The sequence below is a fragment of the Chlamydotis macqueenii genome, chromosome 8 (genome assembly GCF_036417535.1).
Source record: "Chlamydotis macqueenii isolate bChlMac1 chromosome 8, bChlMac1.mat, whole genome shotgun sequence".
NCBI classification, from domain to species: domain Eukaryota; kingdom Metazoa; phylum Chordata; class Aves; order Otidiformes; family Otididae; genus Chlamydotis; species Chlamydotis macqueenii.
In genome coordinates, this window is record NC_141563.1 from 22372407 (window position 1) to 22437096 (window position 64690).

The following is a 64690-nucleotide window of genomic DNA, read 5'->3' on the forward strand; positions in this document are numbered from 1 at the left end:
CCGGGGTTAGGGCTAGGGGCCGGGGTTAGGGCTAGGGGCCGGGGTTAGTGTTAGGGGCCGGGGTTAGGGCTACTGGCCAGGGTTAGGGCTTGGGGCTGGGGTATTGGGCCAGAGTTAGGGTTAGGGGCCGGGGTTTTTGGCCAGGGTTAGGGCTAGGGCCCGGGGTTTTGGGCCAGGGTTAGGGCTAGGGCCCGGGTTTTGGGCCGGAGTTAGGGATAGGGGCTGGGGTTTTGGGCCAGGGTTAGGGCTAGGGGCCAGGGTTTTGGCCCAAGGTTAGGGCTAGGGGCCAGGGTTACGGCTAGGGGCCAGGTTTTTGGCCCAGGGTTAGGGCTAGGGGCCAGGGTTTTGGCCCAGGGTTAGGGCTAGGGGCCAGGGTTTTGGCCCAGGGTTAGGGTTTTGGCCCAGGGTTAGGGTTTTGTGCCAGGGTTAGGGTTTTTGTCCAGGGTTAGGGCTAGGGGCTGGGGTTAGGGCTAGGGGCCGGGGTTTTGGGCCAGGGTTTCGGCTAGGGGCTGGGATTTTGGGCCAGGGTCAGGGCTAGGGGCCGGGGTTTTGGGCCATGGTTATGGCTAGGGGCCATGGTTTTGGGCCAGGGTTAGGGCTAGGGGCCGGGGTTAGGGCTAGGGGCCAGGGTTAGGGCTAGGGGCCGGGGTTTTGGGCCAGGGTTAGGGCTAGGGGCCAGGGTTAGGGCTAGGGGCCGGGGTTTTGGGGTGGGGTTAGTGCTAGGGGCTAGGGTTTTGGGCCAGGGTTAGGGCTAGGGGCCGGGGTTAGGGCTAGGGGCTGGGGTATGGGGCCGGTGTTAAGGCTAGGGGACAGGGTTTTGTGCTAGGGGACAGGGTTTTGGGCTGGGGTTAAGGTTAGGGGCCGGGGTTTTGGGCCAGGATTAAGGCTAGAGGCCGGGGTTTTGGGCAAGGGTTAGCGCTAGGGGCCGTGGTTTTGGGCCAGGGTTAGGGCTAGGGGCCGGGGTTATGGCTAGGGGCCGGGGTTAGGGCTAGGGCCCGGGGTTTTGGGCCAGGGGTTTTGGGCCAGGGTTAGGCCTAGGGGCTGGGATTTTGGGCCAGGGTTAGGGCTAGGGGCCGGGGTTTTGGGCCAGGGTTAGGGCTAGGGGCCGGGGTTAGGGCTAGGGGCCGGGGTTAGGGCTAGGTGCCGGGGTTAGTGTTCGGGGCCGGGGTTAGGGCTACTGGTCAGGGTTAGGGCTAGGGGCCGGGGTTTTGGGCCAGAGTTAGGGTTAGGGGCCGGGGTTTTTGGCCAGGGTTAGGGCTAGGGCCCGGGGTTTTGGGCCAGGGTTAGGGCTAGGGCCCGGGTTTTGGGCCGGAGTTAGGGCTAGGGGCTGGGGTTTTGGGCCAGGGTTAGGGCTAGGGGCCGGGGTTAGGGCTGGGGGCCGGGATTAGGGCTAGGTGCCGGGTTTAGTGTTAGGGGCCGGGGTTAGGGCTAGGGGCCAGGGTTAGGGCTAGGGGCCGGGGTTTTGGGCTATGGGTAAGGGCTAGCGGCCGGGGTTTTTGGCCAGGGTTAGGGCTAGGGGCTGGGGTTTTGGGCCAGCGTTAGGGCTAGGCGCCGGGGTTAGGGCTAGGGGACCGGGTTAGGGATAGGGGCGAGGGTTAGGGCTAGGGGCCGGGGTTTTGGGCCATGGTTAGGGTTAGGGGCCGGGGTTTTGGCCAGGGTTAGGGCTAGGGGCCGGGGTTTTTGGCCAGGGTTAGGGCTAGGGGTCCGCGTTTTTGGCCAGGGTTAGGGCTAGGGGGCCGGGGTTTTGGGCCAGGGTTAGGGCTAGGGGGCCGGGGTTAGAGCGATGGGCCGGGCTTAGGGCTAGGGGCCGAGGTTTACAGCCAGGGTTAGGGCTAGGGGCCAGGGTTTTCGGCCAGGGTTAGGGCTAGGGGCCGGGGTTAGGGCTAGGTGCCGGGGTTAGTGTTAGGGGCCAGGGTTAGTGCTAGGGGCCAGGGTTTTGTGCTAGGGTTAGGGTTTTGGGCCAGGGTTAGGCCTAGGAGCAAAGGTTAGGGCTAGGGGCCAGGGTTTTTGGCCAGGGTTAGGGCTAGGGTCCGGGGTTTTGGGCCAGGGTTATGGCTAGGGGACTGGGTTAGGGCTAGTGGCCAGGGTTAGGGCTAGGGGCCAGGTTTTGGGCCATGGTTAGGGCTAGGGGCCAGGGTTTTGGCCCAGGGTTAGGGCTAGGGGCCAGGGTTATGGCTAGGGGCCAGGGTTTTGGCCCAGGGTTAGGGCTAGGGGCCAGGGTTTTGTCCCAGGGTTAGGGTTTTGGCCCAGGGTTAGGGTTTTGTGCCAGGGTTAGGGTTTTTGTCCAGGGTTAGGGCTAGGGGCTGGGGTTAGGGCTAGGGGCCGGGCTTTTAGGCCAGGGTTTCGGCTAGGGGCTGGGATTTTGGGCCAGGGTTAGGGCTAGGAGCCGGGGTTTTGGGCCATGGTTATGGCTAGGGGCCGGGGTTTTGGGCCAGGGTTAGGGCTAGGGGCCAGGGTTAGGGCTAGGGGCCACGGTTAGGGCTAGGGGCCGGGGTTTTGGGCCAGGGTTAGGGCTAGGGGCCAGGGTTAGGGCTAGGGGCCGGGGTTTTGGGGTGGGGTTAGTGCTAGGGGCTAGGGTTTTGGGCCAGGTTTAGGGCTAGGGGCCGGGGTTAGGGCTAGGGGCCGGGGTTTTGGGCCAGGGTTAGGGCTAGGGGCCGGGGTTAGGGCTAGGGGCCGGGGTTAGTGTTCGGGGCCGGGGTTAGGGCTACTGGTCAGGGTTAGGGCTAGGGGCCGGGGTTTTGGGCCAGAGTTAGGGTTAGGGGCCGGGGTTTTTGGCCAGGGTTAGGGCTAGGGCCCGGGGTTTTGGGCCAGGGCTAGGGCTAGGGCCCGGGTTTTGGGCCGGAGTTAGGGCTAGGGGCTGGGGTTTTGGGCCAGGTTTAGGGCTAGGGGCCGGGGTTAGGGCTAGGGGCCGGGATTAAGGCTAGGTGCCGGGTTTAGTGTTAGGGGCCGGGGTTAGGGCTAGGGGCCAGGGTATAGGGCTAGGGGCCGGGGTTTTGGGCTAGGGGTTATGGCTAGCGGCCGGGGTTAGGGCTAGGGGCTGGGGTTTTGGGCCAGGGTTAGGGATAGGGGCCAAGGTTTTGTGCCGGGGTTAGGGCTAGGGGCCGGGGTTTTGGACCAGGGTTAGGGTTAGGGGCCGGGGTTTTCGGCCAGAGTTAGGGCTAGTGCCCGGGGTTTTTGGCCAGGGTTAGGGCTAGGGCCCGGGGTTTTGGGCCAGGGTTAGGGCTAGGGCCCGGGGTTTTGGGCCAGGGTTAGGGCATGGGGCTGGGGTTTTGGGCCAGCGTTAGGGCTAGGCGCCGGGGTTAGGGCTAGGGGACCGGGTTAGGGATAGGGGCCAGGGTTAGGGCTAGGGGCCTGGGTTTTGGGCCATGGTTAGTGTTAGGGGCCGGGGTTTTGGCCAGGGTTAGGGCTAGGGGCCGGGGTTTTGGGCCAGGGTTAGGGCTAGGTGTCGGGGTTTTTGGCCAGGTTTAGGGCTAGGGGGCCGGGGTTAGAGCGATGGGCCGGGTTTAGGGCTAGGGACCGAGGTTTACAGCCAGGGTTAGGGCTAGGGGCCAGGGTTTTGGGCCAGGGTTAGGGCTAGGGGCCGGGGTTAGGGCTACTGGCCAGGGTTAGTGTTAGGGGCCGGGGTTAGGGCTACGGGCCAGGGTTAGGGGTAGGGGCCGGGGTTTTGGGCCAGGGTTAGGGCTAGGGGTCGGGGTTTTTGGCCAGGGTTAGGGCTAGTGGCCGGGGTTAGGGCTAGGGGCCGGGGTTAGGGCTAGGGGCCGGGGTTAGTGTTAGGCGCCGGGGTTAGGGCTACTGGCCAGGGTTAGGGCTTGGGGCCGGGGTTTTGGGCCAGAGTTAGGGTTAGGGGCCGTGGTTTTTGGCCAGGGTTAGGGCTAGGGCCAGGGGTTTTGGGCCAGGGTTAGGGCTAGGGCCCGGGTTTTGGGCCGGAGTTAGGGCTAGGGGCTGGGGTTTTGGGCCAGGGTTAGGGCTAGGGGCCGGTGTAAGGGCTAGGGGCCGGGGTTAGGGCTAGGGGCCGGGATTTTGTGCCAGGGTTATGGCTAGGGGCCCTGGTTTTGGGCCAGATTTAGGGCTAGGGGCCGGGGTTTTGGGACAGCGTTAGGGCTAGGGGCCGGGGTTTTGGGCCAGGGTTAGGGCTACGGGACGGGGTTAGTGCTAGGGGCCAGGGTTAGTGCTAGGGACCAGGGTTTTGTGCTAGGGTTAGGGTTTTGGGCCAGGGTTAGGGCTAGGAGCAAAGGTTAGGGCTAGGGGCCGGGGTTTTGGGCCAGGGTTAGGGCTAGGGGACGGGGTTAGGGCTAGTGGCCAGGGTTAGGTCTAGGGGCCAGGTTTTGGGCCATGGTTAGGGCTAGGGGCCAGGGTTTTGGCCCAGGGTTAGGGTTTTGGCCCAGGGTTAGGGTTTTGTGCCAGGGTTAGGGTTTTTGTCCAGGGTTAGGGCTAGGGGCTGGGGTTAGGGCTAGGGGCCGGGGTTTTGGGCCAGGGTTTCGGCTAGGGGCTGGGATTTTGGGCCAGGGTTAGGGCTAGGGGCCGGGGTTTTGGGCCATGGTAATGGCTAGGGGCCGGGGTTTTGGGCCAGGGTTAGGGCTAGGGGCCAGGTTTAGGGCTAGGCGCCACGGTTAGGGCTAGAGGCCGGGGTTTTGGGCCAGGGTTAGGGCTAGGGGCCAGGGTTAGGGCTAGGGGCCGGGGTTTTGGGGTGGGGTTAGTGCTAGGGGCTAGGGTTTTGGGCCAGGGTTAGGGCTAGGGGCCGGGGTTAGGTCTAGGGGCCGGGGTTTTGGGCCAGGGTTAGGACGAGGGGCCGGGGTTTTGGGCCAGGGTTAGGGCTAGGGGCCGGGGTTAGGGCTAGGGGCCAGGGTTAGGGCTAGGTGCCGGGGTTAGTGTTCGGGGTCGGGGTTAGGGCTACTGGTCAGGGTTAGGGCTAGGGGCCAGGGTTTTGGGCCAGAGTTAGGGTTAGGGGCCGGGGTTTTTGGCCAGGGTTAGGGCTAGGGCCCGGGGTTTTGGGCTAGGGTTAGGGCTAGGGCCCGGGTTTTGGGCCGGAGTTAGGGCTAGGGGCTGGGGTTTTGGGCCAGGGTTAGGGCTAGGGGCCGGGGTTAGGGCTAGGGGCCGGGATTAGGGATAGGTGCCGGGTTTAGTGTTAGGGGCCGGGGTTAGGGCTAGGGGCCAGGGTTAGGGCTAGGGGCCGGGGTTTTGGGCTAGGGGTTAGGGCTAGCGGCCGGGGTTAGGGCTAGGGGCTGGGGTTTTGGGCCAGGGTTAGGGATAGGGGCAAGGGTTTGGGCCGGGGTCAGGGCTAGGGGCCGGGGTTTTGGGCCAGGGTTAAGGCTAGGGGCCGGGGTTAGGGCTAGGGGCCGGGGTTAGGGCTAGGTGCCGGGGTTAGTGTTAGGGGCCGGGGTTAGGGCTACGGGCCAGGGTTAGGGCTAGGGGCCGGGGTTTTGGGCCAGGGTTAGGGTTAGGGGCCGGGGTTTTTGGCCACGGTTAGGGCTAGGGCCCGGGGTTTTGGGCCAGGTTTAGGGCTAGGGCCCGGGGTTTTGGGCCAGGATTAGGGCTAGGGGCTGGGGTTTTGGGCCAGCGTTAGGGCTAGGCACCGGGGTTAGGGCTAGGGGACCGGGTTAGGGATAGGGGCGAGGGTTAGGGCTAGGGGCCGGGGTTTTGGGCCATGGTTAGGGCTAGGGGCCGGGGTTTTGGGCCAGGGTTAGGGCTAGGGGTCGGGGTTTTTGGCCAGGGTTAGGGCTAGGGGGCCGGGATTTTGGGCCAGGGTTAGGGCTAGGGGGCCGGGGTTAGAGCGATGGGCCGGGTTTAGGGCTAGGGGCCGAGGTTTACAGCCAGGGTTAGGGCTAGGGGCCAGGGTTTTCGGCCAGGGTTAGGGCTAGGGGCCGGGGTTAGGGCTAGGTGCCGGGGTTAGTGTTAGGGGCCGGGGTTAGGGCTACGGGCCAGGGTTAGGGCTCGGGGCCGGGGTTTTGGGCCAGAGTTAGGGCTAGGGGTCGGGGTTTTTGGCCAGGGTTAGGGCTAGGGGGCTGGGGTTTTGGGCCAGGGTTAGGGCTAGGGGGCCGGGATTAGAGCGATGGGCCGGGTTTAGGGCTAGGGGCCGAGGTGTACAGCCAGGGTTAGGGCTAGAGGCCAGGGTTTTAGGCCAGGGTTAGGGCTAGGGGCCGGGGTTAGGGCTAGGGGCCAAGGTTTTGGCCCAGGGTTAGGGCTAGGGGCCAGGGTTTTGGGCCAGGGTTAGGGCTAGTGGCCGGGGTTAGGGCTAGGGGCCGGGGTTAGGGCTAGGGGCCGGGGTTAGTGTTACGGGCCGGGGTTAGGGCTACTGGCCAGGGTTAGGGCTTGGGGCCGGGGTTTTGGGCCAGAGTTAGGGTTAGGGGCCGGGTTTTTTGGCCAGGGTTAGGGCTAGGGCCCGGGGTTTTGGGCCAGGGTTAGGGCTAGGGCCCGGGTTTTGGGCCGGAGTTAGGGCTAGGGGCTGGGGTTTTGGGCCAGGGTTAGGGCTAGGGGCCAGGGTTTTCGGCCAGGGTTAGGGCTAGGGGCCGGGGTTAGGGCTAGGTGCCGGGGTTAGTGTTAGGGGCCAGGGTTAGTGCTAGGGGCCAGGGTTTTGTGCTAGGGTTAGGGTTTTGGGCCAGGGTTAGGCCTAGGAGCAAAGGTTAGGGCTAGGGGCCGGGGTTTTGGGCCAGGGTTAGGGCTAGGGTCCGGGGTTTTGGGCCAGGGTTATGGCTAGGGGACTGGGTTAGGGCTAGTGGCCAGGGTTAGGGCTAGGGGCCAGGTTTTGGGCCATGGTTAGGGCTAGGGGCCAGGGTTTTGGCCCAGGGTTAGGGCTAGGGGCCAGGGTTATGGCTAGGGGCCAGGGTTTTGGCCCAGGGTTAGGGCTAGGGGCCAGGGTTTTGTCCCAGGGTTAGGGTTTTGGCCCAGGGTTAGGGTTTTGTGCCAGGGTTAGGGTTTTTGTCCAGGGTTAGGGCTAGGGGCTGGGGTTAGGGCTAGGGGCCGGGCTTTTAGGCCAGGGTTTCGGCTAGGGGCTGGGATTTTGGGCCAGGGTTAGGGCTAGGAGCCGGGGTTTTGGGCCATGGTTATGGCTAGGGGCCGGGGTTTTGGGCCAGGGTTAGGGCTAGGGGCCAGGGTTAGGGCTAGGGGCCACGGTTAGGGCTAGGGGCCGGGGTTTTGGGCCAGGGTTAGGGCTAGGGGCCAGGGTTAGGGCTAGGGGCCGGGGTTTTGGGGTGGGGTTAGTGCTAGGGGCTAGGGTTTTGGGCCAGGTTTAGGGCTAGGGGCCGGGGTTAGGGCTAGGGGCCGGGGTTTTGGGCCAGGGTTAGGGCTAGGGGCCGGGGTTAGGGCTAGGGGCCGGGGTTAGTGTTCGGGGCCGGGGTTAGGGCTACTGGTCAGGGTTAGGGCTAGGGGCCGGGGTTTTGGGCCAGAGTTAGGGTTAGGGGCCGGGGTTTTTGGCCAGGGTTAGGGCTAGGGCCCGGGGTTTTGGGCCAGGGCTAGGGCTAGGGCCCGGGTTTTGGGCCGGAGTTAGGGCTAGGGGCTGGGGTTTTGGGCCAGGTTTAGGGCTAGGGGCCGGGGTTAGGGCTAGGGGCCGGGATTAAGGCTAGGTGCCGGGTTTAGTGTTAGGGGCCGGGGTTAGGGCTAGGGGCCAGGGTATAGGGCTAGGGGCCGGGGTTTTGGGCTAGGGGTTATGGCTAGCGGCCGGGGTTAGGGCTAGGGGCTGGGGTTTTGGGCCAGGGTTAGGGATAGGGGCCAAGGTTTTGTGCCGGGTTAGGGCTAGGGGCCGGGGTTTTGGACCAGGGTTAGGGTTAGGGGCCGGGGTTTTCGGCCAGAGTTAGGGCTAGTGCCCGGGGTTTTTGGCCAGGGTTAGGGCTAGGGCCCGGGGTTTTGGGCCAGGGTTAGGGCTAGGGCCCGGGGTTTTGGGCCAGGGTTAGGGCATGGGGCTGGGGTTTTGGGCCAGCGTTAGGGCTAGGCGCCGGGGTTAGGGCTAGGGGACCGGGTTAGGGATAGGGGCCAGGGTTAGGGCTAGGGGCCTGGGTTTTGGGCCATGGTTAGTGTTAGGGGCCGGGGTTTTGGCCAGGGTTAGGGCTAGGGGCCGGGGTTTTGGGCCAGGGTTAGGGCTAGGTGTCGGGGTTTTTGGCCAGGTTTAGGGCTAGGGGGCCGGGGTTAGAGCGATGGGCCGGGTTTAGGGCTAGGGACCGAGGTTTACAGCCAGGGTTAGGGCTAGGGGCCAGGGTTTTGGGCCAGGGTTAGGGCTAGGGGCCGGGGTTAGGGCTACTGGCCAGGGTTAGTGTTAGGGGCCGGGGTTAGGGCTACGGGCCAGGGTTAGGGGTAGGGGCCGGGGTTTTGGGCCAGGGTTAGGGCTAGGGGTCGGGGTTTTTGGCCAGGGTTAGGGCTAGTGGCCGGGGTTAGGGCTAGGGGCCGGGGTTAGGGCTAGGGGCCGGGGTTAGTGTTAGGCGCCGGGGTTAGGGCTACTGGCCAGGGTTAGGGCTTGGGGCCGGGGTTTTGGGCCAGAATTAGGGTTAGGGGCCGTGGTTTTTGGCCAGGGTTAGGGCTAGGGCCAGGGGTTTTGGGCCAGGGTTAGGGCTAGGGCCCGGGTTTTGGGCCGGAGTTAGGGCTAGGGGCTGGGGTTTTGGGCCAGGGTTAGGGCTAGGGGCCGGTGTAAGGGCTAGGGGCCGGGGTTAGGGCTAGGGGCCGGGGTTTTGGGCCAGGGTTAGGGCTACGGGACGGGGTTAGTGCTAGGGGCCAGGGTTAGTGCTAGGGACCAGGGTTTTGTGCTAGGGTTAGGGTTTTGGGCCAGGGTTAGGGCTAGGAGCAAAGGTTAGGGCTAGGGGCCGGGGTTTTGGGCCAGGGTTAGGGCTAGGGGACGGGGTTAGGGCTAGTGGCCAGGGTTAGGTCTAGGGGCCAGGTTTTGGGCCATGGTTAGGGCTAGGGGCCAGGGTTTTGGCCCAGGGTTAGGGTTTTGGCCAGGGTTAGGGTTTTGTGCCAGGGTTAGGGTTTTTGTCCAGGGTTAGGGCTAGGGGCTGGGGTTAGGGCTAGGGGCCGGGGTTTTGGGCCAGGGTTTCGGCTAGGGGCTGGGATTTTGGGCCAGGGTTAGGGCTAGGGGCCGGGGTTTTGGGCCATGGTAATGGCTAGGGGCCGGGGTTTTGGGCCAGGGTTAGGGCTAGGGGCCAGGTTTAGGGCTAGGCGCCACGGTTAGGGCTAGAGGCCGGGGTTTTGGGCCAGGGTTAGGGCTAGGGGCCAGGGTTAGGGCTAGGGGCCGGGGTTTTGGGGTGGGGTTAGTGCTAGGGGCTAGGGTTTTGGGCCAGGGTTAGGGCTAGGGGCCGGGGTTAGGTCTAGGGGCCGGGGTTTTGGGCCAGGGTTAGGACGAGGGGCCGGGGTTTTGGGCCAGGGTTAGGGCTAGGGGCCGGGGTTAGGGCTAGGGGCCAGGGTTAGGGCTAGGTGCCGGGGTTAGTGTTCGGGGTCGGGGTTAGGGCTACTGGTCAGGGTTAGGGCTAGGGGCCAGGGTTTTGGGCCAGAGTTAGGGTTAGGGGCCGGGGTTTTTGGCCAGGGTTAGGGCTAGGGCCCGGGGTTTTGGGCTAGGGTTAGGGCTAGGGCCCGGGTTTTGGGCCGGAGTTAGGGCTAGGGGCTGGGGTTTTGGGCCAGGGTTAGGGCTAGGGGCCGGGGTTAGGGCTAGGGGCCGGGATTAGGGATAGGTGCCGGGTTTAGTGTTAGGGGCCGGGGTTAGGGCTAGGGGCCAGGGTTAGGGCTAGGGGCCGGGGTTTTGGGCTAGGGGTTAGGGCTAGCGGCCGGGGTTAGGGCTAGGGGCTGGGGTTTTGGGCCAGGGTTAGGGATAGGGGCAAGGGTTTGGGCCGGGGTCAGGGCTAGGGGCCGGGGTTTTGGGCCAGGGTTAAGGCTAGGGGCCGGGGTTAGGGCTAGGGGCCGGGGTTAGGGCTAGGTGCCGGGGTTAGTGTTAGGGGCCGGGGTTAGGGCTACGGGCCAGGGTTAGGGCTAGGGGCCGGGGTTTTGGGCCAGGGTTAGGGTTAGGGGCCGGGGTTTTTGGCCACGGTTAGGGCTAGGGCCCGGGGTTTTGGGCCAGGTTTAGGGCTAGGGCCCGGGGTTTTGGGCCAGGATTAGGGCTAGGGGCTGGGTTTTGGGCCAGCGTTAGGGCTAGGCACCGGGGTTAGGGCTAGGGGACCGGGTTAGGGATAGGGGCGAGGGTTAGGGCTAGGGGCCGGGGTTTTGGGCCATGGTTAGGGCTAGGGGCCGGGGTTTTGGGCCAGGGTTAGGGCTAGGGGTCGGGGTTTTTGGCCAGGGTTAGGGCTAGGGGGCCGGGATTTTGGGCCAGGGTTAGGGCTAGGGGGCCGGGGTTAGAGCGATGGGCCGGGTTTAGGGCTAGGGGCCGAGGTTTACAGCCAGGGTTAGGGCTAGGGGCCAGGGTTTTCGGCCAGGGTTAGGGCTAGGGGCCGGGGTTAGGGCTAGGTGCCGGGGTTAGTGTTAGGGGCCGGGGTTAGGGCTACGGGCCAGGGTTAGGGCTCGGGGCCGGGGTTTTGGGCCAGAGTTAGGGCTAGGGGTCGGGGTTTTTGGCCAGGGTTAGGGCTAGGGGGCGGGGGTTTTGGGCCAGGGTTAGGGCTAGGGGGCCGGGATTAGAGCGATGGGCCGGGTTTAGGGCTAGGGGCCGAGGTGTACAGCCAGGGTTAGGGCTAGAGGCCAGGGTTTTAGGCCAGGGTTAGGGCTAGGGGCCGGGGTTAGGGCTAGGGGCCAAGGTTTTGGCCCAGGGTTAGGGCTAGGGGCCAGGGTTTTGGGCCAGGGTTAGGGCTAGTGGCCGGGGTTAGGGCTAGGGGCCGGGGTTAGGGCTAGGGGCCGGGGTTAGTGTTACGGGCCGGGGTTAGGGCTACTGGCCAGGGTTAGGGCTTGGGGCCGGGGTTTTGGGCCAGAGTTAGGGTTAGGGGCCGGGTTTTTTGGCCAGGGTTAGGGCTAGGGCCCGGGGTTTTGGGCCAGGGTTAGGGCTAGGGCCCGGGTTTTGGGCCGGAGTTAGGGCTAGGGGCTGGGGTTTTGGGCCAGGGTTAGGGCTAGGGGCCGGGGTTTTGTGCCAGGGTTAGGGCTAGGGGCCGGGGTTTTGTGCCAGGGTTATGGCTAGGGGCCGGGGTTTTGGGCCAGATTTAGGGCTAGGGGCCGGGGTTTTTGGACAGCGTTAGGGCTAGGGGCCGGGGTTTTGGGACAGGGTTAGGGCTACGGGACGGGGTTAGTGCTAGGGGCCAGGGTTAGTGCTAGGGGCCAGGGTTTTGTGCTAGGGTTAGGGTTTTGGGCCAGGGTTAGGGCTAGGAGCAAAGGTTAGGGCTAGGGGCCGGGGTTTTGGGCCAGGGTTAGGGCCAGGGTCCGGGGTTTTGGGCCAGGGTTATGGCTAGGGGACGGGGTTAGGGCTAGTGGCTAGGGTTAGGTCTAGGGGCCAGGTTTTGGGCCATGGTTAGGGCTATGGGCCAGGGTTTTGGCCCAGGGTTAGGGCTAGGGGGCTGGGGTTTTGGGCCAGGGTTAGGGCTAGGGGGCCGGGGTTAGAGCGATGGGCCGGGTTTAGGGCTAGGGGCCGAGGTGTACAGCCAGGGTTAGGGCTAGAGGCCACGGTTTTCGGCCAGGGTTAGGGCTAGGGGCCGGGGTTAGGGCTAGGTGCCGGGGTTAGTGTTAGGGGCCGGGGTTAGGGCTACGGGCCAGGGTTAGGGCTAGGGGCCGGGGTTTTCGGCCAGAGTTAGGGTTAGGGTCCGGGGTTTTTGGCCAGGGTTAGGGCTAGGGCCCAAGGTTTTGGGCCAGGGTTAGGGCTAGGGGCTGGGGTTTTGGGCCAGCGTTAAGGCTAGGCGCCAGGGTTAGGGCTAGGGGACCGGGTTAGGGATAGGGGCTAGGGTTAGGGCTAGGGGCCGGGTTTTTGGGCCATGGTTAGGGTTAGGGGCCGGGGTTTTGGGCCAGGGTTAGGGCTAGGGGTCGGGGTTTTTGGCCAGGGTTAGGGCTAGGGGGCCGGGGTTATGGGCCGGGGTTAGGGCTAGGGGGCCGGGGTTAGAGCGAGGGGCCGGGTTTAGGGCTACGGGCCGAGGTTTACAGCCAGGGTTAGGGCTAGGGGCCAGGGTTTTGGGCCAGGGTTAGGGTTTTTGCCCAGGGTTAAGGTTTTGCGCCAGGGTCAGGTTTTTCGTCCAGGGTTAGGGCTAGGGGCTGGGATTAGGGCTAGGGGCCGGGGTTTTGGCCCAGGGTTAGGGCCACGGGCTGGTGTATGAGGACGGGGTTAGGGATAGGGGCCAAGGTTTTGGCCCAGGGTTAGGGCTAGGGGCCAGGGTTTTGGGCCAGGGTTAGGGCTAGTGGCCGGGGTTAGGGCTAGGGGCCGGGGTTAGGGCTAGGGGCCGGGGTTAGTGTTAGGGGCCGGGGTTAGGGCTACTGGCCAGGGTTAGGGCTTGGGGCCGGGGTTTTGGGCCAGAGTTAGGGTTAGGGGCCGGGGTTTTTGGCCAGGGTTAGGGCTAGGGCCCGGGGTTTTGGGCCAGGGTTAGGGCTAGGGCCTGGGTTTTGGGCCGGAGTTAGGGCTAGGGTCTGGGGTTTTGGGCCAGGGTTACGGCTAGTGGCCGGTGTAAGGGCTAGGGGCCGGGGTTAGGGCTAGGGGCCGGGATTTTGTGCCAGGGTTATGGCTAGGGGCAGGGGTTTTGGGCCATATTTAGGGCTAGGGGCCGGGGTTTTGGGACAGCGTTAGGGCTAGGGGCCGGGGTTTTGGGCCAGGGTTAGGGCTACGGGACGGGGTTAGTGCTACGGGCCAGGGTTAGTGCTAGGGGCCAGGGTTTTGTGCTAGGGTTAGGGTTTTGGGCCAGGGTTAGGGCTAGGAGCAAAGGTTAGGGCTAGGGGCCGGGGTTTTGGCCCAGGGTTAGGGCTAGGGGCCAGGGTTAGGGCTAGGGGCCAGGGTTTTGGCCCAGGGTTAGGGTTTTTGTCCAGGGTTAGGGCTAGGCGCTGGTGTTAGGGCTAGGGGCCGGGGTTTTGGGCCAGGGTTAGGGCTAGGGGCCGGGGTTAGGGCTAGGGGCTGGGGTATGGGGCCGGTGTTAGGGCTAGGGGCCGGGGTTTTGCGCCAGGGTTAGGGCTAGGGCCCGGGGTTTTGGGCCCGGGTTAGGGCTAGGGGCTGGGGTTTTGGGCCAGCGTTAGGGCTAGGCACCGGGGTTAGGGCTAGGGGACCGGGTTAGGGATAGGGGCGAGGGTTAGGGCTAGGGGCCGGGGTTTTGGGCCATGGTTAGGGTTAGGGGCCGGGGTTTTGGCCAGGGTTAGGGCTAGGGGCCGGGGTTTTCGGCAGGGTTAGGGCTAGGGGCCGGGGTTAGGGCTAGGTGCCGGGGTTAGTGTTAGGGGCCGGGGTTAGGGCTACGGGCCAGGGTTAGGGCTAGGGGCCGGGGTTTTGGGCCAGAGTTAGGGCTAGGGGTCTGGGTTTTTGGCCAGGGTTAGGGCTAGGGGCTGGGGTTTTGGGCCAGGGTTAGGGCTAGGGGGCCGGGATTAGAGCGATGGGCCGGGTTTAGGGCTAGGGGCCGAGGTGTACAGCCAGGGTTAGGGCTAGAGGCCAGAATTTTCGGCCAGGGTTAGGGCTAGGGGCCGGGGTTAGGGCTAGGTGCCGGGGTTAGTGTTAGGGGCCGGGGTTAGGGCTACGGGCCAGGGTTAGGGCTAGGGGCCGGGGTTTTGGGCCAGAGTTAGGGTTAGGGTCCGGGGTTTTTGGCCAGGGTTAGGGCTAGGGTCCGGGGTTTTTGGCCAGTGTTAGGGCTAGGGCCCAAGGTTTTGGGCCAGGGTTAGGGCTAGGGGCTGGGGTTTTGGGCCAGCGTTAGGGCTAGGCGCCGGGGTTAGGGCTAGGGGACCGGGTTAGGGATAGGGGCTAGGGTTAGGGCTAGGGGCCGGGGTTTTTGGGCCATGGTTAGGGTTAGGGGCCGGGGTTTTGGGCCAGGGTTAAGGCTAGGGGTCGGGGTTTTTGGCCAGGGTTAGGGCTAGGGGGCCGGGGTTATGGTCCGGGGTTAGGGCTAGGGGGCCGGGGTTAGAGCGAGGGGCCGGGTTTAGGACTACGGGCCGAGGTTTAGAGCCAGGGTTAGGGCTAGGGGCCAGGGTTTTGGGCCAGGGTTAGGGTTTTGGCCCAGGGTTAAGGTTTTGGGCCAGGGTCAGGTTTTTAGTCCAGGGTTAGGGCTAGGGCTGGGATTAGGGCTAGGGGCCGGGGTTTTGGCTGAGGGTTAGGGCTAGGGGCTGGTGTATGGGGCCAAGGTTAGGGCTAGGGGCCAAGGTTTTGGCCCAGGGTTCGGGCTAGGGGCCAGGGTTTTGGGCCAGGGTTAGGGCTAGTGGCCGGGGTTAGGGCTAGGGGCCGGGGTTAGGGCTAGGGGCCGGGGTTAGTGTTACGGGCCGGGGTTAGGGCTACTGGCCAGGGTTAGGGCTTGGGGCCGGGGTTTTGGGCCAGAGTTAGGGTTAGGGGCCGGGGTTTTTGGCCAGGGTTAGGGCTAGGGCCCGGGGTTTTGGGCCAGGGTTAGGGCTAGGGCCCGGGTTTTCGGCCGGCGTTAGGGCTAGGGGCCGGTGTAAAGGCTAGGGGCCGGGGTTAGGGCTAGGGGCCGGGATTTTGTGCCAGGGTTATGGCTAGGGGCCGGGGTTTTGGGCCAGATTTAGGGCTAGGGGCCGGGGTTTTGGGACAGCGTTAGGGCTAGGGCCGGGGTTTTTGGCCAGGGTTAGGGCTACGGGACAGGGTTAGTGCTAGGGGCCAGGGTTAGTGCTAGGGGCCAGGGTTTTGTGCTAGGGTTAGGGTTTTGGGCCAGGGTTAGGGCTAGGAGCAAAGGTTAGGGCTAGGTGCCGGAGTTTTGGGCCAGGGTTAGGGCTAGGGTCCGGGGTTTTGGGCCAGGGTTATGGCTAGGGGACGGGGTTAGGGCTACTGGCCAGGGTTAGGTCTAGGGGCCAGGTTTTGGGCCATGGTTAGGGCTATGGGCCAGGGTTTTGGCCCAGGGTTAGGGCTAGGGGCCAGGGTTAGGGCTAGGGGCCAGGGTTTTGGCCCAGGGTTAAGGCTAGGGCCCGGGGTTTTGGGCCAGGGTTAGGGCTAGGGGCTGGGGTTTTGGGCCAGCGTTAGGGCTAGGCGCCGGAGTTAGGGCTAGGGGACCGGGTTAGGGATAGGGGCCAGGGTTAGGGCTAGGGGCCGGGGTTTTGGGCCATGGTTAGGGTTAGGGGCCGGGGTTTTGCCAGGGTTAGGGCTAGGGGGCGGGGTTTTGGGCCAGGGTTAGGGCTAGGGGTCGGGGTTTTTGGCCAGGGTTAGGGCTAGGGGGCCGGGGTTTTGGGCCAGGGTTAGGGCTAGGGGGCCGGGGTTAGAGCGATGGGCCGGGTTTAGGGCTAGGGGCCGAGGTTTACAGCCAGGGTTAGGGCTAGGGGCCAGGGTTTTCGGCCAGGGTTAGGGCTAGGGGCCGGGGTTAGGGCTAGGTGCCGGGGTTAGTGTTAGGGGCCGGGGTTAGGGCTACGGGCCAGGGTTAGGGCTAGGGGCCGGGGTTTTGGGCCAGAGTTAGGGCTAGGGGTCGGGGTTTTTGGCCAGGGTTAGGGCTAGGGGGCTGGGGTTTTGGGCCAGGGTTAGGGCTAGGGGGCCGGGGTTAGAGCGATGGGCCGGGTTTAGGGCTAGGGGCCGAGGTGTACAGCCAGGGTTAGGGCTAGAGGCCAGGGTTTTCGGCCAGGGTTAGGGCTAGGGGCCGGGGTTACGGCTAGGTGCCGGGGTTAGTGTTAGGGGCCGGGGTTAGGGCTACGGGCCAGGGTTAGGGCTAGGGGCCGGGGTTTTGGGCCAGAGTTAGGGTTAGGGTCCGGGGTTTTTGGCCAGGGTTAGGGCTAGGGCCCAAGGTTTTGGGCCAGGGTTAGGGCTAGGGGCTGGGGTTTTGGGCCAGCGTTAAGGCTAGGGCCCGGGGTTAGGGCTAGGGGACCGGGTTAGGGATAGGGGCTAGGGTTAGGGCTAGGGGCCGGGTTTTTGGGCCATGGTTAGGGTTAGGGGCCGGGGTTTTGGGCCAGGGTTAGGGCTAGGGGTCGGGGTTTTTGGCCAGGGTTAGGGCTAGGGGGCCGGGGTTATGGGCCGGGGTTAGGGCTAGGGGGCCGGGGTTAGAGCGAGGGGCCGGGTTTAGGGCTACGGGCCGAGGTTTACAGCCAGGGTTAGGGCTAGGGGCCAGGGTTTTGGGCCAGGGTTAGGGTTTTTGCCCAGGGTTAAGGTTTTGCGCCAGGGTCAGGTTTTTCGTCCAGGGTTAGGGCTAGTGGCTGGGATTAGGGCTAGGGGCCGGGGTTTTTGGCCAGGGTTAGGGCCAGGGGCTGGTGTATGAGGACGGGGTTAGGGATAGGGCCAAGGTTTTGGCCCAGGGTTAGGGCTAGGGGCCAGGGTTTTGGGCCAGGGTTAGGGCTAGTGGCCGGGGTTAGGGCTAGGGCCGGGGTTAGGGCTAGGGGCCGGGGTTAGTGTTAGGGGCCGGGTTAGGGCTACTGGCCAGGGTTAGGGCTTGGGGCCGGGGTTTCGGGCCAGAGTTAGGGTTAGGGGCCGGGTTTTTGGCCAGGGTTAGGGCTAGGGCCCGGGGTTTTGGGCCAGGGTTAGGGCTAGGGCCCGGGTTTTGGGCCCGAGTTAGGGCTAGGGGCTGGGGTTTTGGACCAGCGTTAGGGCTAGGGGCGGTGTAAGGGCTAGGGGCCGGGGTTAGGGCTAGGGCCGGGATTTTGTGCCAGGGTTATGGCTAGGGGCCGGGGTTTTGGGCCAGATTTAGGGCTAGGGGCCGGGGTTTTGGGACAGCGTTAGGGCTAGGGGCCGGGGTTTTGGGCCAGGGTTAGGGCTACGGGACGGGGTTAGTGCTAGGGGCCAGGGTTAGTGCTAGGGGCCAGGGTTTTGTGCTAGGGTTAGGGTTTTGGGCCAGGGTTAGGGCTAGGAGCAAAGGTTAGGGCTAGGGGCCGGGGTTTTGGCCCAGGGTTAGGGCTAGGGGCCAGGGTTACGGCTAGGGGCCAGGGTTTTGGCCCAGGGTTAGGGCTAGGGGCCAGGGTTTTGGCCCAGGGTTAGGGTTTTGTCCAGGGTTAGGGCTAGGCGCTGGGGTTAGGGCTAGGGGCTGTGGTATGGGGCCGTTGTTAGGGCTAGGGGCCGGGGTTTTGGGCCAGGGTTTCGGCTAGGGGCTGGGGTTTTGGGCCAGGGTTAGGGCTAGGGGCCAGGGTTTTGGGCCAGGGTTATGGCTAGGGCCGGGGTTTTGGGCCAGGGTTAGGGCTAGGGTCCGGGGTTAGGTCTACGGGCCGGGGTTATGGCTAGGTCCCGGGGTTAGTGTTAGGGCCGGGGTTAGGGCTACTGGCCAGGGTTAGGGCTAGGGGCCAGGGTTTTGGGCCAGAGTTATTGTTAGGGTCCGGGGCTTTTGGCCAGGGTTAGGGCTAGGGCCTGGGGTTTTCGGCCAGGGTTAGGGCTAGGGCCCGGGTTTTGGGCCGGAGTTAGGGCTAGGGGCTGGGGTTTTGGGCCAGGGTTAGGGCTATGGGCCGGGGTTAGGGCTAGGTGCCGGGTTTAGTGTTAGGGGCCGGGGTTAGGGGTAGGGGCCAGGCTTAGGGCTAGGGGCCGGGGTTTTGGGCCAGGGTTACGGCTAGGGGCCGGGGTTAGGGCTAGGGGCTGGGGTTTTGTACCAGGGTTAGGGCTAGGGGCCAGGTTTTGGGCCAGGGTTAGGGCTAGGGGCCAGGGTTTTGGCCCAGGGTTAGGGCTAGGGGCCAGGGTTAGGGCTAGGGTCCAGGGTTTTGGGCTGGGGTTAAGGTTAGGGGCCGGGGTTTTGGGCCAGGGTTAGGGCTAGCGGACGGGGTTTTGGGCAAGGGTTAGCGCTAGGGGCCGTGGTTTTGGGCCAGGGTTAGTTCTAGGGGCCGGGAAGTTGGGCTAGGGTTAGGGTTAGGGGCCGGGGTTTTGGGCCAGATTTAGGGCTAGGAGCCAAGGTTAGGGCTAGGGGCCGGGGTTTTGGGCCAGGTTAGGGCTAGGGTCCGGGGTTTTGGGCCAGGGTTATGGCTAGGGGACGGGGTTAGGGCTAGTGGCCAGGGTTAGGGCTAGGGGCCAGGTTTTGGGCCATGGTTAGGGCTAGGGGCCAGGGTTTTGGCCCAGGGTTAGGGCTAGGGGCCAGGGTTACGGCTAGGGGCCAGGGTTTTGGCCCAGGGTTAGGGCTAGGGGCCAGGGTTTTGGCCAAGTGTTAGGGTTTTGGCCCAGGGTTAGGGTTTTGTGCCAGGGTTAGGGTTTTTGTCCAGGGTTACGGCTAGGGGCTGGGGTTAGGGCTAGGGGCCGGGGTTTTGGGCCAGGGTTAGGGCTAGGGTCCGGGGTTTTGGGCCAGGGTTATGGCTAGGGGACGGGGTTAGGGCTAGTGGCCAGGGTTAGGTCTAGGGGCCAGGTTTTGGGCCATGGTTAGGGCTATGGGCCAGGGTTTTGGCCCAGGGTTAGGGCTAGGGGCCAGGGTTAGGGCTAGGGGCCAGGGTTTTGGCCCAGGGTTAAGGCTAGGGCCCGGGGTTTTGGGCCAGGGTTAGGGCTAGGGGCTGGGGTTTTGGGCCAGCGTTAGGGCTAGGCGCCGGGGTTAGGGCTAGGGGACCGGGTTAGGGATAGGGGCCAGGGTTAGGGCTAGGGGCCGGGGTTTTGGGCCATGGTTAGGGTTAGGGGCCGGGGTTTTGGCCAGGGTTAGGGCTAGGGGGCGGGGTTTTGGGCCAGGGTTAGGGCTAGGGGTCGGGGTTTTTGGCCAGGGTTAGGGCTAGGGGGCCGGGGTTTTGGGCCAGGGTTAGGGCTAGGGGGCCGGGGTTAGAGCGATGGGCCGGGTTTAGGGCTAGGGGCCGAGGTTTACAGCCAGGGTTAGGGCTAGGGGCTGGGGTTAGGGCTAGGTGCCGGGGTTAGTGTTAGGGGCCGGGGTTAGGGCTACGGGCCAGGGTTAGGGCTAGGGACCGGGGTTTTGGGCCAGAGTTAGGGCTAGGGGTCGGGGTTTTTGGCCAGGGTTAGGGCTAGGGGGCTGGGGTTTTGGGCCAGGGTTAGGGCTAGGCGCCGGGGTTAGGGCTAGGGGACCGGGTTAGGGATAGGGGCTAGGGTTAGGGCTAGGGGCCGGGTTTTTGGGCCATGGTTAGGGTTAGGGGCCGGGGTTTTGGGCCAGGGTTAGGGCTAGGGGTCGGGGTTTTTGGCCAGGGTTAGGGCTAGGGGGCCGGGGTTATGGGCCGGGGTTAGGGCTAGGGGGCCGGGGTTAGAGCGAGGGGCCGGGTTTAGGGCTACGGGCCGAGGTTTACAGCCAGGGTTAGGGCTAGGGGCCAGGGTTTTGGGCCAGGGTTAGGGTTTTTGCCCAGGGTTAAGGTTTTGGGCCAGGGTCAGGTTTTTCGTCCAGGGTTAGGGCTAGGGGCTGGGATTAGGGCTAGGGGCCGGGGTTTTGGCCCAGTGTTAGGGCCAGGGGCTGGTGTATGAGGACGGGGTTAGGGATAGGGGCCAAGGTTTTGGCCCAGGGTTAGGGCTAGGGGCCAGGGTTTTGGGCCAGGGTTAGGGCTAGTGGCCGGGGTTAGGGCTAGGGGCCGGGGTTAGGGCTAGGGGCCGGGGTTAGTGTTAGGGGCCGGGGTTAGGGCTACTGGCCAGGGTTAGGGCTTGGGGCCGGGGTTTTGGGCCAGAGTTAGGGTTAGGGGCCGGGGTTTTTGGCCAGGGTTAGGGCTAGGGCCCGGGGTTTTGGGCCAGGGTTAGGGCTAGGGCCCGGGTTTTGGGCCGGAGTTAGGGCTAGGGGCTGGGGTTTTGGGCCAGGGTTAGGGCTAGGGGCCGGTGTAAGGGCTAGGGGCCGGGTGTGCCAGGGTTATGGCTAGGGGCCGGGGTTTTGGGCCAGATTTAGGGCTAGGGGCCGGGGTTTTGGGACAGCGTTAGGGCTAGGGGCCGGGGTTTTGGGCCAGGGTTAGGGCTAGGGGCCAGGGTTAGGGCTAGGGGCCGGGGTTAGGGCTAGTTGCCGGGGTTAGTGTTCGGGGCCGGGGTTAGGGCTACTGGTCAGGGTTAGGGCTAGGGGCTGGGGTTTTGGGCCAGAGTTAGGTTTAGGGGCCGGGGTTTTTGGCCAGGGTTAGGGCTAGGGCCCGGGGTTTTGGGCCAGGGTTAGGGCTAGGGCCCGGGTTTTGGGCCGGAGTTAGGGCTAGGGTCTGGGTTTTGGCCAGGGTTAGGGCTAGGGGCCGGGGTTAGGGCTAGGGGCAGGGATTAGGGCTAGGTGCCGGGTTTAGTGTTAGCGGCCGGGTTAGGGCTAGGGGCCAGCGGTTAGGGCTAGGGGCTGCGGTATGGGGCCGGTGTTAGGGCTAGGGGTCAAGGTTTTGGGCCGGGGCTAGGGCTAGGGGCCAAGGTTTTGGGCCAGGGTTAGGGCTAGGGCCGAGGTTAGGGCTAGGTGCCGGGGTTAGGGCTAGGTGCCGGGTTTAGTGTTAGGGGCCGGGGTTAGGGCTAGGGGCCAGGGTTAGGCTAGGGGCCGGGGTTTTGGGCCAGAGTTAGGGTTAGGGGCCGGGGTTTTTGGCCAGGGTTAGGGCTAGGGTCCGGGGTTTTGGGCCAGGTTTAGGGCTAGGGCCCAATGTTTTGGGCCAGGGTTAGGGCTAGGGGCTGGGGTTTTGGGCCAGCGTTAGGGCTAGGGCCCGGGGTTAGGGCTAGGGGACCGGGTTAGGGATAGCGGCTAGGGTTAGGGCTAGGGGCCGGGTTTTTGGGCCATGGTTAGGGTTAGCGGCCGGGGTTTTGGCCAGGGTTAGGGCTAGGGGTCGGGGTTCTTGGCCAGGGTTAGGGCTAGGGGCCGGGGTTATGGGCCGGGGTTAGGGCTAGGGGGCCGGGGTTAGAGCGAGGGGCCGTGTTTAGGGCTACGGGCCGAGGTTTACAGCCAGGGTTAGGGCTAGGGGCCAGGGTTTTGGGCAAGGGTTAGGGTTTTGGCCCAGGGTTAAGGTTTTGGGCCAGGGTCAGGGTTTTGGTCCAGGGTTAGGGCTAGGGGCTGGGATTAGGGCTAGGGGCCGGGGTTTTTGGGCCAGGGTTTCGGCTAGGGGCTGGGGTTTTGGGCCAGGGTTAGGGCTAGGGGCCGGGGTTTTGGGCCAGGGTTATGGCTAGGGGCCGGGGTTTTGGGACAGGGTTAGGGCTAGGGTCCAAGGTTAGGTCTACGGGCCGGGGTTATGGCTAGGTCCCGGGGTTAGTGTTCGGGGCCGGGGTTAGGGCTACTGGCCAGGGTTAGGGCTAGGGGCCGGGGTTTTTGGGCCAGGGTTAGGGCTAGGGGACGGGGTTAGGGCTAGTGGCCAGGGTTAGGGCTAGGGGCCAGGTTTTGGGCCATGGTTAGGGCTAGGGGCCAGGGTTTTGGCCCAGGGTTAGGGCTAGGGGCCAGGGTTACGGCTAGGGGCCAGGCTTTTGGCCCAGGGTTAGGGCTAGGGGCCAGGGTTTTGGCCAAGGGTTAGGGTTTTGGCCCAGGGTTAGGGTTTTGTGCCAGGGTTAGGGTTTTTGTCTAGGGTTAGGGCTAGGGGCTGGGGTTAGGGCTAGGGGCGGGGTTTTGGGCCAGGGTTTCGGCTAGGGGCTGGGATTTTGGGCCAGGGTTAGGGCTAGGGGCCGGGGTTTTGGGCCATGGTTATGGCTAGGGGTCGGGGTTTTGGGCCAGGGTTAGGGCTAGGGGCCGGGGTTAGGGCTAGGGGCCAGGGTTAGGGCTAGGGGCCCCGGTTTTGGGCCAGGGTTAGGGCTAGGGGCCAGGGTTAGGGCTAGGGGCCGGGGTTTTGGGGTGGGGTTAGTGCTAGGGGCTAGGGTTTTGGGCCAGGGTTAGGGCTAGGGGCCGTGGTTAGGGCTAGGGGCTGGGGTATGGGGCCGGTGTTAGGGCTAGGGGCCGGGGTTTTGGGCCGTGGTTAGGGCTAGGGGCCGGGGTTTTGGCCAGGGTTAGGGCTAGGGCCCAGGGTTTTGGGCCAGGGTTAGGGCTAGGGCCCGGGTTTTGGGCCGGAGTTAGGGCTAGGGGCTGGGTTTTGGGCCAGGGTTAGGGCTAGGGCCCGGGGTTAGGGCTAGGGCCCGGGGTTAGGGCTAGGTGCCGGGTTTAGTGTTAGGGGCCGGGGTTAGGGCTAGGGGCCAGGGTTAGGGCTAGGGGCCGGGGTTTTGTGCCGGGGTTAGGGCTAGGGGCCGGGGTTAGGGCTAGGGGCTGGGGTTTTGGGCCAGGGTTAGGGCTAGGGGCCAAGGGTTTTGGCCGGGGTTAGGGCTAGGGGCTCGGGTTTTGGGCCAGGGTTAGGGCTAGGGGCCGGGGTTAGGGCTAGGGGCCGGGGTTAGGTCTAGGTGCCGGGGTTATTGTTAGGGGCCGGGGTTAGGGCTACGGGCCAGGGTTAGGGCTAGGGGCCTGGGTTAGGGCTAGGGGCTGCGGTATGGTGCCGGTGTTAGGGCTAGGTCTCAAGGTTTTGGGCCGGGGCTAGGCTAAAGGGCCACGGTTTTGGGCCAGGGTTAGGGCTAGGTGCCGGGGTTAGGGCTAGGGGCCGGGGTTAGGGCTAGGTGCCGGGGTTAGTGTTAGGGGGCAGGGTTAGTGCTACTGGCCAGGGTTAGGGCTAGGGGCCGGGGTTTTGGGCCAGGGTTAGGGCTAGGGGCCGCGGTTAGGGCTAGGGGCCAGGGTTAGGGCTAGGGGCCCCGGTTTTGGGCCAGGTTAGGGCTAGGGGCCAGGGTTAGGGCTAGGGGCCGGGGTTTTTGGGGTGGGGTTAGTGCTAGGGGCCTAGGGTTTTGGGCCAGGGTTAGGGCTAGGGGCCGTGGTTAGGGCTAGGGGCTGGGTATGGGGCCGGTGTTAGGGCTAGGGGCCGGGGTTTTGGGCCGTGGTTAGGGCTAGGGGCCGGGGTTTTGGGCCAGGGTTAGGGCTAGGGCCCAGGGTTTTGGGCCAGGTTAGGGCTAGGGCCCGGGTTTTGGCCGGAGTTAGGGCTAGGGGCTGGGGTTTTGGGCCAGGGTTAGGGCTAGGGCCCGGGGTTAGGGCTAGGGCCCGGGGTTAGGGCTAGGTGCCGGGTTTAGTGTTAGGGGCCGGGGTTAGGGCTAGGGGCCAGGGTTAGGGCTAGGGGCCGGGGTTTTGTGCCGGGGTTAGGGCTAGGGCCGGGGTTAGGGCTAGGGGCTGGGGTTTTGGGCCAGGGTTAGGGCTAGGGGCCAAGGGTTTTGGCCGGGGTTAGGGCTAGGGGCTCGGGTTTTGGGCCAGGGTTAGGGCTAGGGGCCGGGGTTAGGGCTAGGGGCCGGGGTTAGGTCTAGGTGCCGGGGTTATTGTTAGGGGCCGGGGTTAGGGCTACGGGCCAGGGTTAGGGCTAGGGGCCGGGGTTAGGGCTAGGGGCTGCGGTATGGTGCCGGTGTTAGGGCTAGGTGTCAAGGTTTTGGGCCGGGGCTAGGGCTAAAGGGCCACGGTTTTGGGCCAGGGTTAGGGCTAGGTGCCGGGGTTAGGGCTAGGGGCCGGGGTTAGGGCTAGGTGCCGGGGTTAGTGTTAGGGGGCAGGGTTAGTGCTACTGGCCAGGGTTAGGGCTAGGGGCCGGGGTTTTGGGCCAGGGTTAGGGCTAGGGGCCGGGGTTTTGGGCCAGGGTTAGGGCTAGGGGCCGGGGTTTTTGGCCAGGGTTAGGGCTAGGGCCCGTGGTTTTGGGCCAGGGTTAGGGCTAGGGCCCTGGTTTTGGGCCGGAGTTAGGGCTAGGGGCTGGGGTTTTGGGCCAGGGTTAGGGCTAGGGGCTGGGGTTTAGGGCTAGGGGCCGGGGTTAGGGCTAGGTGCCGGGTTTAGTGTTAGGGGCCGGGGTTAGGGCTAGGGGCCAGGGTTAGGGCTAGGGGCCGGGGTTTTTGGCCGGGGTTAGGGCTAGCGGCCGGGGTTAGGGCTAGGGGCTGGGGTTTTGGGCCAGGGTTAGGGATAGGGGCCAAGGTTTTGGGCCGGGGTTAGGGCTAGGGCCGGGGTTTTGGGCCAGCGTTAGGGCTAGGTGCCGGGGTTAGGGCTATGGGCCGGGGTTAGGGCTAGTGCCGGGGTTAGGGCTAGGGGCTGGGGTTTTGGGCAGGGTTAGGGCTAGGGACCGGGGTTTTGGGCCATAGTTATGGCTAGGGGCCGGGGTTTTGGGCCAGGGTTAGGGCTAGGGGCCGGGGTTAGGGCTAGGTGCCGGTTTAGTGTTAGGGGCCGGGGTTAGGGCTAGGGGCCAGGGTTAGGGCTAGGGGCCGGGGTTTTGTGCCGGGGTTAGGGCTAGGTGCCGGGGTTCGGGCTAGGGGCTGGGGTTTTGGGCCAGGGTTAGGGTTGGTGGCCAAGTTTTTTGGCCGGGGTTAGGGCTAGGGCTCGGGTTTTGGGCCAGGGTTAGGGCTAGGTGCCGGGGTTAGTGTTAGGGGCCGGGGTTAGGCTACGGGCCAGGGTTAGGGCTAGGGGCCGGGGTTAGGGCTAGGGGCTGCGGTATGGTGCCGGTGTTAGGGCTAGGGGTCAAGGTTTTGGGCCGGGGCTAGGGCTAAGGGCCAGGATTTTGGGCCAGGGCTAGGGCTAGGTGCCGGGGTTAGGGCTAGGGGCCGGGGTTAGGGCTAGGTGCCGGGGTTAGTGTTAGGGGGCAGGGTTAGTGCTACTGGCCAGGGTTAGGGCTAGGGGCTGGGGCTTTGGGCCAGGGTTAGGGCTAGGGGCCGGGGTTTTGGGCCAGGGTTAGGGCTAGGGGCCGGGGTTTTTGGCCAGGGTTAGGGCTAGGGCCCGGGGTTTTGGGCCAGGGTTAGGGCTAGGGCCCGGGTTTTGGGCCGGAGTTAGGGCTAGGGGCTGGGGTTTTGGGGCCAGGGTTAGGGCTAGGGGCCGGGGTTAGGGCTAGGGGCCGGGGTAAAGGGCTAGGTGCCGGGTTTAGTGTTAGGGGCCGGGGTTAGGGCTAGGGGCCAGGGTTAGGGCTAGGGGCCGGGGTTTTGGGCCAGGGTTAGGGATAGGGGCCAAAGTTTTGGGCCGGGGTTAGGGCTAGGGGCCGGGGTTTTGGGCCAGGGTTAGGGCTAGGGGCCGGGGTTAGGGCTATGGGCCGGGGTTGGGGCTAGGTGCCGGGGTTAGTGTTAGGGGCCTCGGTTGGGTCTACGGGCCAGGGTTAGGGCTAGGGGCCGGGGTTTTGGGCCAGGGTTAAGGTTAGTGGCCGCGGTTTTTGGCCACGGTTAGGGCTAGGGCCCGGGGTTTTGGGCCAGGGTTAGGGTTAGGGCCCGGGGTTTTGGGCCAGGGTTAGGGCTAGGGGCTGGGGTTTTGGGCCAGCGTTAGGGCTAGGCGCCGGGGTTAGGGCTAGGGGACCGGGTTAGGGATAGGGGCCAGGGTTAGGGCTAGGGGCCGGGGTTTTGGGCCATGGTTAGGGGTAGGGGCCGGGGTTTTGGCCAGGGTTAGGGCTAGGGGCCGGGGTTTTGGGCCAGGGTTAGGGCTAGGGGTCGGGGTTTTTGGCCAGGGTTAGGGCTAGGGGGCTGGGGTTTTGGGCCACGTTTAGGGCTAGGGGGCCGGGGTTAGAGCGATGGGCCGGGTTTAGGGCTAGGGGCCGAGGTTTACAGCCAGGGTTAGGGCTAGGGGCCAGGGTTTTCGGCCAGGGTTAGGGCTTGGGGCCGGGGTTAGGGCTAGGTGCCGGGGTTAGTGTTAGGGGCCGGGGTTAGGGCTACGGGCCAGGGTTAGGGCTAGGGGCCGGGGTTTTTGGCCAGGGTTAGGGCTAGGGCCCGGGTTTTGGGCCGGAGTTAGGGCTAGGGGCTGGGGTTTTGGGCCAGGGTTAGGGCTAGGGGCCGGGGTTAGGGCTAGGGGCCGGGGTAAAGGGCTAGGTGCCGGGTTTAGTGTTAGGGGCCGGGGTTAGGGCTAGGGGCCAGGGTTAGGGCTAGGGGCCGGGGTTTTGGGCCAGGGTTAGGGATAGGGGCCAAAGTTTTGGGCCGGGGTTAGGGCTAGGGGCCGGGGTTTTGGGCCAGGGTTAGGGCTAGGGGCCGGGGTTAGGGCTATGGGCCGGGGTTGGGGCTAGGTGCCGGGGTTAGTGTTAGGGGCCTCGGTTGGGTCTACGGGCCAGGGTTAGGGCTAGGGGCCGGGGTTTTGGGCCAGGGTTAAGGTTAGTGGCCGCGGTTTTTGGCCACGGTTAGGGCTAGGGCCCGGGGTTTTGGGCCAGGGTTAGGGTTAGGGCCCGGGGTTTTGGGCCAGGGTTAGGGCTAGGGGCTGGGGTTTTGTGCCAGCGTTAGGGCTAGGCGCCGGGGTTAGGGCTAGGGGACCGGGTTAGGGATAGGGGCCAGGGTTAGGGCTAGGGGCCGGGGTTTTGGGCCATGGTTAGGGGTAGGGGCCGGGGTTTTGGCCAGGGTTAGGGCTAGGGGCCGGGGTTTTGGGCCAGGGTTAGGGCTAGGGGTCGGGGTTTTTGGCCAGGGTTAGGGCTAGGGGGCTGGGGTTTTGGGCCAGGTTTAGGGCTAGGGGGCCGGGGTTAGAGCGATGGGCCTGGTTTAGGGCTAGGGGCCGAGGTTTACAGCCAGGGTTAGGGCTAGGGGCCAGGGTTTTCGGCCAGGGTTAGGGCTTGGGGCCGGGGTTAGGGCTAGGTGCCGGGGTTAGTGTTAGGGGCCGGGGTTAGGGCTACGGGCCAGGGTTAGGGCTAGGGGCCGGGGTTTTTGGCCAGGGTTAGGGCTAGGGTCCGGGGTTTTGGGCCAGGGTTAGGGCTAGGGCCCAAGGTTTTGTGCCAGGGTTAGGGCTAGGGGCTGGGGTTTTGGGCCAGCGTTAGGGCTAGGGGTCGGGGTTTTTGGTCAGGGTTAGGGCTAGGGGGCCGGGGTTATGGGCCGGGGTTAGGGCTAGGGGGCCGGGGTTAGAGCGAGGGGCGGGTTTAGGGCTAGGAAGCGAGGTTTACGGCCAGGGTTAGGGCTAGGGGCCAGGGTTTTCGGCCAGGGTTAGGGCTAGGGGCCGGGGTTAGGGCTATGGGCCGGGGTTTTGGGCCAGAGTTAGGGTTAGGGGCTGGGGTTTTGGGCCAGAGTTAGGGCTAGGGGCCGGGGTTTTGGGCCAGAGTTATGGTTAGGGGCCGGGGTTTTTGGCCAAGGTTACGGCTAGGGCCCGGGATTTTGGGCCAGGGTTAGGGCTAGGGGCCGGGGTTTTGGGCCAGGGTTAGGGCTAGGGGACGGGGTTAGGGCTAGTGGCCAGGGTTAGGGCTTGGGGCCAGGTTTTGGGCCAGGGTTAGGGCTAGGGGCCAGGGTTTTGGCCCAGGGTTAGGGCTAGGGGCCAGGGTTAGGGCTAGGGGCCAGGGTTTTGGGCCAGGGTTAGGGCTAGGGGCCAGGGTTTTTGGCCAGGGTTAGGGTTTTGGCCCAGGGTTAAGGTTTTAGGCCAGGGTTAGGGTTTTGGTCCAGGGTTAGGGCTAGGGGCTGGGATTAGGGCTAGGGGCCGGGGTTTTGGGCCAGGGTTTCGGCTAGGGGCTGGGGTTTTGGGCCAGGGGCCGGGGTTTTGGGCCAGGTTTATGGCTAGGGGCCGTGGTTTTGGGCCAGGGTTAGGGCTAGGGTCCGGGGTTAGGTCTAGGGGCCGGGGTTAGGTCTAGGTCCCGGGGTTAGTGTTAGGGGCCGGGGTTAGGGCTACTGGCCAGGGTTAGGGATAGGGGCCAGGGTTTTGGGCCAGAGTTAGGGTTAGGGCCCGGGTTTTTGGCCAGGGATAGGGCTAGGGGCCGGGGTTAGGGCTGGGTGCCGGGTTTAGTGTTAGGGGCCGGGGTTAGGGCTAGGGGCCAGGGTTAGGGCTAGGGGCCGGGGTTTTTGGCCAGGGTTAGGGCTAGGGGCCGGGGTTAGGGCTAGGGGCTGGGGTTTTTGGCCAGGGTTAGGGCTAGGGGCCAGGGTTAGGGCTAGGGGCCGGGGTTAGGGCTAGTTGCCAGGGTTAGTGTTCGGGGCCGGGGTTAGGGCTACTGGTCAGGGTTAGGGCTAGGGGCCGGGGTTTTGGGCCAGAGTTAGGTTTAGGGGGCGGGGTTTTGGGCCAGGGTTAGGGCTAGGGGCCGGGGTTTTGGGCCAGGGTTAGGGCTAGGGGCCAGGGTTAGGGCTAGGGGTCTGGGTTAGGGCTAGTTGCCAGGGTTAGTGTTCGGGGCCGGGGTTAGGGCTACTGGTCAGGGTTAGGGCTAGGGGCCGGGGTTTTGGGCCAGAGTTAGGGTTAGGGGCCGGGGTTTTTGGCCAGGGTTAGGGCTAGGGTCCGGGGTTTTGGGCCAGGGTTAGGGCTAGGGCCCAATGTTTTGGGCCAGGGTTAGGGCTAGGGGCTGGGGTTTTGGGCCAGCGTTAGGGCTAGGGCCCGGGGTTAGGGCTAGGGGACCGGGTTAGGGATAGCGGCTAGGGTTAGGGCTAGGGGCCGGGTTTTTGGGCCATGGTTAGGGTTAGCGGCCGGGGTTTTGGGCCAGGGTTAGGGCTACGGGTCGGGGTTTTTTGCCAGGGTTAGGGCTAGGGGGCCGGGGTTATGGGCCGGGGTTAGGGCTAGGGGGCCGGGGTTAGAGCGAGGGGCCGTGTTTAGGGCTACGGGCCGAGGTTTACAGCCAGGGTTAGGGCTAGGGGCCAGGGTTTTGGGCCAGGGTTAGGGTTTTGGCCCAGGGTTAAGGTTTTGGGCCAGGGTCAGGGTTTTGGTCCAGGGTTAGGGCTAGGGGCTGGGATTAGGGCTAGGGGCCGGGGTTTTGGGCCAGGGTTTCGGCTAGGGGCTGGGGTTTTGGGCCAGGGTTAGGGCTAGGGGCCGGGGTTTTGGGCCAGGGTTATGGCTAGGGGCCGGGGTTTTGGGCCAGGGTTAGGGCTAGGGTCCGGGGTTAGGTCTACGGGCCGGGGTTATGGCTAGGTCCCGGGGTTAGTGTTCGGGGCCGGGGTTAGGGCTACTGGCCAGGGTTAGGGCTAGGGGCCGGGGTTTTGGGCCAGAGTTATGGTTAGGGTCCGGGGCTTTTGGCCAGGGTTAGGGCTAGGGCCTGGGGTTTTGGGCCAGGGTTAGGGCTAGGGCCCGGGTTTTGGGCCGGAGTTAGGGCTAGGGGCTGGGGTTTTGGGCCAGGGTTAGGGCTATGGGCCGGGGTTAGGGCTAGGTGCCGGGTTTAGTGTTAGGGGCCGGGGTTAGGGGTAGGGGCCAGGCTTAGGGCTAGGGGCCGGGGTTTTGGGCCAGGGTTACGGCTAGGGGCCGGGGTTAGGGCTAGGGGCTGGGGTTTTGGACCAGGGTTAGGGCTAGGGGCCAGGTTTTGGGCCAGGGTTAGGGCTAGGGGCCAGGGTTTTGGCCCAGGGTTAGGGCTAGGGGCCAGGGTTAGGGCTAGGGTCCAGGGTTTTGGCCCGGGGTTAAGGTTAGGGGCCGGGGTTTTGGGCCAGGGTTAGGGCTAGCGGACGGGGTTTTGGGCAAGGGTTAGCGCTAGGGGCCGTGGTTTTGGGCCAGGGTTAGTTCTAGGGGCCGGGAAGTTGGGCTAGGGTTAGGGTTAGGGGCCGGGGTTTTGGGCAAGATTTAGGGCTAGGAGCCAAGGTTAGGGCTAGGGGCCGGGGTTTTGGGCCAGGGTTAGGGCTAGGGTCCGGGATTTTGGGCCAGGGTTATGGCTAGGGGACGGGGTTAGGGCTAGTGGCCAGGGTTAGGGCTAGGGGCCAGGTTTTGGGCCATGGTTAGGGCTAGGGGCCAGGGTTTTGGCCCAGGGTTAGGGCTAGGGGCCAGGGTTACGGCTAGGGGCCTGGGTTTTGGCCCAGGGTTAGGGCTAGGGGCCAGGGTTTTGGCCAAGGGTTAGGGTTTTGGCCCAGGGTTAGGGTTTTGTGCCAGGGTTAGGGTTTTTGTCCAGGGTTAGGGCTAGGGGCTGGGGTTAGGGCTAGGGGCCGGGGTTTTGGGCCAGGGTTTCGGCTAGGGGCTGGGATTTTGGGCCAGGGTTAGGGCTAGGGGCCGGGGTTTTGGGCCATGGTTATGGCTAGGGGCCGGGGTTTTGGGCCAGGGTTAGGGCTAGGGGCCGGGGTTAGGGCTAGGGGCCAGGGTTAGGGCTAGGGGCCGGGGTTTTGGGCCAGGGTTAGGGCTAGGGGCCAGGGTTAGGGCTAGGGGCCGGGGTTTTGGGGTGGGGTTAGTGCTAGGGGCTAGGGTTTTGGGCCAGGGTTAGGGCTAGGGGCCGTGGTTAGGGCTAGGGGCTGGGGTATGGGGCCGGTGTTAGGGCTAGGGGCCGGGGTTTTGGGCCGTGGTTAGGGCTAGGGGCCGGGGTTTTGGGCCAGGGTTAGGGCTAGGGCCCAGGGTTTTGGGCCAGGGTTAGGGCTAGGGCCCGGGTTTTGGGCCGGAGTTAGGGCTAGGGGCTGGGGTTTTGGGCCAGGGTTAGGGCTAGGGCCCGGGGTTAGGGCTAGGGCCCGGGGTTAGGGCTAGGTGCCGGGTTTAGTGTTAGGGGCCGGGGTTAGGGCTAGGGGCCAGGGTTAGGGCTAGGGGCCGGGGTTTTGTGCCGGGGTTGGGGCTAGGGGCCGGGGTTAGGGCTAGGGGCTGGGGTTTTGGGCCAGGGTTAGGGCTAGGGGCCAAGGGTTTTGGCCGGGGTTAGGGCTAGGGGCTCGGGTTTTGGGCCAGGGTTAGGGCTAGGGGCCGGGGTTAGGGCTAGGGGCCGGGGTTAGGGCTAGGTGCCGGGGTTAGTGTTAGGGGCCGGGGTTAGGGCTACGGGCCAGGGTTAGGGCTAGGGGCCGGGGTTAGGGCTAGGGGCTGCGGTATGGTGCCGGTGTTAGGGCTAGGTGTCAAGGTTTTGGGCCGGGGCTAGGGCTAAAGGGCCACGGTTTTGGGCCAGGGTTAGGGCTAGGTGCCGGGGTTAGGGCTAGGGGCCGGGGTTAGGGCTAGGTGCCGGGGTTAGTGTTAGGGGGCAGGGTGAGTGCTACTGGCCAGGGTTAGGGCTAGGGGCCGGGGTTTTGGGCCAGGGTTAGGGCTAGGGGTCGGGGTTTTGGGCCAGGGTTAGGGCTAGGGGCCGGGGTTTTTGGCCAGGGTTAGGGCTAGGGCCCTGGTTTTGGGCCGGAGTTAGGGCTAGGGGCTGGGGTTTTGGGCCAGGGTTAGGGCTAGGGGCTGGGGTTAGGGCTAGGGGCCGGGGTTAGGGCTAGGTGCCGGGTTTAGTGTTAGGGGCCGGGGTTAGGGCTAGGGGCCAGGGTTAGGGCTAGGGGCCGGGGTTTTGGGCCGGGGTTAGGGCTAGCGGCCGGGGTTAGGGCTAGGGGCTGGGGTTTTGGGCCAGGGTTAGGGATAGGGGCCAAGGTTTTGGGCCGGGGTTAGGGCTAGGGGCCGGGGTTTTGGGCCAGCGTTAGGGCTAGTGGCCGGGGTTAGGGCTATGGGCCGGGGTTAGGGCTAGGTGCCGGGGTTAGGGCTAGGGGCCGGGGTTAGGGCTACTGGCCAGGGTTAGGGCTTGGGGCCGGGTTTTGGGGCCAGATTTAGGGTTAGGGGCCGGGGTTTTTGGCCAGGGTTAGGGCTAGGGCCCGGGGTTTTGGGCCAGGGTTAGGGCTAGGGCCCGGGTTTTGGGCCGGAGTTAGGGCTAGGGGCTGGGGTTTTGGGCCAGGGTTAGGGCTAGGGGTCGGTGTAAGGGCTAGGGGCCGGGGTTAGGGCTAGGGGCCGGGATTTTGTGCCAGGGTTATGGCTAGGGGCCGGGGTTTTGGGCCAGATTTAGGGCTAGGAGCCAAGGTTAGGGCTAGGGGCCGGGGTTTTGGGCCAGGGTTAGGGCTAGGGTCCGGGGTTTTGGGCCAGGGTTATGGCTAGGGGACGGGGTTAGGGCTAGTGGCCAGGGTTAGGGCTAGGGGCCATGTTTTGGGCCATGGTTAGGGCTAGGGTCCGGGGTTTTGGGCCAGGGTTAGGGCTAGGGCCCAAGGTTTTGTGCCAGGGTTAGGGCTAGGGGCTGGGGTTTTGGGCCAGCGTTAGGGCTAGGGGTCGGGGTTTTTGGTCAGGGTTAGGGCTAGGGGGCCGGGGTTATGGGCCGGGGTTAGGGCTAGGGGGCCGGGGTTAGAGCGAGGGGCCGGGTTTAGGGCTAGGGGGCGAGGTTTACGGCCAGGGTTAGGGCTAGGGGCCAGGGTTTTCGGCCAGGGTTAGGGCTAGGGGCCGGGGTTAGGGCTATGGGCCGGGGTTTTGGGCCAGAGTTAGGGTTAGGGGCCGGGGTTTTGGGCCAGAGTTAGGGCTAGGGGCCGGGGTTTTGGGCCAGAGTTATGGTTAGGGGCCGGGGTTTTTGGCCAAGGTTAGGGCTAGGGCCCGGGATTTTGGGCCAGGGTTAGGGCTAGGGGCCGGGGTTTTGGGCCAGGGTTAGGGCTAGGGGACGGGGTATGGGGCCGGTGTTAGGGCTAGGGGCCGGGGTTTTGGGCCGGGGTTAGGGCTAGGGGCCGGGGTTTTGGGCCAGGGTTAGGGCTAGGGCCCGGGGTTTTGGGCCAGGGTTAGGGCTAGGGCCCGGGTTTTGGGCCGGAGTTAGGGCTAGGGGCTGGGGTTTTGGGCCAGGGTTAGGGCTAGGGCCCGGGGTTAGGGCTAGGGCCCGGGGTTAGGGCTAGGTGCCGGGTTTAGTGTTAGGGGCCGGGGTTAGGGCTAGGGGCCAGGGTTAGGGCTAGGGGCCGGGGTTTTTGGCTGGGGTTAGGGCTAGGGGCTCGGGTTTTGGGCCAGGGTTAGGGCTAGGGGCCGGGGTTAGGGCTAGGGGCCGGGGTTAGTGTTAGGGGCCGGGGTTAGGGCTACGGGCCAGGGTTAGTGTTAGGGGCCGGGGTTAGGGCTAGGGGCCAGGGTTTTGGGCCGGGGTTAGGGTTAGGGGCCGGGGTTTTGGGCCAGGGTTAGGGCTAGGGGCCGGGGTTTTGGGCCAGGGTTAGGGCTAGGGGCCGATGTTTTGGGCCAGGGTTAGTGCTAGGAGCCGGGGTTAGGGCTAGGGGCCGGGAATTTGGGCCAGGGTTAGGGCTAGTGGCCGGGGATTTTGGCCGGGGTTAGGGCTAGGGGCCAGGGTTAGGGTTAGTGACCAGGGTTAGGGCTAGGGGCTGGGGTTTTGGGCCGGTGTTAGGGATAGGGGCCGGGGTTTTGGGCCAGTGTTAGGGCTAGGGGCTGGGGTTAGGGCTAGGGGCCGGGGTTAGGGCTAGGGGCCAGGGTTCTGGGCCCGGGTTAGGGCTAGGGGCCAGGATTTTCAGCCGGGGTTAGGTTTAGGGGCCAGGGTTTTGGGCCGGGGTTTCGACTATGGGCCGGGGTTTTGGGCCAGGGGTAGGGCTATGGGCCGTGCTTCTGGGCCATGGTTAGGGCTAAAGCCCGGGTTTTGGACCACGATTAGGGCTAGGGGCCAGGGTTTTGGGACAGGGTTAGGGCGAGGGGCCGGGGTTTTGGGCCAGGGTTACGGCTAGGGGCCAGGGTTAGGGCTAGAGGCCAGGTTTTTGGGCCGGGTTTAGGGCTAGGGTCCGGTGTTAGGGCTACGGGCCAGTGTTATGGGCCGGGGTTAGGGCTACGGGCCAGGGTTATGGCTAGAGGCCAGGGTTTTGGCCAGGGTTAGGGCTAGTGGCCGGGGTTAGTGTTAGGGGCCGGGGTTAGGGCTACTGACCAGGGTTAGGGCTTGGGGCCGGGGTTTTGGGCCAGAGTTAGGGTTAGGGGCCGGGGTTTTTGGCCAGGGTTAGGGCTAGGGCCCGGGGTTTTGGGCCAGGGTTAGGGCTAGGGCCCGGGTTTTGGGCCGGAGTTAGGGCTAGGGGCCGGGGTTTTGGGCCAGGGTTAGGGCTAGGGGCCGGTGTAAGGGCTAGGGGCCGGGGTTAGGGCTAGGGGCCGGGATTTTGTGCCAGGGTTATGGATAGGGGCCGGGGTTTTGGGCCAGATTTAGAGCTAGGAGCCAAGGTTAGGGCTAGGGCCCGGGGTTTTGGGCCAGGGTTAGGGCTAGGGTCCGGGGTTTTGGGCCAGGGTTATGTCTAGGGGACGGGGTTAGGGCTAGTGGCCAGGGTTAGGGCTAGGGGCCAGGTTTTGGGCCATGGTTAGGGCTAGGGGCCAGGGTTTTGGCCCAGGGTTAGGGCTAGGGGCCAGGGTTACGGCTAGGGGCCAGGGTTTTGGCCCAGGGTTAGGGCTAGGGGCCAGGGTTTTGGCCCAGGGTTCAGGTTTTGGCCCAGGGTTAGGGTTTTGTGCCAGGGTTAGGGTTTTTGTCCAGGGTTAGGGCTAGGGGCTGGGGTTAGGGCTAGGGGCCGGGGTTTTGGGCCAGGGTTTCGGCTAGGGGCTGGGATTTTGGGCCAGGGTTAGGGCTAGGGTCCGGGGTTTTGGGCCATGGTTATGGCTAGGGGCCGGGGTTTTGGGCCAGGGTTAGGGCTAGGGGCCGGGGTTAGGGCTAGGGGCCAGGGTTAGGGCTAGGGGCCAGGGTTTTGGGCCAGGGTTAGGGCTAGGGGCCAGGGTTAGGGCTAGGGGCTGGGGTATGCGGCCGGTGTTAGGGCTAGGGGCCGGGGTTTTGGGCCGGGGTTAGGGCTAGGGGCCGGGGTTTTGGGCCAGGGTTAGGGCTAGGGCCCGGGGTTTTGGGCCAGGGTTAGGGCTAGGGCCCGGGGTTTTGGGCCAGGGTTAGGGCTAGGGCCCGGGTTTTGGGCCGGAGTTAGGGCTAGGGGCTGGGGTTTTGGGCCAGGGTTAGGGCTAGGGCCCGGGGTTAGGGCTAGGGCCCGGGGTTAGGGCTAGGTGCCGGGTTTAGTGTTAGGGGCCGGGGTTAGGGCTAGGGGCCAGGGTTAGGGCTAGGGGCCAGGGTTTTGTGCCGGGGTTAGGGCTAGTGGCCGGGGTTAGGGCTAGGGGCTGGGGTTTTGGGCCAGGGTTAGGGCTAGGGGCCAAGGTTTTTGGCCGGGGTTAGGGCGAGGGGCTCGGGTTTTGGGCCAGGGTTAGGGCTAGGGGCCGGGGTTAGGGCTGGGGGCCGGGGTTAGGGCTAGGTGCCAGGGTTAGTGTTAGGGGCCGGGGTTAGGGCTACGGGCCAGGGTTAGGGCTAGGGGCCGGGGTTAGGGCTAGGGGCTGCGGTATGGTGCCGGTGTTAGGGCTAGGGGTCAAGGTTTTGGGCCGGGGCTAGGGCTAAGGGCCAGGGTTTTGGGCCAGGGTTAGGGCTAGGGGCCGGGGTTAGGGCTAGGGGCCGGGGTTAGGGCTAGGTGCCGGGGTTAGTGTTAGGGGGCAGGGTTAGTGATACTGGCCAGGGTTAGGGCTAGGGGCCGGGGTTTTTGGCCAGGGTTAGGGCTAGGGCCCGGGGTTTTGGGCCAGGGTTAGGGCTAGGGCCCGGGTTTTGGGCCGGAGTTAGGGCTAGGGGCTGGCGTTTTGGGCCAGGGTTAGGGCTAGGGGCCGGGGTTAGGGCTAGGGGCCGGGGTTAGGGCTAGGTGCCGGGTTTAGTGTTAGCGCCGGGGTTAGGTCTAGGGGCCAGGGTTAGGGCTAGGGGCCGGGGGTTATGGGCCGGGGTTAGGGCTAGCGGCCGGGATTAGGGCTAGGGGCTGGGGTTTTGGGCCAGGGTTAGGGATAGGGGCCAAGGTTTTGGGCCGGGGCTAGGGCTAGGGGCCGGGGTTTTGGGCCAGGGTTAGGGCTATGGGCCGGGGTTAGGGCTAGGTGCCGGGGTTAGGGCTAGGGGCCGGGGTTAGGGCTACTGGCCAGGGTTAGGGCTTGGGGCCGGGGTTTTGGGCCAGAGTTAGGGTTAGGGGCCGGGGTTTTTGGCCAGGGTTAGGGCTAGTGCCCGGGGTTTTGGGCAAGGGTTAGGGCTAGGGCCCGGGTTTTGGGCCGGAGTTAGGGCTAGGGGCTGGGGTTTTGGGCCAGGGTTAGGGTTAGGGGCCGGTGTAAGGGCTAGGGGCCGGGATTTTGTGCCAGGGTTATGGCTAGGGGCCGGGGTTTTGGGCCAGATTTAGGGCTAGGAGCCAAGGTTAGGGCTAGGGGCCGGGGTTTTGGGCCAGGGTTAGGGCTAGGGTCCGGGGTTTTGGGCCAGGTTTATGGCTAGGGGACGGGATTAGGGGCCATGTTTTCGGCCATGGTTAGGGCTAGGGGCCAGGGTTTTGGCCCAGGGTTAGGGCTAGGGGCCAGGGTTACGGCTAGGGGCCAGGGTTTTGGCCCAGGGTTAGGGCTAGGGGCCAGGGTTTTGGCCCAGGGTTCGGGTTTTGGCCCAGGGTTAGGGTTTTGTGCCAGGGTTACGGTTTTTTTCCAGGGTTAGGGCTAGGGGCTGGGGTTAGGGCTAGGGGCCGGGGTTTTGGGCCAGGGTTTCGGCTAGGGGCTGGGATTTTGGGCCAGGGTTAGGGCTAGGGGCCGGGGATTTGGGCCGGGGTTAGGGCTAGGGGCCAGGGTTAGGGTTAGTGACCAGAGTTAGGGCTAGGGGCCGGGGTTTTGGGCCGGTGTTAGGGATAGGGGCCGGGGTTTTGGGCCAGCGTTAGGGCTAGGGGCCGGGGTTAGGGCTAGGGGCCGGGGTTAGGGCTAGGGGCCAGGGTTCTGGGCCGGGGTTAGGGCTAGGGGCCAGGATTTTCAGCCGGGGTTAGGTTTAGGGGCCAGGGTTTTGGGCCGGGGTTTCGACTAGGGGCCGGGGTTTTGGGCCAGGGGTAGGGCTAGGGGCCAGGGTTTTGGGCCAGGGTTAGGGCTAGGGGCCGGTGTAAGGGCTAGGGGCCGGGGTTAGGGCTAGGGGCCGGGATTTTGTGCCAGGTTTATGGCTAGGGGCCGGGGTTTTGGGCCAGATTTAGGGCTAGGGTCCGGGGTTTTGCGCCAGGGTTATGGCTAGGGGACGGGGTTAGGGTTAGTGGCCAGGGTTAGGGCTAGGGGCCAGGTTTTGGGCCATGGTTAGGGCTAGGGGCCAGGGTTTTGGCCCAGGGTTAGGGCTAGGGGCCAGGGTTACGGCTAGGGGCCAGGGTTTTGGCCCAGGGTTAGGGCTAGGGGCCAGGGTTTTGGCCCAGGGTTATGGTTTTGGCCCAGGGTTAGGGTTTTGTGCCAGGGTTAGGGTTTTTGTCCAGGGTTAGGGCTAGGGGCTGGGGTTAGGGCTAGGGGCCGGGGTTTTGGGCCAGGGTTTCGGCTAGGGGCTGGGATTTTGGGCCACGGTTAGGGCTAGGGGCCGGGGTTTTGGGCCATGGTTATGGCTAGGGGCCGGGGTTTTGGGCCAGGGTTAGGGCTAGGGGCCGGGGTTAGGGCTAGGGGCCAGGGTTAGGGCTAGGGGCCGGGGTTTTGGGCCAGGGTTAGGGCTAGGGGCCAGGGTTAGGGCTAGGGGCCGGGGTTTTGGGGTGGGGCTAGTGATAGGGGCTAGGGTTTTGGGCCAGGGTTAGGGCTAGGGGCCGGGGTTAGGGCTAGGGGCTGGGGTATGGGGCCGGTGTTAGGGCTAGGGGCCGGGGTTTTGGGCCGGGGTTAGGGCTAGGGGCCGGGGTTTTGGGCCAGGGTTAGGGCTAGGGCCCGGGGTTTTGGGCCAGGGTTAGGGCTACGGCCCGGGCTTTGGGCCGGAGTTAGGGCTAGGGGCTGGGGTTTTGGGCCAGGGTTAGGGCTAGGGCCCGGGGTTAGGGCTAGGGCCCGGGGTTAGGGCTAGGGGCCGGGGTTAGGGCTAGCGGCTGGGGTTTTGGGCCAGGGTTAGGGCTAGGGGCCAAGGTTTTTGGCCGGGGTTAGGGCTAGGGGCTCGGGTTTTGGGCCAGGGTTAGGGCTAGGGGCCGGGGTTAGGGCTAGGGGCCGGGGTTAGGGCTAGGTGCCGGGGTTAGTGTTAGGGGCCGGGGTTAGGGCTACGGGCCAGGGTTAGGGCTAGGGGCCGGGGTTAGGGCTAGGGGCTGCGGTATGGTGCCGGTGTTAGGGCTAGGGGTCAAGGTTTTGGGCCGGGGCTAGGGTTAAGGGCCAGGGTTTTTGGCCAGGGTTCGGGCTAGGGTCCGGGGTTAGGGCTAGGGGCCGGGGTTACGGCTAGGTGCCGGGGTTAGTGTTAGGGGGCAGGGTTAGTGCTACTGGCCAGGGTTAGGGCTAGGGGCCGGGGTTTTGGGCCAGGGTTAGGGCTAGGGCCCGGGGTTTTGGGCCAGGGTTAGGGCTAGGGGCCGGGGTTTTTGGCCAGGGTTAGGGCTAGGGCCCGGGGTTTTGGGCCAGGGTTAGGGCTAGGGCCCGGGTTTTGGGCCGGAGTTCGGGCTAGGGGCTGGGGTTTTGGGCCAGGGTTAGGGCTAGGGGCCGGGGTTAGGGCTAGGGGCCAGGGTTAGGGCTAGGGGCCGGGGTTTTGGGCCGGGGTTAGGGCTAGCGGCCGGGGTTAGGGCTAGGGGCTGGGGTTTTGGGCCAGGGTTAGGGATAGGGGCCAAGGTTTTGGGCCGGGGTTAGGGCTAGGGGCCGGGGTTTTGGGCCAGGGTTAGGGCTAGGGGCCGGGGTTAGGGCTATGGGCCGGGGTTAGGGCTTGGGGTCGGGGTTTTGGGCCAGAGTTAGGGTTAGGGGCCGGTATTTTTGACCAGGGTTAGGGCTAGGGCCCGGGGTTTTGGGCCAGGGTTAGGGCTAGGGCCTGGGTTTTGGGCCGGAGTTAGGGCTAGGGGCTGGGGTTTGGGGCCAGGTTTAGGGCTAGGGGCCGGTGTAAGGGCTAGAGGCCGGGATTTTGTGCCAGGGTTATGGCTAGGGGCCGGGGTTTTGGGCCAGATTTAGGGCTAGGAGCAAAGGTTAGGGCTAGGGGCCGGGGTTTTGGGCCAGGGTTAGGGCTAGGGTCCGGGGTTTTGGGCCAGGGTTATGGCTAGGGGACGGGGTTAGGGGCCATGTTTTGGGCCATGGTTAGGGCTAGGGGCCAGGGTTTTGGCCCAGGGTTAGGGCTAGGGGCCAGGGTTACGGCTAGGGGCCAGGGTTTTGGCCCAGGGTTAGGGCTAGGGGCCAGGGTTTTGGCCCAGGGTTAGGGTTTTGGCCCAGGGTTAGGGTTTTGTGCCAGGGTTAGGGTTTTTGTCCAGGGTTAGGGCTAGGGGCTGGGGTTAGGGCTAGGGGCCGGGGTTTTGGGCAAGGGTTAGGGCTAGGGGCTGAGATTTTGGGCCAGGGTTAGGGCTAGGGGCCGGGGTTTTGGGCCATGGTTATGGCTAGGGGCCGGGGTTTTGGGCCAGGGTTAGGGCTAGGGGCCGGGGTTAGGGCTAGGGGCCAGGGTTAGGGCTAGGGGCCGGGGTTTTGGGCCAGGGTTAGGGCTAGGGGCCAGGGTTAGGGCTAGGGGCCGGGGTTTTGGGGTGGGGTTAGTGTTAGGGGCTAGGGTTTTGGGCGAGGATTAGGGCTAGGGGCCGGGGTTTTGGGCCGGGGTTAGGGCTAGCGGCCGGGGTTAGGGCTAGGGGCTGGGGTTTTGGGCCAGGGTTAGGGATAGGGGCCAAGGTTTTGGGCCGGGGTTAGGGCTAGGGGCCGGGGTTTTGGGCCAGGGTTAGGGCTAGGGGCCGGGGTTAGGGCTATGGGCCGGGGTTAGGGCTTGGGGTCGGGGTTTTGGGCCAGAGTTAGGGTTAGGGGCCGGTGTTTTTGGCCAGGGTTAGGGCTAGGGCCCGGGGTTTTGGGCCAGGGTTAGGGCTAGGGCCTGGGTTTTGGGCCGGAGTTAGGGCTAGGGGCTGGGGTTTGGGGCCAGGTTTAGGGCTAGGGGCCGGTGTAAGGGCTAGAGGCCGGGATTTTGTGCCAGGGTTATGGCTAGGGGCCGGGGTTTTGGGCCAGATTTAGGGCTAGGAGCAAAGGTTAGGGCTAGGGGCCGGGGTTTTGGGCCAGGGTTAGGGCTAGGGTCCGGGGTTTTGGGCCAGGGTTATGGCTAGGGGACGGGATTAGGGGCCATGTTTTGGGCCATGGTTAGGGCTAGGGGCCAGGGTTTTGGCCCAGGGTTAGGGCTAGGGGCCAGGGTTACGGCTAGGGGCCAGGGTTTTGGCCCAGGGTTAGGGCTAGGGGCCAGGGTTTTGGCCCAGGGTTAGGGTTTTGGACCAGGGTTAGGGTTTTGTGCCAGGGTTAGGGTTTTTGTCCAGGGTTAGGGCTAGGGGCTGGGGTTAGGGCTAGGGGCCGGGGTTTTGGGCAAGGGTTAGGGCTAGGGGCTGAGATTTTGGGCCAGGGTTAGGGCTAGGGGCCGGGGTTTTGGGCCATGGTTATGGCTAGGGGCCGGGGTTTTGGGCCAGGGTTAGGGCTAGGGGCCGGGGTTAGGGCTAGGGGCCAGGGTTAGGGCTAGGGGCCGGGGTTTTGGGCCAGGGTTAGGGCTAGGGGCCAGGGTTAGGGCTAGGGGCCGGGGTTTTGGGGTGGGGTTAGTGTTAGGGGCTAGGGTTTTGGGCGAGGATTAGGGCTAGGGGCCGGGGTTAGGGCTAGGGGCTGGGGTATGGGGCCGGTGTTAGGGCTAGTGGCCGGGGTTTTGGGCCGGGGTTAGGGCTAGGGGCCGGGGTTTTGGGCCAGGGTTAGGGCTAGGGCCCGGGGTTTTGGCCCAGGGTTAGGGCTAGGGGCCAGGGTTACGGCTAGGGGCCAGGGTTTTGGCCCAGGGTTAGGGTTTTGGCCCAGGGTTAGGGTTTTGTGCCAGGGTTAGGGTTTTTGTCCAGGGTTAGGGCTAGGGGCTGGGGTTAGGGCTAGGGGCCGGGGTTTTGGGCCAGGTTTTCGGCTAGGGGCTGGGATTTTGGGCCAGGGTTAGGGCTAGGGGCTGGGGTTTTGGGCCATGGTTATGGCTAGGGGCCGGGGTTTTGGGCCAGGGTTAGGGCTAGGGCCCGGGGTTAGGGCTAGGGGCCGGGGTTTTGTGCCGGGGTTAGGGCTAGGGGCCAGGGTTAGGGCTAGCGGCTGGGGTTTTGGGCCAGGGTTAGGGCTAGGGGCCAAGGTTTTTTTCCGGGGTTAGGGCTAGGGCCTCGGGTTTTGGGCCAGGGTTAGGGCTAGGGGCCGGGGTTAGGGCTAGGGGCCGGGGTTAGGGCTAGGTGCCGGGGTTAGTGTTAGGGGCCGGGGTTAGGGCTACGGGCCAGGGTTAGGGCTAGGGGCCGGGGTTAGGGCTAGGGGCTGCGGTATGGTGCCGGTGTTAGGGCTAGGGGTCAAGGTTTTGGGCCGGGGCTAGGGTTAAGGGCCAGGGTTTTGGGCCAGGGTTAGGGCTAGGGTCCGGGGTTAGGGCTAGGGGCCGGGGTTAGGGCTAGGTGCCGGGGTTAGTGTTAGGGGGCAGGGTTAGTGCTACTGGCCAGGGTTAGGGCTAGGGGCCGGGGTTTTGGGCCAGGGTTAGGTCTAGGGCCCGGGGTTTTGGGCCAGGGTTAGGGCTAGGGGCCGGGGTTTTTGGCCAGGGTTAGGGCTAGGGCCCGGGGTTTTGGGCCAGGGTTAGGGCTAGGGCCCGGGTTTTGGGCCGGAGTTAGGGCTAGGGGCTGGGGTTTTGGGCCAGGGTTAGGGCTAGGGGCCGGGGTTAGGGCTAGGGGCCGGGGTTAGGGCTAGGTGCCGGGTTTAGTGTTAGGGGCCGGGGTTAGGGCTAGGGGCCAGGGTTAGGGCTAGGGGCCGGGGTTTTGGGCCGGGGTTAGGGCTAGCTGCCGGGGTTAGGGCTAGGGGCTGGGGTTTTGGGCCAGGGTTAGGGATAGGGGCCAAGGTTTTGGGCCGGGGTTAGGGCTAGGGGCCGGCGTTTTGGGCCAGGGTTAGGGCTAGGGGCCGGGGTTAGGGCTATGGGCCGGGGTTAGGGCTTGGGGCCGGGGTTTTGGGCCAGAGTTAGGGTTAGGGGCCGGGGTTTTTGGCCAGGGTTAGGGCTAGGGCCCGGGGTTTTCGGCCAGGGTTAGGGCTAGGGCCCGGGTTTTGGGCCGGAGTTAGGGCTAGGGGCTGGGGTTTTGGGCCAGGGTTAGGGCTAGGGGCCGGTGTAAGGGCTAGAGGCCGGGATTTTGTGCCAGGGTTATGGCTAGGGGCCGGGGTTTTGGGCCAGATTTAGGGCTAGGAGCCAAGGTTAGGGCTAGGGGCCGGGGTTTTGGGCCAGGGTTAGGGCTAGGGTCCGGGGTTTTGGGCCAGGGTTATGGCTAGGGGACGGGGTTAGGGGCCATGTTTTGGGCCATGGTTAGGGCTAGGGGCCAGGGTTTTGGCCCAGGGTTAGGGCTAGGGGCCAGGGTTACGGCTAGGGGCCAGGGTTTTGGCCCAGGGTTAGGGCTAGGGGCCAGGGTTTTGGCCCAGGGTTAGGGTTTTGGCCCAGGGTTAGGGTTTTGTGCCAGGGTTAGGGTTTTTGTCCAGGGTTAGGGCTAGGGGCTGGGGTTAGGGCTAGGGGCCTGGGTTTTGGGCAAGGGTTAGGGCTAGGGGCTGAGATTTTGGGCCAGGGTTAGGGCTAGGGGCCGGGGTTTTGGGCCATGGTTATGGCTAGGGGACGGGGTTTTGGGCCAGGGTTAGGGCTAGGGGACGGGGTTAGGGCTAGGGGCCAGGGTTAGGGCTAGGGGCCGGGGTTTTGGGCCAGGGTTAGGGCTAGGGGACAGGGTTAGGGCTAGGGGCCGGGGTTTTGGGGTGGGGTTAGTGTTAGGGGCTAGGGTTTTGGGCCAGGATTAGGGCTAGGGGCCGGGGTTAGGGCTAGGGGCTGGGGTATGGGGCCGGTGTTAGGGCTAGGGGCCGGGGTTTTGGGCCGGGGTTAGGGCTAGGGGCCGGGGTTTTGGGCCAGGGTTAGGGCTAGGGCCCGGGGTTTTGGGCCAGGGTTAGGGCTAGGGCCCGGGTTTTGGGCCAGAGTTAGGGCTAGGGGCTGGGGTTTTGGCCCAGGGTTAGGGCTAGGGGCCAGGTTTACGGCTAGGGGCCAGGGTTTTGGCCCAGGGTTAGGGCTAGGGGCCAGGGTTTTGGCCCAGGGTTTGGGTTTTGGCCCAGGGTTAGGGTTTTGTGCCAGGGTTAGGGTTTTTGTCCAGGGTTAGGGCTAGGGGCCGGAGTTAGGGCTAGGGGCCGGGGTTTAGGGCAAGGGTTAGGGCTAGGGGATGGGATTTTCGGCCAGGGTTAGGGCTAGGGGCCGGGGTTTTGGGCCAGGGTTAGGACTAGGGGCCAGGGTTAGGGCTAGGGGCCGGGATTTTCGGCCGGGGTTAGGGCTAGGGCCCGGGGTTTTGGGCCAGGGTTAGGGCTAGGGCCCGGGTTTTGGGCCAGAGTTAGGGCTAGGGGCTGGGGTTTTGGGCCAGGGTTAGGGCTAGGGCCCGGGGTTAGGGCTAGGGCCCGGGGTTAGGGCTAGGGGCCAGGGTTAGGGCTAGGGGCCGGGGTTTTGTGCCGGGGTTAGGGCTAGGGGCCGGGGTTAGGGCTAGGGGCTGGGGTTTTGGGCCAGGGTTAGGGCTAGGGGCCAAGGTTTTTGGCCGGGGTTAGGGCTAGGGCCTCGGGTTTTGGGCCAGGGTTAGGGCTAGGGGCCGGGGTTAGGGCTAGGGGCTGGGGTTAGGGCTAGGTGCCGGGGTTAGTGTTAGGGGCCGGGGTTAGGGCTACGGGCCAGGGTTAGGGCTAGGGGCCGGGGTTAGGGCTAGGGGCTGCGGTATGGTGCCGATGTTAGGGCTAGGGGTCAAGGTTTTGGGCCGGGGCTAGGGCTAAGGGCCAGGGTTTTGGGCCAGGGTTAGGGCTAGGGGCCGGGGTTAGGGCTAGGTGCCGGGGTTAGTGTTAGGGGGCAGGGTTAGTGCTACTGGCCAGGGTTAGGGCTAGGGGCCGGGGTTTTGGGCCAGGGTTAGGGCTAGGGGCCGGGGTTTTGGGCCAGGGTTAGGGCTAGGGGCCGGGGTTTTTGGCCAGGGTTAGGGCTAGGGCCCGGGGTTTTGGGCCAGGGTTAGGGCTAGGGCCCGGGTTTTGGGCCGGAGTTAGGGCTAGGGGCTGGGGTTTTGGGCCAGGGTTAGGGCTAGGGGCCGGTGTAAGGGCTAGGGGCCGGGGTTAGGGCTAGGGGCCGGGATTTTGTGCCAGGGTTATGGCTAGGGGCCGGGGTTTTGGGCCAGATTTAGGGCTAGGAGCCAAGGTTAGGGTTAGGGGCCGGGATTTTTGGGCCAGGGTTAGGGCTAGGGTCCGGGGTTTTGGGCCAGGGTTATGGCTAGGGGAAGGGGTTAGTGCTAGTGGCCAGGGTTAGGGCTAGGGGCCATGTTTTGGGCCATGGTTAGGGCTAGGGGCCAGGGTTTTGGCCCAGGGTTAGGGCTAGGGGCCAGGGTTACGGCTAGGGGCCAGGGTTTTGGCCCAGGGTTAGGGCTAGGGGCCAGGGTTTTGGCCCAGGGTTAGGGTTTTGGCCCAGCGTTAGGGTTTTGTGCCAGGGTTAGGGTTTTTGTCCAGGGTTAGGGCTAGGGGCTGGGGTTAGGGCTAGGGGCCGGGGTTTTGGGCCAGGGTTTCGGCTAGGGGCTGGGATTTTGGGCAAGGGTTAGGGCTAGGGGCCGGGGTTTTGGGCCATGGTTCTGGATAGGGGCCGGGGTTTTTGGGCCAGGGTTAGGGCTAGGGGCCGGGGTTAGGGCTAGGGGCCAGGGTTAGGGCTAGGGGCCAGGGTTTTGGGCCAGGGTTAGGGCTAGGGGCCAGGGTTAGGGCTAGGGGCCGGGGTTTTGGGCCAGGGTTAGGGCTAGGGCCCGGGGTTTTGGGCCAGGGTTAGGGCTAGGGCCCGGGTTTTGGGTCGGAGTTAGGGCTAGGGGCTGGGGTTTTGGGCCAGGGTTAGGGCTAGGGCCCGGGGTTAGGGCTAGGGCCCGGGGTTAGGGCTAGGGGCCGGGGTTTTGTGCCGGGGTTAGGGCTAGGGGCCAGGGTTAGGGCTAGCGGCTGGGGTTTTGGGCCAGGGTTAGGGCTAGGGGCCAAGGTTTTTTTCCGGGGTTAGGGCTAGGGCCTCGGGTTTTGGGCCAGGGTTAGGGCTAGGGGCCGGGGTTAGGGCTAGGGGCCGGGGTTAGGGCTAGGTGCCGGGGTTAGTGTTAGGGGCCGGGGTTAGGGCTACGGGCCAGGGTTAGGGCTAGGGGCCGGGGTTAGGGCTAGGGGCTGCGGTATGGTGCCGGTGTTAGGGCTAGGGGTCAAGTTTTGGGCCGGGGCTAGGGTTAAGGGCCAGGGTTTCGGGCCAGGGTTAGGGCTAGGGTCCGGGGTTAGGGCTAGGGGCCGGGGTTAGGGCTAGGTGCCGGGGTTAGTGTTAGGGGGCAGGGTTAGTGCTACTGGCCAGGGTTAGGGCTAGGGGCCGGGGTTTTGGGCCAGGGTTAGGGCTAGGGCCCGGGGTTTTGGGCCAGGGTTAGGGCTAGGGGCCGGGGTTTTTAGCCAGGGTTAGGGCTAGGGCCCGGGGTTTTGGGCCAGGGTTAGGGCTAGGGCCCGGGTTTTGGGCCGGAGTTAGGGCTAGGGGCTGGGGTTTTGGGCCAGGGTTAGGGCTAGGGGCCGGGGTTAGGGCTAGGGGCCGGGGTTAGGGCTAGGTGCCGGGTTTAGTGTTAGGGGCCGGGGTTAGGGCTAGGGGCCAGGGTTAGGGCTAGGGGCCGGGGTTTTGGGCCGGGGTTAGGGCTAGCTGCCGGGGTTAGGGCTAGGGGCTGGGGTTTTGGGCCAGGGTTAGGGATAGGGGCCAAGGTTTTGGGCCGGGGTTAGGGCTAGGGGCCGGGGTTTTGGGCCAGGGTTAGGGCTAGGGGCCGGGGTTAGGGCTATGGGCCGGGGTTAGGGCTTGGGGCCGGGGTTTTGGGCCAGAGTTAGGGTTAGGGGCCGGGGTTTTTGGCCAGGGTTAGGGCTAGGGCCCGGGGTTTTGGGCCAGGGTTAGGGCTAGGGCCCGGGTTTTGGGCCGGAGTTAGGGCTAGGGTCTGGGGTTTTGGGCCAGGGTTAGGGCTAGGGGCCGGTGTAAGGGCTAGAGGCCGGGATTTTGTGCCAGGGTTATGGCTAGGGGCCGGGGTTTTGGGCCAGATTTAGGGCTAGGAGCCAGGGTTAGGGCTAGGGGCCGGGGTTTTGGGCCAGGGTTAGGGCTAGGGTCCGGGGTTTTGGGCCAGGGTTATGGCTAGGGGACGGGGTTAGGGGCCATGTTTTGGGCCATGGTTAGGGCTAGGGGCCAGGGTTTTGGCCCAGGGTTAGGGCTAGGGGCCAGGGTTACGGCTAGGGGCCAGGGTTTTGGCCCAGGGTTAGGGCTAGGGGCCAGGGTTTTGGCCCAGGTTTAGGGTTTTGGCCCAGGGTTAGGGTTTTGTGCCAGGGTTAGGGTTTTTGTCCAGGGTTAGGGCTAGGGGCTGGGGTTAGGGCTAGGGGCCGGGGTTTTGGGCAAGGGTTAGGGCTAGGGGCTGAGATTTTGGGCCAGGGTTAGGGCTAGGGGTCGGGGTTTTGGGCCATGGTTATGGCTAGGGGACGGGGTTTTGGGCCAGGGTTAGGGCTAGGGGCTGGGGTTAGGGCTAGGGGCCAGGGTTAGGGCTAGGGGCCGGGGTTTTGGGCCAGGGTTAGGGCTAGGTAACAGGGTTAGGGCTAGGGGCCGGGGTTTTGGGGTGGGGTTAGTGTTAGGGGCTAGGGTTTTGGGCCAGGATTAGGGCTAGGGGCCGGGGTTAGGGCTAGGGGCTGGGGTATGGGGCCGGTGTTAGGCCTAGGGGCCGGGGTTTTGGGCCAGGGTTAGGGCTAGGGGCCGGGGTTTTGGGCCAGGGTTAGGGCTAGGGCCCGGGGTTTTGGGCCAGGGTTAGGGCTAGGGCCCGGGTTTTGGGCCAGAGTTAGGGCTAGGGGCTGGGGTTTTGGCCCAGGGTTAGGGCTAGGGGCCAGGTTTACGGCTAGGGGCCAGGGTTTTGGCCCAGGGTTAGGGCTAGGGGCCAGGGTTTTGGCCCAGGGTTTGGGTTTTGGCCCAGGGTTAGGGTTTTGTGCCAGGGTTAGGGTTTTTGTCCAGGGTTAGGGCTAGGGGCCGGAGTTAGGGCTAGGGGCCGGGGTTTAGGGCAAGGGTTAGGGCTAGGGGATGGGATTTTCGGCCAGGGTTAGGGCTAGGGGCCGGGGTTTTGGGCCATGGTTATGGCTAGGGGCCGGGGTTTTGGGCCAGGGTTAGGGCTAGGGGCCAGGGTTAGGGCTAGGGGCCGGGGTTTTGGGCCAGGGTTAGGGCTAGGGGCCAGGGTTAGGGCTAGGGGCCGGGGTTTTGGGGTGGGGTTAGTGATAGGGGCTAGGGTTTTGGGCCAGGGTTAGGGCTAGGGGCCGGGGTTAGGGCTAGGGGCTGGGGTATGGGGCCGGTGTTAGGGCTAGGGGCCGGGGTTTTGGGCCGGGGTTAGGGCTAGGGGCCGGGATTTTCGGCCGGGGTTAGGGCTAGGGCCCGGGGTTTTGGGCCAGGGTTAGGGCTAGGGCCCGGGTTTTGGGCCAGAGTTAGGGCTAGGGGCTGGGGTTTTGGGCCAGGGTTAGGGCTAGGGCCCGGGGTTAGGTCTAGGGCCCGGGGTTAGGGCTAGGGGCCAGGGTTAGGGCTAGGGGCCGGGGTTTTGTGCCGGGGTTAGGGCTAGGGGCCGGGGTTAGGGCTAGGGGCTGGGGTTTTGGGCCAGGGTTAGGGCTAGGGGCCAAGGTTTTTGGCCGGGGTTAGGGCTAGGGCCTCGGGTTTTGGGCCAGGGTTAGGGCTAGGGGCCGGGGTTAGGGCTAGGGGCTGGGGTTAGGGCTAGGTGCCGGGGTTAGTGTTAGGGGCCGGGGTTAGGGCTACGGGCCAGGGTTAGGGCTAGGGGCCGGGGTTAGGGCTAGGGGCTGCGGTATGGTGCCGGTGTTAGGGCTAGGGGTCAAGGTTTTGGGCCGGGGCTAGGGCTAAGGGCCAGGGTTTTGGGCCAGGGTTAGGGCTAGGGGCCGGGGTTAGGGCTAGGTGCCGGGGTTAGTGTTAGGGGGCAGGGTTAGTGCTACTGGCCAGGGTTAGGGCTAGGGGCCGGGGTTTTGGGCCAGGGTTAGGGCTAGGGCCCGGGGTTTTGGGCCAGGGTTAGGGCTAGGGGCCGGGGTTTTTGGCCAGGGTTAGGGCTAGGGCCCGGGGTTTTGGGCCAGGGTTAGGGCTAGGGCCCGGGTTTTGGGCCGGAGTTAGGGCTAGGGGCTGGGGTTTTGGGCCAGGGTTAGGACTAGGGGCCGGGGTTAGGGCTAGGTGCCGGGTTTAGTGTTAGGGGCCGGGGTTAGGGCTAGGGGCCAGGGTTAGGGCTAGGGGCCGGGGTTTTGGGCCGGGGTTAGGGCTAGCTGCCGGGGTTAGGGCTAGGGGCTGGGGTTTTGGGCCAGGGTTAGGGATAGGGGCCAAGGTTTTGGGCCGGGGTTAGGGCTAGGGGCCGGCGTTTTGGGCCAGGGTTAGGGCTAGGGGCCGGGGTTAGGGCTATGGGCCGGGGTTAGGGCTTGGGGCCGGGGTTTTGGGCCAGAGTTAGGGTTAGGGGCCGGGGTTTTTGGCCAGGGTTAGGGCTAGGGCCCGGGGTTTTGGGCCAGGGTTAGGGCTAGGGCCCGGGTTTTGGGCCTGAGTTAGGGCTAGGGGCTGGGGTTTTGGGCCAGGGTTAGGGCTAGGGGCCGGTGTAAGGGCTAGAGGCCGGGATTTTGTGCCAGGGTTATGGCTAGGGGCCGGGGTTTTGGGCCAGATTTAGGGCTAGGAGCCAAGGTTAGGGTTAGGGGCCGGGGTTTTGGGCCAGGGTTAGGGCTAGGGTCCGGGGTTTTGGGCCAGGGTTATGGCTAGGGGACGGGGTTAGGGGCCATGTTTTGGGCCATGGTTAGGGCTAGGGGCCAGGGTTTTGGCCCAGGGTTAGGGCTAGGTGCCAGGGTTACGGCTAGGGGCCAGGGTTTTGGCCCAGGGTTAGGGCTAGGGGCCAGGGTTTTGGCCCAGGTTTAGGGTTTTGGCCCAGGGTTAGGGTTTTGTGCCAGGGTTAGGGTTTTTGTCCAGGGTTAGGGCTAGGGGCTGGGGTTAGGGCTAGGGGCCGGGGTTTTGGGCAAGGGTTAGGGCTAGGGGCTGAGATTTTGGGCCAGGGTTAGGGCTAGGGGCCAGGGTTATGGCTAGGGGCCGGGGTTTTGGGCCAGGGTTAGGGCTAGGGGCCGGGGTTTTGGCCCAGGGTTAGGGTTTTGGCCCAGGGTTAGGGTTTTGTGCCAGGGTTAGGGTTTTTGTCCAGGGTTAGGGCTAGGGGCTGGGGTTAGGGCTAGGGGCCGGGGTTTTGGGCCTGGGTTAGGGCTAGGGGCTGAGATTTTGGGCCAGGGTTAGGGCTAGGGGCCGGGGTTTTGGGCCATGGTTATGGCTAGGGGACGGGGTTTTGGGCCAGGGTTAGGGCTAGGGGCCGGGGTTAGGGCTAGGGGCCAGGGTTAGGGCTAGGGGCCGGGGTTTTGGGCCAGGGTTAGGGCTAGGGGACAGGGTTAGGGCTAGGGGCCGGGGTTTTGGGGTGGGGTTAGTGTTAGGGGCTAGGGTTTTGGGCCAGGATTAGGGCTAGGGGCCGGGGTTAGGGCTAGGGGCTGGGGTATGGGGCCGGTGTTAAGCCTAGGGGCCGGGGTTTTGGGCCGGGGTTAGGGCTAGGGGCCGGGGTTTTGGGCCAGGGTTAGGGCTAGGGCCCGGGGTTTTGGGCCAGGGTTAGGGCTAGGGCCCGGGTTTTGGGCCAGAGTTAGGGCTAGGGGCTGGGGTTTTGGCCCAGGGTTAGGGCTAGGGGCCAGGTTTACGGCTAGGGGCCAGGGTTTTGGCCCAGGGTTAGGGCTAGGGGCCAGGGTTTTGGCCCAGGGTTTGGGTTTTGGCCCAGGGTTAGGGTTTTGTGCCAGGGTTAGGGTTTTTGTCCAGGGTTAGGGCTAGGGGCCGGAGTTAGGGCTAGGGGCCGGGGTTTAGGGCAAGGGTTAGGGCTAGGGGATGGGATTTTCGGCCAGGGTTAGGGCTAGGGGCCGGGGTTTTGGGCCATGGTTATGGCTAGGGGCCGGGGTTTTGGGCCAGGGTTAGGGCTAGGGGCCAGGGTTAGGGCTAGGGGCCGGGGTTATGGGCCAGGGTTAGGGCTAGGGGCCAGGGTTAGGGCTAGGGGCCGGGGTTTTGGGGTGGGGTTAGTGATAGGGGCTAGGGTTTTGGGCCAGGGTTAGGGCTAGGGGCCGGGGTTAGGGCTAGGGGCTGGGGTATGGGGCCGGTGTTAGGGCTAGGGGCCGGGGTTTTGGGCCTGGGTTAGGGCTAGGGGCCGGGGTTTTGGGCCGGGGTTAGGGCTAGGGGCCGGGATTTTCGGCCGGGGTTAGGGCTAGGACCCGGGGTTTTGGGCCAGGGTTAGGGCTAGGGCCCGGGTTTTGGGCCAGAGTTAGGGCTAGGGGCTGGGGTTTTGGGCCAGGGTTAGGGCTAGGGCCCGGGGTTAGGGCTAGGGCCCGGGGTTAGGGCTAGGGGCCAGGGTTAGGGCTAGGGGCCGGGGTTTTGTGCCGGGGTTAGGGCTAGGGGTCGGGGGTAGGGCTAGGGGCTGGGGTTTTGGGCCAGGGTTAGGGCTAGGGGCCAAGGTTTTTGGCCGGGGTTAGGGCTAGGGCCTCGGGTTTTGGGCCAGGGTTAGGGCTAGGGGCCGGGGTTAGGGCTAGGGGCTGGGGTTAGGGCTAGGTGCCGGGGTTAGTGTTAGGGGCCGGGGTTAGGGCTACGGGCCAGGGTTAGGGCTAGGGGCCGGGGTTAGGGCTAGGGGCTGCGGTATGGTGCCGGTGTTAGGGCTAGGGGTCAAGGTTTTGGGCCGGGGCTAGGGCTAAGGGCCAGGGTTTTGGGCCAGGGTTAGGGCTAGGGGCCGGGGTTAGGGCTAGGTGCCGGGGTTAGTGTTAGGGGGCAGGGTTAGTGCTACTGGCCAGGGTTAGGGCTAGGGGCCGGGGTTTTGGGCCAGGGTTAGGGCTAGGGGCCGGGGTTTTGGGCCAGGGTTAGGGCTAGGGCCCGGGGTTTTGGGCCAGGGTTAGGGCTAGGGCCCGGGTTTTGGGCCGGAGTTAGGGCTAGGGGCCGGGGTTTTGGGCCAGGGTTAGGGCTAGGGGCCGGTGTAAGGGCTAGGGGCCGGGGTTAGGGCTAGGGGCCGGGATTTTGTGCCAGGGTTATGGCTAGGGGCCGGGGTTTTGGGCCAGATTTAGGGCTAGGAGCCAAGGTTAGGGCTAGGGGCCGGGATTTTTGGGCCAGGGTTAGGGCTAGGGTCCGGGGTTTTGGGCCAGGGTTATGGCTAGGGGAAGGGGTTAGGGCTAGTGGCCAGCGTTAGGGCTAGGGGCCATGTTTTGGGCCATGGTTAGGGCTAGGGGCCAGGGTTTTGGCCCAGGGTTAGGGCTAGGGGCCAGGGTTACGGCTAGGGGCCAGGGTTTTGGCCCAGGGTTAGGGCTAGGGGCCAGGGTTTTGGCCCAGGGTTAGGGTTTTGGCCCAGCGTTAGGGTTTTGTGCCAGGGTTAGGGTTTTTGTCCAGGGTTAGGGCTAGGGGCTGGGGTTAGGGCTAGGGGCCGGGGTTTTGGGCCGGGGTTAGGGCTAGGGGCCGGGGTTTTGGGCCAGGGTTAGGGCTAGGGCCCGGGGTTTTGGGCCAGGGTTAGGGCTAGGGCCCGGGTTTTGGGTTGGAGTTAGGGCTAGGGGCTGGGGTTTTGGGCCAGGGTTAGGGCTAGGGCCCGGGGTTAGGGCTAGGGCCCGGGGTTAGGGCTAGGGGCCGGGGTTTTGTGCCGGGGTTAGGGCTAGGGGCCAGGGTTAGGGCTAGCGGCTGGGGTTTTGGGCCAGGGTTAGGGCTAGGGGCCAAGGTTTTTTTCCGGGGTTAGGGCTAGGGCCTCGGGTTTTGGGCCAGGGTTAGGGCTAGGGGCCGGGGTTAAGGCTAGGGGCCGGGGTTAGGGCTAGGTGCCGGGGTTAGTGTTAGGGGCCGGGGTTAGGGCTAGGGGCTGCGGTATGGTGCCGGTGTTAGGGCTAGGGGTCAAGGTTTTGGGCCGGGGCTAGGGTTAAGGGCCAGGGTTTTGGGCCAGGGTTAGGGCTAGGGTCCGGGGTTAGGGCTAGGGGCCGGGGTTAGGGCTAGGTGCCGGGGTTAGTGTTAGGGGGCAGGGTTAGTGCTACTGGCCAGGGTTAGGGCTAGGGGCCGGGGTTTTGGGCCAGGGTTAGGTCTAGGGCCCGGGGTTTTGGGCCAGGGTTAGGGTTAGGGGCCGGGGTTTTTGGCCAGGGTTAGGGCTAGGGCCCGGGGTTTTGGGCCAGGGTTAGGGCTAGGGCCCGGGTTTTGGGCCGGAGTTAGGGCTAGGGGCTGGGGTTTTGGGCCAGGGTTAGGGCTAGGGGCCGGGGTTAGGGCTAGGGGCCGGGGTTAGGGCTAGGTGCCGGGTTTAGTGTTAGGGGCCGGGGTTAGGGCTAGGGGCCAGGGTTAGGGCTAGGGGCCGGGGTTTTGGGCCGGGGTTAGGGCTAGCTGCCGGGGTTAGGGCTAGGGGCTGGGGTTTTGGGCCAGGGTTAGGGATAGGGGCCAAGGTTTTGGGCCGGGGTTAGGGCTAGGGGCCGGGGTTTTGGGCCAGGGTTAGGGCTAGGGGCCGGGGTTAGGGCTATGGGCCGGGGTTAGGGCTTGGGGCCGGGGTTTTGGGCCAGAGTTAGGGTTAGGGGCCGGGGTTTTTGGCCAGGGTTAGGGCTAGGGCCCGGGGTTTTGGGCCAGGGTTAGGGCTAGGGCCCGGGTTTTGGGCCGGAGTTAGGGCTAGGGGCTGGGGTTTTGGGCCAGGGTTAGGGCTAGGGGCCGGTGTAAGGGCTAGAGGCCGGGATTTTGTGCCAGGGTTATGGCTAGGGGCCGGGGTTTTGGGCCAGATTTAGGGCTAGGAGCCAAGGTTAGGGCTAGGGGCCGGGGTTTTGGGCCAGGGTTAGGGCTAGGGTCCGGGGTTTTGGGCCAGGGTTATGGCTAGGGGACGGGGTTAGGGGCCATGTTTTGGGCCATGGTTATGGCTAGGGGCCAGGGTTTTGGCCCAGGGTTAGTGCTAGGGGCCAGGGTTTTGGCCCAGGGTTAGGGTTTTGGCCCAGGGTTAGGGTTTTGTGCCAGGGTTAGGGTTTTTGTCCAGGGTTAGGGCTAGGGGCTGGGGTTAGGGCTAGGGGCCGGGGTTTTGGGCAAGGGTTAGGGCTAGGGGCTGAGATTTTGGGCCAGGGTTAGGGCTAGGGGCCGGGGTTTTGGGCCATGGTTCTGGATAGGGGCCGGGGTTTTGGGCCAGGGTTAGGGCTAGGGGCCGGGGTTAGGGCTAGGGGCCAGGGTTAGGGCTAGGGGCCGGGGTTTTGGGCCAGGGTTAGGGCTAGGTGACAGGGTTAGGGCTAGGGGCCGGGGTTTTGGGGTGGGGTTAGTGTTAGGGGCTAGGGTTTTGGGCCAGGATTAGGGCTAGGGGCCGGGGTTAGGGCTAGGGGCTGGGGTATGGGGCCGGTGTTAGGGCTAGGGGCCGGGGTTTTGGGCCGGGGTTAGGGCTAGGGGCCGGGGTTTTGGGCCAGGGTTAGGGCTAGGGCCCGGGGTTTTGGGCCAGGGTTAGGGCTAGGGCCCGGGTTTTGGGCCAGAGTTAGGGCTAGGGGCTGGGGTTTTGGCCCAGGGTTAGGGCTAGGGGCCAGGTTTACGGCTAGGGGCCAGGGTTTTTTGGCCCAGGGTTAGGGCTAGGGGCCAGGGTTTTGGCCCAGGGTTTGGGTTTTGGCCCAGGGTTAGGGTTTTGTGCCAGGGTTAGGGTTTTTGTCCAGGGTTAGGGCTAGGGGCCGGGGTTTAGGGCAAGGGTTAGGGCTAGAAGATGGGATTTTCGGCCAGGGTTAGGGCTAGGGGCCGGGGTTTTGGGCCATGGTTATGGCTAGGGGCCGGGGTTTTGGGCCAGGGTTAGGGCTAGGGGCCAGGGTTAGGGCTAGGGGCCGGGGTTTTGGGCCAGGGTTAGGGCTAGGGGCCAGGGTTAGGGCTAGGGGCCGGGGTTTTGGGGTGGGGTTAGTGATAGGGGCTAGGGTTTTGGGCCAGGGTTAGGGCTAGGGGCCGGGGTTAGGGCTAGGGGCTGGGGTATGGGGCCGGTGTTAGGGCTAGGGGCCGGGGTTTTGGGCCTGGTTTAGGGCTAGGGGCCGGGGTTTTGGGCCGGGGTTAGGGCTAGGGGCCGGGATTTTCGGCCGGGGTTAGGGCTAGGGCCCGGGGTTTTGGGCCAGGGGTAGGGCTAGGGCCCGGGTTTTGGGCCAGAGTTAGGGCTAGGGGCTGGGGTTTTGGGCCAGGGTTAGGGCTAGGGCCCGGGGTTAGGGCTAGGGCCCGGGGTTAGGGCTAGGGGCCAGGGTTAGGGCTAGGGGCCGGGGTTTTGTGCCGGGGTTAGGGCTAGGGGCCGGGGTTAGGGCTAGGGGCTGGGGTTTTGGGCCAGGGTTAGGGCTAGGGGCCAAGGTTTTTGGCCGGGGTTAGGGCTAGGGCCTCGGGTTTTGGGCCAGGGTTAGGGCTAGGGGCCGGGGTTAGGGCTAGGGGCTGGGGTTAGGGCTAGGTGCCGGGGTTACTGTTAGGGGCCGGGGTTAGGGCTACGGACCAGAGTTAGGGCTAGGGGCCGGGGTTAGGGCTAGGGGCTGCGGTATGGTGCCGGTGTTAGGGCTAGGGGTCAAGGTTTTGGGCCGGGGCTAGGGCTAAGGGCCAGGGTTTTGGGCCAGGGTTAGGGCTAGGGGCCGGGGTTAGGGCTAGGTGCCGGGGTTAGTGTTAGGGGGCAGGGTTAGTGCTACTGGCCAGGGTTAGGGCTAGGGGCCGGGGTTTTGGGCCAGGGTTAGGGGCTAGGGGCCGGGGTTTTGGGCCAGGGTTAGGGCTAGGGGCCGGGGTTTTTGGCCAGGGTTAGGGCTAGGGCCCGGGGTTTTGGGCCAGGGTTAGGGCTAGGGCCCGGGTTTTGGGCCGGAGTTAGGGCTAGGGGCTGGGGTTTTGGGCCAGGGTTAGGGCTAGGGCCCGGGGTTAGGGCTAGGGGCCGGGGGTAGGGCTAGGGGCTGGGGTTTTGGGCCAGGGTTAGGGCTAGGGGCCAAGGTTTTTGGCTGGGGTTAGGGCTAGGGGCTCGGGTTTTGGGCCAGGGTTAGGGCTAGGGGGCCAGGGTTAGGGCTAGGGGCCGGGGTTAGGGCTAGGTGCCGGGGTTAGTGTTAGGGGCCGGGGTTAGGGCTACGGGCCAGGGTTAGGGCTAGGGGCCGGGGTTAGGGCTAGGGGCTGCGGTATGGTGCCGGTGTTAGGGCTAGGGGTCAAGGTTTTGGGCCGGGGCTAGGGCTAAGGGCCAGGGTTTTGGGCCAGGGTTAGGGCTAGGGGCCGGGGTTAGGGCTAGGTGCCGGGGGTTAGTGTTAGGGGGCAGGGTTAGTGCTAGTGGCCAGGGTTAGGGCTAGGGGCCGGGGTTTTGGGGCCAGGGTTAGGGCTAGGGGCCGGGTTTTGGGCCAGGGTTAGGGCTAGGGGCCGGGGTTTTTGGCCAGGGTAAGGGCTAGGGCCCGGGGTTTTGGGCCAGGGTTAGGGCTAGGGCCCGGGTTTTGGGCGGAGTTAGGGCTAGGGGCTGGGGTTTTGGGCCAGGGTTAGGGCTAGGGCCCGGGGTTAGGGCTAGGGGCGGGGTTAGGGCTAGGTGCCGGGTTTAGTGTTAGGGGCCGGGGTTAGGGCTAGGGGCCAGGGTTAGGGCTAGGGGCCGGGGTTTTGGGCCAGATTTAGGGCTAGGAGCCAAGGTTAGGGCTAGGGGCCGGGATTTTTGGGCCAGGGTTAGGGCTAGGGTCCGGGGTTTTGGGCCAGGGTTCTGGCTAGGGGAAGGGGTTAGGGCTAGTGGCCAGGGTTAGGGCTAGGGGCCATGTTTTGGGCCATGGTTAGGGCTAGGGGCCAGGGTTTTCGCCCAGGGTTAGGGCTAGGGGCCAGGGTTACGGCTAGGGGCCAGGGTTTTGGCCCAGGGTTAGGGCTAGGGGCCAGGGTTTTGGCCCAGGGTTAGGGTTTTGGCCCAGCATTAGGGTTTTGTGCCAGGGTTAGGGTTTTTGTCCAGGGTTAGGGCTAGGGGCTGGGGTTAGGGCTAGGGGCCGGGGTTTTGGGCCAGGGTTTCGGCTAGGGGCTGGGATTTTGGGCAAGGGTTAGGGCTAGGGGCCGGGGTTTTGGGCCATGGTTCTGGATAGGGGCCGGGGTTTTGGGCCAGGGTTAGGGCTAGGGGCCGGGGTTAGGGCTAGGGGCCAGGGTTAGGGCTAGGGGCCAGGGTTTTGGGCCAGGGTTAGGGCTAGGGGCCAGGGTTAGGGCTAGGGGCCGGGGTTTTGGGGTGGGGGTTAGTGATAGGGGCTAGGGTTTTGGGCCAGGGTTAGGGCTAGGGGCCGGGGTTAGGGCTAGGGGCTGTGGTATGGGGCCGGTGTTAGGGCTAGGGGCCGGGGTTTTGGGCCGGGGTTAGGGCTAGGGGCCGGGGTTTGGGGCCAGGGTTAGGGCTAGGGCCCGGGGTTTTGTGCCAGGGTTAGCGCTAGGGCCCGGGTTTTCGGCCGGAGTTAGGGCTAGGGGCTGGGGTTTTGGACCAGGGTTAGGGCTAGGGCCCGGGGTTAGGGCTAGGGCCCGGGGTTAGGGCTAGGTGCCGGGTTTAGTGTTAGGGGCCGGGGTTAGGGCTAGGGGCCAGGGTTAGGGCTAGGGGCTGGGGTTTTGTGCCGGGGTTAGGGCTAGGTGCCGGGGTTAGGGCTAGGGGCTGGGGTTTTTGGCCAGGGTTAGGGTTGGTGGCCAAGTTTTTTGGCCGGGGTTAGGGCTAGGGGTTCGGGTTTTGGGCCAGGGTTAGGGCTAGGGGCCGGGGTTAGGGCTAGGGGCCGGGGTTAGGGCTAGGTGCCGGGGTTAGTGTTAGGGGCCGGGGTTAGGGCTAGGGGCCAGGGTTAGGGCTAGGGGCCGGGGTTAGGGCTAGGGGCTGCGGTATGGTGCCGGTGTTAGGGCTAGGGGTCAAGGTTTTGGGCCGGGGCTAGGGCTAAGGGCCAGGGTTTTGGGCCAGGGTTAGGGCTAGGGTCCGGGGTTAGGGCAGGGGCCGGGGTTAGGGCTAGGTTCCGGGGTTAGTGTTAGGGGGCAGGGTTAGTGCTACTGGCCAGGGTTAGGGCTAGGGGCCGGGGTTTTGGGCCAGGGTTAGGGCTAGGGGCCGGGGTTTTGGGCAAGGGTTAGGGCTAGGGGCCGGGGTTTTTGGCCAGGGTTAGGGCTAGGGCCCGGGGTTTTGGGCCAGGGTTAGGGCTAGGGCCCGTGTTTTGGGCCGGAGTTAGGGCTAGGGGCTGGGGTTTTGGGCCAGGGTTAGGGCTAGGGGCCGGGGTTAGGGATAAGGGCCGGGGGTTAGGGCTAGGTGCCGGGTTTAGTGTTAGGGGCCGGGGTTAGGGCTAGGGGCCAGGGTTAGGGCTAGGGGCCGGGGTTTTGGGCCGGGGTTAGGGCTAGCGGCCGGGGTTAGGGCTAGGGGCTGGGGTTTTGGGCCAGGGTTAGGGATAGGGGCCAAAGTTTTGGGCCGGGTTTAGGGCTAGAGGCCGGGGTTTTGGGCCAGGGTTAGGGCTAGGGGCCGGGGTTAGGGCTATGGGCCGGGGTTAGGGCTATGTGCCGGGGTTAGTGTTAGGGGCCGCGGTTAGGTCTACAGGCCAGGGTTAGGGCTAGGGGCCGGGGTTTTGGGCCAGGGTTAGGGTTAGGGGCCGCGGTTTTGGGCCAGGGTTAGGGCTAGGGCCCGGGGTTTTGGGCCAGGGTTAGGGATAGGGGCTGGGGTTTTGGGCCAGCGTTAGGGCTAGGCGCCGGGGTTAGGGCTAGGGGACCGGGTTAGGGATAGGGGCCAGGGTTAGGGCTAGGGGCCGGGGTTTTGGGCCATGGTTAGGGTTAGGGGCCGGGGTTTTGGGCCAGGGTTAGGGCTAGGGCCCGGGGTTTTGGGCCAGGGTTAGGGCTAGGGCCCGGGTTTTGGGCCGGAGATAGGGCTAGGGGCTGGGGTTTTGGGCCAGGGTTAGGGCTAGGGCCCGGGGTTAGGGCTAGGGGCCGGGGGGTAGGGCTAGGGGCTGGGGTTTTGGGCCAGGGTTAGGGCTAGGGGCCAAGGTTTTTGGCCAGGGTTAGGGCTAGGGGGCTCGGGTTTTGGGCCAGGGTTAGGGCTAGGGCCGGGGTTAGGGCTAGGGGCCGGGGTTAGGGCTAGGTGCCGGGGTTAGTGTTAGGGGCCGGGGTTAGGGCTACGGGCCAGGGTTAGGGCTAGGGGCCGGGGTTAGGGCTAGGGGCTGCGGTATGGTGCCGGTGTTAGGGCTAGGGGTCAAGGTTTTGGGCCGGGGCTAGGGCTAAGGGCCAGGGTTTTTGGGCCAGGGTTAGGGCTAGGGGCCGGGGTTAGGGCTAGGTGCCGGGGTTAGTGTTAGGGGCAGGGTTAGTGCTACTGGCCAGGGTTAGGGCTAGGGCACGGGGTTTTGGGCCAGGGTTAGGGCTAGGGCCCGGGTTTTGGGCCGGAGTTAGGGCTAGGGGCTGGGGTTTTGGGCCAGGGTTAGGGCTAGGGGCCGGGGTTAGGGCTAGGGGCCGGGGTTAGGGCTAGGTGCCGGGTTTAGTGTTAGGGGCCGGGGTTAGGGCTAGGGGCCAGGGTTAGGGCTAGGGGCCGGGGTTTTGGGCCGGGGTTAGGGATAGGGGCCAAGGTTTTGGGCCAGGGTTAGGGATAGGGGCCAAGGTTTTGGGCCGGGGTTAGGGCTAGGGGCCGGGGTTTTGGGCCAGGGTTAGGGCTAGGGGCCGGGGTTAGGGCTATGGGCCGGGGTTAGGGCTAGGTGCCGGGGTTAGGGCTAGGGGCCGGGGTTAGGGTTACTGGCCAGGGTTACGGCTTGGGGCCGGGGTTTTGGGCCAGAGTTAGGGTTAGGGGCCGGGGTTTTGGGCCAGGGTTAGGGCTAGGGCCCGGGTTTTGGGCCGGAGTTAGGGCTAGGGGCTGGGGTTTTGGGCCAGGGTTAGGGCTAGGGGCCGGTGTAAGGGCTAGGGGCCGGGGTTAGGGCTAGGGGGCCGGGATTTTGTGCCAGGGTTATGGCTAGGGGCCGGGGTTTTGGGCCAGATTTAGGGCTAGGAGCCAAGGTTAGGGCTAGGGGCCGGGATTTTTGGGCCAGGGTTAGGGCTAGGGTCCGGGGTTTTGGGCCAGGGTTCTGGCTAGGGGAAGGGGTTAGGGCTAGTGGCCAGGGTTAGGGCTAGGGGCCATGTTTTGGGCCATGGTTAGGGCTAGGGGCCAGGGTTTTGGCCCAGGGTTAGGGCTAGGGGCCAAGGTTACGGCTAGGGGCCAGGGTTTTGGCCCAGGGTTAGGGCTAGGGGCCAGGGTTTTGGCCCAGGGTTAGGGTTTTGGCCCAGCGTTAGGGTTTTGTGCCAGGGTTAGGGTTTTTGTCCAGGGTTAGGGCTAGGGGCTGGGGTTAGGGCTAGGGGCCGGGGTTTTGGGCCAGGGTTTCGGCTAGGGGCTGGGATTTTGGGCAAGGGTTAGGGCTAGGGGCCGGGGTTTTGGGCCATGGTTCTGGATAGGGGCCGGGGTTTTGGGCCAGGATTAGGGCTAGGGGCCGGGGTTAGGGCTAGGGGCCAGGGTTAGGGCTAGGGGCCAGGGTTTTGGGCCAGGGTTAGGGCTAGGGGCCGGGGTTTTGGGGTGGGGTTAGTGATAGGGGCTAGGGTTTTGGGCCAGGGTTAGGGCTAGGGGCCGGGGTTAGGGCTAGGGGCTGGGGTATGGGGCCGGTGTTAGGGCTAGGGGCCGGGGTTTTGGGCCGGGGTTAGGGCTAGGGGCCAGGGTTTTGGGCCAGGGTTAGGGCTAGGGCCCGGGGTTTTGTGCCAGGGTTAGCGCTAGGGCCCGGGTTTTGGGCTGGAGTTAGGGCTAGGGGCTGGGGTTTTGGACCAGGGTTAGGGCTAGGGCCCGGGGTTAGGGCTAGGGCCCGGGGTTAGGGCTAGGTGCCGGGTTTAGTGTTAGGGGCCGGGGTTAGGGCTAGGGGCCATGGTAAGGGCTAGGGGCCGGGGTTTTGTGCCGGGGTTAGGGCTAGGTGCCGGGGTTAGGGCTAGGGGCTGGGGTTTTTGGCCAGGGTTAGGGTTGGTGGCCAAGTTTTTTGGCCGGGGTTAGGGCTAGGGGTTCGGGTTTTGGGCCAGGGTTAGGGCTAGGGGCCGGGGTTAGGGCTAGGGGCCGGGGTTAGGGCTAGGTGCCGGGGTTAGTGTTAGGGGCCGGGGTTAGGGCTACGGGCCAGGGTTAGGGCTAGGGGCCGGGGTTAGGGCTAGGGGCTGCGGTATGGTGCCGGTGTTAGGGCTAGGGGTCAAGGTTTTGGGCCGGGGCTAGGGATAAGGGCCAGGGTTTTGGGCCAGGGTTAGGGCTAGGGTCCGGGGTTAGGGCAGGGGCCGGGGTTAGGGCTAGGTGCCGGGGTTAGTGTTAGGGGGCAGGGTTAGTGCTACTGGCCAGGGTTAGGGCTAGGGGCCGGGGTTTTGGGCCAGGGTTAGGGCTAGGGGCCGGGGTTTTGGGCCAGGGTTAGGGCTAGGGCCCGGGTTTTGGGCCGGAGTTAGGGCTAGGGGCTGGGCTTTTGGGCCAGGGTTAGGGCTAGGGGCCGGGGTTAGGGCTAGGTGCCGGGTTTAGTGTTAGGGGCCGCGGTTAGGGCTAGGGGCCAGGGTTAGGGCTAGGGGCCGGGGTTTTGGGCCGGGGTTAGGGCTAGCGGCCGGGGTTAGGGCTAGGTGCCGGGGTTAGTGTTAGGGGCCGGGGTTAGGGCTACGGGCCAGGGTTAGGGCTAGGGGCCGGGGTTAGGGCTAGGGGCTGCGGTATGGTGCCGGTGTTAGGGCTAGGGGTCAAGGTTTTGGGCCGGGGCTAGGGCTAAGGGCCAGGGTTTTGGGCCAGGGTTAGGGCTAGGGGCCGGGGTTAGGGCTAGGTGCCGGGGTTAGTGTTAGGGGGCAGGGTTAGTGCTACTGGCCAGGGTTAGGGCTAGGGACCGGGGTTTTGGGCCAGGGTTAGGGCTAGGGGCCGGGGTTTTGGGCAAGGGTTAGGGCTAGGGGCCGGGGTTTTTGGCCAGGGTAAGGGCTAGGGCCCGGGGTTTTGGGCCAGGGTTAGGGCTAGGGCCCGGGTTTTGGGCCGGAGTTAGGGCTAGGGGCTGGGGTTTTGGGCCAGGGTTAGGGCTAGGGGCCGGGGTTAGGGCTAGGGGCCGGGGTTAGGGCTAGGTGCCGGGTTTAGTGTTAGGGGCCGGGGTTAGGGCTAGGGGCCAGGGTTAGGGCTAGGGGCCGGGGTTAGGGCTAGGGGCTGCGGTATGGTGCCGGTGTTAGGGCTAGGGGTCAAGGTTTTGGGCCGGGGCTAGGGCTAAGGGCCAGGGTTTTGGGCCAGGGTTAGGGCTAGGGGCCGGGGTTAGGGCTAGGTGCCGGGGTTAGTGTTAGGGGGCAGGGTTAGTGCTACTGGCCAGGGTTAGGGCTAGGGACCGGGGTTTTGGGCCAGGGTTAGGGCTAGGGGCCGGGGTTTTGGGCAAGGGTTAGGGCTAGGGGCCGGGGTTTTTGGCCAGGGTAAGGGCTAGGGCCCGGGGTTTTGGGCCAGGGTTAGGGCTAGGGCCCGGGTTTTGGGCCGGAGTTAGGGCTAGGGGCTGGGGTTTTGGGCCAGGGTTAGGGCTAGGGGCCGGGGTTTTGGGGTGGGGTTAGGGCTAGGGGTTAGGGTTACGGCTAGGGGCCAGGGTTTTGTCCCAGGGTTAGGGCTAGGGGCCAGGGTTTTGGCCCAGGGTTAGTGTTTTGGCCCAGCGTTAGGGTTTTGTGCCAGGGTTAGGTTTTTTGTCCAGGGTTAGGGCTAGGGGCTGGGGTTAGGGCTAGGGGCCGGGGTTTTGGGCCAGGGTTTCGGCTAGGGGCTGGGATTTTGGGCAAGGGTTAGGGCTAGGGGCTGGGGTTTTGGGCCATGGTTCTGGATAGGGGCCGGGGTTTTGGGCCAGGGTTAGGGCTAGGGGCCGGGGTTAGGGCTAGGGGCCAGGGTTAGGGCTAGGGGCCAGGGTTTTGGGCCAGGGTTAGGGCTAGGGGCCAGGGTTAGGGCTAGGGGCCGGGGTTTTGGGGTGGGGTTAGTGATAGGGGCTAGAGTTTTGGGCCAGGGTTAGGGCTAGGGGCCGGGGTTAGGGCTAGGGGCTGTGGTATGGGGCCGGTGTTAGGGCTAGGGGCCGGGGTTTTGGGCCGGGGTTAGGGCTAGGGGCCGGGGTTTTGGGCCAGGGTTAGGGCTAGGGCCCGGGGTTTTGTGCCAGGTTTAGCGCTAGGGCCCGGGTTTTCGGCCGGAGTTAGGGCTAGGGGCTGGGGTTTTGGACCAGGGTTAGGGCTAGTGCCCGGGGTTAGGGCTAGGGCCCGGGGTTAGGGCTAGGTGCCGGGTTTAGTGTTAGGGGCCGGGGTTAGGGCTAGGGGCCAGGGTTAGGGCTAGGGGCCGGGGTTTTGGGCCAGGGTTAGGGCTAGCGGCCGGGGTTAGGGCTAGGTGCTGGGGTTTTGGGCCAGGGTTAGGGATAGGGGCCAAAGTTTTGGGCCGGGTTTAGGGCTAGAGGCCGGGGTTTTGGGCCAGGGTTAGGGCTAGGGGCCGGGGTTAGGGCTATGGGCCGGGGTTAGGGATATGTGCCGGGGTTAGTGTTAGGGGCCGCGGTTAGGTCTACAGGCCAGGGTGAGGGCTAGGGGCCGGGGTTTTGGGCCAGGGTTAGGGTTAGGGGCCGCGGTTTTGGGCCAGGGTTAGGGCTAGGGCCCGGGGTTTTGGGCCAGGGTTAGGGATAGGGGCTGGGGTTTTGGGCCAGCGTTAGGGCTAGGCGCCGGGGTTAGGGCTAGGGGACCGGGTTAGGGATAGGGGCCAGGGTTAGGGCTAGGGGCCGGGGTTTTGGGCCATGGTTAGGGTTAGGGGCCGGGGTTTTGGGCCAGGGTTAGGGCTAGGGCCCGGGGTTTTGGGCCAGGGTTAGGGCTAGGGGCCGGGTTTTGGGCCATGGTTAGGGTTAGGGGCCGGTGTTTTGGGCCAGGGTTAGGGCTAGGGCCCGGGGTTTTGGGCCAGGGTTAGGGCTAGGGGCTGGGGTTTTGGGCCAGGGTTAGGGCTAGGGGCCAAGGTTTTTGGCCGGGGTTAGGGCTAGGGGCTCGGGTTTTGGGCCAGCGTTAGGGCTAGGGGCCGGGGTTAGGGCTAGGGGCCGGGGTTAGGGCTAGGTGCCGGGGTTAGTGTTAGGGGCCGGGGTTAGGGCTAGGGGCCAGGGTTAGGGCTAGGGGCCGGGGTTTTGGGCCGGGGTTAGGGCTAGCGGCCGGGGTTAGGGCTAGGGGCTGGGGTTTTGGGCCAGGGTTAGGGATAGGGGCCAAAGTTTTGGGCCGGGTTTAGGGCTAGAGGCCGGGGTTTTGGGCCAGGGTTAGGGCTAGTGGCCGGGGTTAGGGCTATGGGCCGGGGTTAGGGATATGTGCCGGGGTTAGTGTTAGGGGCCGCGGTTAGGTCTACAGGCCAGGGTTAGGGCTAGGGGCCGGGGTTTTGGGCCAGGGTTGGGGTTAGGGGCCGCGGTTTTGGGCCAGGGTTAGGGCTAGGGCCCGGGGTTTTGGGCCAGGGTTAGGGCTAGGGGCTGGGGTTTTGGGCCAGCGTTAGGGGTAGGCGCCGGGGTTAGGGCTAGGGGACCGGGTTAGGGATAGGGGCCAGGGTTAGGGCTAGGGGCCGGGGTTTTGGGCCATGGTTAGGGTTAGGGGCCGGGGTTTTGGGCCAGGGTTAGGGCTAGGGCCCGGGGTTTTGGGCCAGGGTTAGGGCTAGGGCCCGGGTTTTGGGCCGGAGATAGGGCTAGGGGCTGGTGTTTTGGGCCAGGTTTAGGGCTAGGGCCCGGGGTTAGGGCTAGGGGCCGGGGGTAGGGCTAGGGGCTGGGGTTTTGGGCCAGGGTTAGGGCTAGGGGCCAAGGTTTTTGGCCAGGGTTAGGGCTAGGGGCTCGGGTTTTGGGCCAGGGTTACGGCTAGGGGCCGGGGTTAGGGCTAGGGGCCGGGGTTAGGGCTAGGTGCCGGGGTTAGTGTTAGGGGCCGGGGTTAGGGCTACGGGCCAGGGTTAGGGCTAGGGGCCGGGGTTAGGGCTAGGGGCTGCGGTATGGTTCCGGTGTTAGGGCTAGGGGTCAAGGTTTTGGGCCGGGGCTAGGGCTAAGGGCCAGGGTTTTGGGCCAGGGTTAGGGCTAGGGGCCGGGGTTAGGGCTAGGTGCCGGGGTTAGTGTTAGGGGGCAGGGTTAGTGCTACTGGCCAGGGTTAGGGCTAGGGGCCGGGGTTTTGGGCCAGGGTTAGGGCTAGGGGCCGGGGTTTTGGGCCAGGGTTAGGGCTAGGGGCCGGGGTTTTTGGCCAGGGTTAGGGCTAGGGCACGGGGTTTTGGGCCAGGGTTAGGGCTAGGGCCCGGGTTTTGGGCCGGAGTTAGGGCTAGGGGCTGGGGTTTTGGGCCAGGGTTAGGGCTAGGGGCCGGGGTTAGGGCTAGGGGCCGGGGTTAGGGCTAGGTGCCAGGTTTAGTGTTAGGGGCCGGGGTTAGGGCTAGGGGCCAGGGTTAGGGCTAGGGGCCGGGGTTAGGGCTATGGGCCGGGGTTAGGGCTAGGTGCCGGGGTTAGGGCTAGGGGCCGGGGTTAGGGTTACTGGCCAGGGTTACGGCTTGGGGCCGGGGTTTTGGGCCAGAGTTAGGGTTAGGGGCCGGGGTTTTGGGCCAGGGTTAGGGCTAGGGCCCGGGTTTTGGGCCGGAGTTAGGGCTAGGGGCTGGGGTTTTGGGCCAGGGTTAGGGCTAGGGGCCGGTGTAAGGGCTAGGGGCCGGGGTTAGGGCTAGGGGCCGGGATTTTGTGCCAGGGTTATGGCTAGGGGCCGGGGTTTTGGGCCAGATTTAGGGCTAGGAGCCAAGGTTAGGGCTAGGGGCCGGGATTTTTGGGCCAGGGTTAGGGCTAGGGTCCGGGGTTTTGTGCCAGGGTTCTGGCTAGGGGAAGGGGTTAGGGCTAGTGGCCAGGGTTAGGGCTAGGGGCCATGTTTTGGGCCATGGTTAGGGCTAGGGGCCAGGGTTTTGGCCCAGGGTTAGGGCTAGGGGCCAAGGTTACGGCTAGGGGCCAGGGTTTTGGCCCAGGGTTAGGGCTAGGGGCCAGGGTTTTGGCCCAGGGTTAGGGTTTTGGCCCAGCGTTAGGGTTTTGTGCCAGGGTTAGGGTTTTTGTCCAGGGTTAGGGCTAGGGGCTGGGGTTAGGGCTAGGGGCCGGGGTTTTGGGCCAGGGTTTCGGCTAGGGGCTGGGATTTTGGGCAAGGGTTAGGGCTAGGGGCCGGGGTTTTGGGCCATGGTTCTGGATAGGGGCCGGGGTTTTGGGCCAGGGTTAGGGCTAGGGGCCGGGGTTAGGGCTAGGGGCCAGGGTTAGGGCTAGGGGCCAGGGTTTTGGGCCAGGGTTAGGGCTAGGGGCCAGGGTTAGGGCTAGGGGCCGGGGTTTTGGGGTGGGGTTAGTGATAGGGGCTAGGGTTTTGGGCCAGGGTTAGGGCTAGGGGCCGGGGTTAGGGCTAGGGGCTGGGGTATGGGGCCGGTGTTAGGGCTAGGGGCCGGGGTTTTGGGCCGGGGTTAGGGCTAGGGGCCAGGGTTTTGGGCCAG